Source organism: Mesocricetus auratus, unplaced genomic scaffold (genome assembly GCF_017639785.1).
Source record: "Mesocricetus auratus isolate SY011 unplaced genomic scaffold, BCM_Maur_2.0 Super-Scaffold_100021, whole genome shotgun sequence".
Lineage (NCBI taxonomy): Eukaryota > Metazoa > Chordata > Mammalia > Rodentia > Cricetidae > Mesocricetus > Mesocricetus auratus.
The window spans coordinates 23,601,524-23,673,612 of NW_024429202.1; the positions used below are offsets into that span (position 1 = coordinate 23,601,524).

The 72,089-nt window shown below is 41.1% G+C and overlaps 1 protein-coding gene and 1 pseudogene across 1 annotated transcript; one reads left to right on the forward strand and one right to left on the reverse strand.

Moving 5' to 3' along the window:
- The first annotated feature begins 32,052 nt into the window (after nt 1–32,052).
- On the forward strand, nt 32,053–32,856 carry LOC121133374 (60S ribosomal protein L7-like). The gene is given in 2 exon segments (XM_040729653.1): nt 32,053–32,552; nt 32,554–32,856. Coding segments are annotated over 2 exon segments (744 nt in total). The 3' UTR covers nt 32,798–32,856.
- Nucleotides 32,857–42,717: 9,861 nt separating this feature from the next.
- LOC121133290 lies at nt 42,718–43,947 on the reverse strand (annotated as a pseudogene).
- Between the last annotated feature and the right edge of the window lie 28,142 nt (nt 43,948–72,089).

A 72,089-nucleotide genomic window follows, 5' to 3' on the forward strand; every position in this document is an offset into this window, starting at 1 on the left:
CCCGACTGCCATTTCCCCTCCCTCCTCTCCTCCCAGCCATGCCTCCACGCCTCCCCACACCCCCACACACCCACACACCCACATCCCCAGTTCTCAACCCCCACACCCTCATCCTCAACCCTGCTTCCAATCTACCCCTCCCCTTCCACTCCTCCTCCATCTCCAAGTCTCCATTCAGAAAGGGGCAGGCCCCCCATAGGCTTGAGCAAAGCATGGCAAACAAGTTGAGGCAGGGCCGAGCCCCCCCTTTTGTCAAGGCAAAGTAATCCAGCATGGACAACAGGCTCCCAAAAGCCACTTCATGCACAGGGTACAGGTCCTGATCCCACCACTAGGAGCTCGGCAAAGAAACCAAGCTACACAACTGTCATACACATGCATAGGGCCTAGGTCTATCCCATGGAGGCTCCCAAACTGTTGGTCCAGGGTCCATGAACTCCCACAAGCCCAGGTCAGCCACCCTGTGGTTTAAAGAGGAATTTGTAAAGCATCTTTTATGTAGTTTGTAGTTCTTGTAAACGAAATTTGTAAACTTTCTCAAATTTAAAAAAGGGGAATTTATGTAAAGACATATCCACATAATTGCTTATACAAAACAGTGCCAAGTAAATTCGCAGCAATGTTGCAGTTAAGTAAGCTGGGTAAAAGAGAGTGGCAGTGTTTGAATTGCTATCTCCAAAAGTCAACTCTCATCATAAAGTCTACCAACTTCAAACGCTCTTTTTCCTGGGGAAAATTCAATTCTGCTGTAAGATACAGAAAGACACTCAAGTGTCTCAAGTGACAGAGAAAACGGTGGACCTGGTAGTTTTTGAATAAATTGGATTTTTTGATGGGGATGTCAAGATGAACGTAGAGGAAACCTTCAAATTCAGGTGTGCTACAATCTAAAATAAAGATAGTTTTACAACTGTCCATGAGATATATGACACTCCAGCAAGTATTTTGGAATGACACGATGCAATTTGACATGAGGGACAGAAGTGTAGCATCATCTGGCAAAATCTCAAGTGTAGAAGATTCGCTCTCTAACAAGAGTTAATACAATGTCAAACCTGCAGCTGAAGGGCTGCCTGTGTGCCCTTGGTGAGCTGAAGAAGGTGGCTTCCCCTCTGTTAGACAGTTTCCTCTAGAATCTGTACTTCCTTCTCAACTCTGCCTAGCTGCCTGCTAGTATACAGATGCACAGTTGGTCACCTGCATGTGAAACGGCATAACCATCCACAATAGTTGATGAAAGCCAAAAGAGGAGACTGGGCTTGATGTGTCAAAGGGACAACATTTCAAGCAGCTCTGTGCTTGGTTTTAAACATAGAGGCATACCTCCTGCATCTCAGATCTGCTTACATCTACAGAATTGAGGTAGTCAACGTTGGCTTGACTTTCATCTATGTAGTGGTCTCCACTATTTTTTATTTTATTTTGTTTTGAGATTATAATTACAATATTTCTTCATTCCATTTCCTCCCTCCAGACTCGGCCAAATACCACTCCTTGGTCTCTTTCAAAATTAGTGGCTTTTTCATTAATTATAGCATGTATACACATATATAGTCCTAAATATAACTTGCCTGGTCTATATGATGTTATTTGTATGTATGTTTTCAGGGCTGACCATTTGGTATTGAATAACTAATTGGTATGTTCTTCCCTTAAAGTAGATGATTTCTCCATTCTTACCATTCTTTATGTGTAGTTTTTTTAATAGGGTTGAAGCTTGTGGGGTTTTCCCCTTATACTTTGGCATGTCTATTCACAAATTCCTGTTCAGTATGTTTGGGTAGTCCTGTTGATGTCTGCAGTAGCTTTAAAAAACCTATTGTGTCCCTTCATCTCTTGACTACATTTCCCAGAATCCTCTTCTCCCCGCCTATCTTGCTTCCCTATTGGCCAACAGTGCTTTATTTACATATATGCAGAAGGACTTCCCCCATCACAAGGCACAAAATGTTATGTAGTTGCCATTAATTTTATGATGAATAAATTATTAATCACAGGATTAGCCTTTTATGTGGAAAAATTGAGTGTCTGAGAGCCTTACATCCATCAAAGCCATCTTTAACTACTATCCATACTTCATACCACTAATACAAAGCTAGTTTTAATACTGAGGTTTTTTTGAAAAGCAAACTCTTTCATATTCAAAACTGGTTACCTGCTATGTGGAGGAAATGGTCCTTTCCTACATGCAAATTTTTTGTACTATAATGTGATTTTAAAACATAAGATTCAAAGTAAGTAGGAGAATGCACAGATGAGAAGAGCTAACAATAAACTCAAACTCTCTAGTATGAGCTAGTTTCCAGCAGATAAAGAAGATGAGGCCTGAAGCAAACTATGCTGGCTTCCTCCTCAGCTGGTTTGTGTTTCAGGCACCAATCCTGGAGAGTTTCCAAGCACATCAAAGATATTAAAATATAAACAGGAAGAAAAATAACCTAGATGGTGATATATGCAAATATATAACTAACTGTTCCTGTTCCTGTTCTCTCATGGGACAAAGCATATGATAAAAAACAACTTGGACAAAGAAAAGGATTATTTTTGGCCTCAGGTGTCAGAGGCCCTTGGTCAGATGGTGCCATCACTTTGGACCTGAGACAAGATAGAAGATCATAGACATGAGAACACAGAAGAGACTGCTCAGTTTACAGCAGCCCAGTAAGAGAAATCAATAGAAAGGAGTCAGGGACAGGATAGATCCTCAAGGCACAGTTTATGACCTGCTTCCCCTAGGCAGGCTCACCCTCCTCATAGCTCATTTTATACATGGATGAATCATTGATAGAATGAGCACCCTGTTGACCAATCACTTCTCAATGGCACCACTGCTGGGGGCCAATCTGTCAACATTTGAACCGTTGGGAGGACACATCATGTCCAAATTTTAATGTAAGGTAACAAAAAAAGAAAGTAGAGCAAAGATCTTGACTATTGCATGCAATTCGTTACTGCAAGAAGCAAAAATCAAACTCAAACTGCTTCTAAGACTTAAAGGGGATCTGGGGCTGACATTATAGCTCAATGATAGAGCATTCGCCTAGCATGTGCAAGGTCCTAAAGAGAAATAAAAATAATAATTAATGTTGATATTATATTAGCATTAGTGTTAAAAATGAAAAAGATAGCAATGCCCAAATTCTCAGCACTTAAGCAGCTAAGAGAAGAAGAACACAAATTTGAGGCCAGCTTGATTGACATGTCACAAGCCTGTTTGAAAAAGTCACTAGAAAAAAAGGAAGTCAAATATACTGACTTACATAACTGTAGAGTGACAGCTAGACCTGATAACCAAACAGTTTCTTCAGTTATGGCTCTAACCCAGTTGCTTCTATTTCCTTGCAAGTTACTGGTATGTTTTCTTAGCCAGGGGTAGCCCTCTGATGGGGGATTGCCCTTGACTCTTCCCATTTTATAAGTCCCAGGAGAAAGAGAATAGATTCCTGAGAGCTGTGGCAGAACTTCTGCACCCACTCCAGTCAACCTATCCTGTCCTTCCCCACACATCAGGCCCTGTCTTAGGCACTCTGACTGCACAAGTAACATCGGCTCATCCCAGACAAAGTAGGCTTTGAACCTCGAAGTTCAGGTCCACACATAAAACTGGGGCTCCTTTAAAGGGGGGAAGTAGATGCAGAAAAGGCAGAAATAAGACTCTAAGGTAATTCCCCCTCCTGGGTGCCTCCCTGGCAGGTGAGAGGAGAATTTTTCCTGAGCTCTGCTTTCATAGATTCTCACAGCCTGGGGCCACTGAACCATATTTTAAGTCAGAGAGTTATATAGTCATTACAGCTCCCCACTGTGCCTTTTTTCAGAATTGCCACAAGTTCAGCTCTTAGAGGACATTGCCCTCAATATAGGGAGCCGTCAGCAGCTTAAAACTCTCCTCTGAGCTTTGAGCCTAAGATGGCTTTTCCTAATAGACATTTGAAGCTCTTTATTGAGGCAGCAGCACACATATTTAATGAAGTTCTGAAAAGGCACCCAGAGTGAAGCAAGAGATGAGATAAATCAAAAATAAAAATAGATATCTAAAAATAGCATCCATGGCTTCAGACAATTTGCAGTGCCCTTAATCTGCCTTCAATGTAAAGTACACAGATTAAAAGCACTCAAAAAGTTATGGCACAGGAAGCAAAAGAGGAAAGAAAAATGCCACCTTGGCAAGGCAATTGTGATTTTATTGATGTGTAAGAGTGAGTATGTAGACAGACTAAGCTGAAAAAGGTAACAAGATGCCATAACATTGTTACTTTAAGAAAATAACTAATAAGCTAATACTAATTTTGATGCACAAACTCAACATCTGCAAACATTTTCAGAAGTAACAAAATATAGTTGATGTTAGTATTTAATCAATAAGGGTTGAGGATGAGATTGAGCAGACGTGAGTGCTTGCCCTTCTTCCAGATGATCTGAGTTCCTGGCTCAGCAACCACCTCAGGTGGCTCACAACTTGCTCTAACTCCAGCTCCAGAACGTTCGATGCATTCATGTGGCATCAATCGGAACCTGCACACAGGTGGCATCCACCCACAGAGACTCACACATGCACACAGAGAAAATAAAGGTAGATCGTTTAAAACATTCATCGACGTGACTCCCCCATTTCATCTTATTTTTATCATGAAAATGGAAAACAAAGCTTGCTTTGTTGGCACTAGTAGCGGTGGCATTTGGTACAGAGTGTTAGGAAAATCCTACCAAACTGAGAGCACAGAGTTACATCTCAGTCACATAAAATGAAACAAACACGTCAAGCCCAGAGTGACACATTTAAAAGCAGGGTACCATATCCCAATGTGACAAATATAAAAGTTGAAACTAGCTTGCAAAAGAAAAATTAGATTTTTCCAGTGGAGTCTCACTGGATATATTAACCACAGTTCAGGGCAAGCCCATGTCCAGGAGTAATTGGGAAACACAAAACAACTTCAGCAGTGTTTTTGTAGACTTTTTATTGCTTTGTTTGGGCATTATTATATATTTTTATTGAAAAAAATTCACACAACATATTTTAATCATGGTTCTCCTCCCTGATCCCTCTGAGATCCTTCCCACCTTTCTGTCCACCCAGCTCCACACACACCCCTTTTTTAAACAACAAAAACAATTAGAATTTAAAAAAAAGAAAAATACAAGAAGCAACATATATGTCTCAATAGTCTTTTTGCTTACTTATTTTGGTTTCCAGTTTTGTGTGTTCATGTGTGTGTGTGTGTGTGTGTGCGTGTGTGTGTGTGTGTGTGTGTGTGTGTGTGTGTGTGTGTGTGTGTGTGGTTTTATTCTTTTAGGAGGGAAAGAAAGGGTATGGAGGCCGGGCGGTGGTGGCACACACCTTTAATCCCAGCACTTGGGAGCAGAAGCAAGTAGATCTCTGTCAGTTTGAAACCAGCCTAGTCTACAAGAGCTAGTTCCAGGATAGCCTCCAAAGCCACAGAGAAACCCTGTCTCAAAAAAACAAAGGAGGGGGGGAAGAAGAAGAAGAAGAAGAAGGAGGAGGAGGAGGAGGAGGAGGACGACGACGACGACGACGACGACGACGACGACGACGACGACGACGACGACGACGACGAAGGGTATGGAGTTAGGTGGGTAGGGATGATCTAGGAGGAGCTTGTGGAAGGGAAAACATGTTCAGAATATATTTACTGAAAAAAATTAATTAAGAAATAAATTAGTTAAATATATAATAAAGTTGAAGCTGGAATAAGGAATAATCTGTGACTGGAAAGTACTAAAGATATATATATTTGAAAGGAATTGAGGCAATGTATGTTACATATAGCTGAGGAAGAGAATGAGTTTAAGGGTGAACACCTAAAGTATCATAGAAATGTCACTGTCTGTGGGGCATGGTTATATTAGAAGTTAGTAGTGTCACTCTGATGAAGAACCAGAACATCATAAGGTGGGTGGAATTAAAGTCTTGTACTTTCCCATGAAAGCCTTATGCTTCTCAGACATACTCATCCCAATTAGATAAAACCTATTGAAAATGCAATTGGCTGCAATAAATTTGATTACCAAGAGATGACTCATCAGTTTTTGTTTTCTTCTTGAAAAATAAAATCGATCATCTGGAATAAGAAATGAAGGCCTATGAGAACATTGCCAGGTGCTCACACTGAGAAATACTACTGTTTGACTATATCCTGGTCTCTTCTGGGGATCTAAAGATGAAGAGTCCTTATGGATTATTAAATGTAGAAGAAAAATACAGTTTCTAGTACTTTTCCCCTGTATGTGAATAAGAAGAATCCCCTGCATGTGTCTGTGTAGAGGATTTCTCAAGATGAGTATGTCCCACAAAGGTGTCACATTGAGGTCCAAGCCCAGTAAGAATCCTGACCTCTACACAGAGTAACCCTGTCTGTAAACAAAAATAAATAATAATTAATATATTAATAAATAAATAAGTCCTGACCTCAGGAGTGTACCAACTATTGAAATAAATAAACTGAAAACATTATTTCATTATTTAAGACATATTTTAGACTTCTGAGGAAAATTATGAAAAAGTAAATGGAGAATGTAGACTAGATAGAATGGCATAATTTTAAATGAGTGGGTCAATTTCAGAGGGGAAGTTATTCATGTCAGAGCCTGAAGAATAGGAATCTTGAGACAGGGAAAGTAGGCAAAGGACTGTCATGGGGGTGGGCGCAGTTTCAGGACATGAAAAAGTCTAAGGAAGAATGAAAATCTGCTGAGGGTGCTATGTGGGCACCTGAGCACCAAAGATGTGTGTGTGCCCCACAAACAACAGAAACTTCTCAGTGGCTTGGCAGATGGAAAGTGCCAGAGACAGGGTCAGCAGACTCAGCTCTGATGGAGGTTGGTTTCCTGCTCATAAGCAGTCTTCTCGTGTGTCCTCCTACAGTCAGAAAAACTAGCTAGCACTCTGGGGCCCCTTCATTGGGGTATTAATGCTCCTCCTCAGGGCTTACCCCATCTAAGCAACTCCTAAAGACTGCACATCTGAGTGCCAGCACATTTCAACAAAGGAAGTTAAGGACACAGTCTATAGCAAGGAAGAAAATCATGCTTAATCTAGCAAGAACTGCATGATGAAGGCCTTGAAAAACGGAAAAGTTTTAATCAAGATGTCTTTGGAAGCCACTAGGGGGCAGTAAGGAGTACCTGGTGAAAGCTAAGCAGAGCTGTGATTTGGGTGATGAGAACAGGATTTAGAAAATTATCCTAGATCTGATAAAAGATGAATATGCTTATGATAAGGGTGACGGCTGTGCAGAAAGAAACAACTCGATGAGATAAGTATCTCCTTAGAAGTCTTCACCCACCTTGCCTTGAATACAAAAAAAATAGTCTTTTGTTATTTATTAAATTTATTCATGTATTTTACATCCTGACCACAGTTTCCCTCTTCTCCTCCCATTCCCTCCCTCCACCTCCTCTCTGCCCCTCACCAATCCACTCATCTGTTTCTATTCAGAAAGGGGCAGGCTCCCATGAGTGTCAACATAACATGGCACATCAAGTTGGACTAAGCACCTTCCCTTGTGTTAAGGTTTGGTAAAGCAATACAGTATGAACAATAGGTTGCCAAAGCCTACCAAAGTATCAGGGACAGGCCCCACTCCCACTGCTAGGGGTCCCACAAGTAGACCAAGCTAGACAACTGTCACACATAAGTAGAGTACCTAGGTCAGTGCCATGTGGGCTCCTTAGCTCTTGGTCCAGTGTCTTTGAGCTCCTCTGTGCTGACCTTGACCTTTCTCCCTCTCTTCAACAGAATTCCCAGAGCTCAGCCCGTGTTTGGCTGTAGATCTCTATCTGCTTCCATCAGTTACTGGATGAAGGCAGCAGAGGGCTACGCAGACAGGGCAGAGACATCAAGCACTGGGATTGGTTGGTTAGAATCCCAGGTCTGTAGATTGTCTAAGACTTAAGCATAAATATAGAAGTTTAAAATGAAGCAAGTAAATCCTGTGAAAGCCTCCAAGATTCCAGTCTTTAGATTCCGGCAGAGGAGATAAAAGCATACTAAATGCCAACGCTGTGCCCAGACAAATGCCCCTTTCATTTCTCAGCAGTTTGTGTTGTTCCTTTCTTGACCCACCACCATCGCAATCTGTATTCCCCTCAAAACTGAAATTTGATTTATTTCAAAAATGCATTTTAACAAGTTTATTTTGTAAATATAACAAAGCTCCTGGAATACAGGAATAAAAGCCTACAAGGAATAAAATGAGAAAAGAGAGGAATGCAGTCCAAGGCACACATGGTGCTGACCATCCATAGGCAGCTGTGTGTGGTTTTTCTGGAACCTCGGGAAGAGATGAATAAGTCACTCTGCTGCTGTCTGCCCGAGAAACACAAAAGAACCCTTAACCATTGACCCTTGGTTCTTCTTGACAGGGAGCTGCCCATAAGACATTAATGGCCCCTTTGTATTACTGTGCAAGGCTGGTGAGATTTCTGGCTCTCACTGGCATCTAAGGCAAAGCCAAGGAAGAAGAACTTGCCATATTAATTGACAAAGTGTACATTCCTGTGACTGCTCCTTCTCAAACCATCTTTGTATGAAACATGTCATTGTTCTCCTTATCAGCTAATCCCTAATCCCATGTGATCTCAAAGCAGTCATTTACTAATCTATCTTTTACAGACTTGTCCAAAACACACTGAATATGCACATACTCACTTGGAAAAGCAAAAAGCAAATCAACCACCCCAGTTGTTGCCCAGTTACTCCACATCAGAACAGACACAAAGGAAGACCAGTACCAATGCCTGCTTGTTACACCAGAGGATGAAACTCAGCTGCTGTCACTTCATCCCCATTTATGTCTAGTATATTACACTTTTCCATCAAATTGTGTCCATACCTATCATCCCGTTCTTAGATAAACAATGCCTGCTTTGTCAATATTTCTACCGGGGAATTCATTCTGGGACAATAGTGGCAGACTTTGTAAATGGAAAAGCTGCAGCTCTTTCCTTCGAAAAGAAAGTTGTGACCCGCGTCTGCTTTCCTGGTTGACACTTTCCATCACCACACTCAATACAAGAATGATTTCTTCCCTGCTTTCTCCAATGCATCATTCTAAAGACAAGAGGAGGGACTGACTTATTTTCTCGCCTATCGTCGTCACAAGCCCTTTCCATAAATATTTCTTAAACAACTTACCTTATCTCCTGACCTACATCTCCGAATGGAACATAGACCCTGATGAGGGCTATGCCACACACTAAGTATGGGATTAAAGTTCCCATTCTACTTCTGACTTCTGACTCATCAGTGCAGAGACCTTAGGCTATTCTTAGTCACATGGTACTTCACCCTCACTGAATCTAATAGTACAGTATGCCTTATTGGCTCATGAGGTAATGTTTGAACAATGCCTGAGACATTATTGAATACTGTTTTTTTTAGGAGTAGCCCAGACAGAATTGTGTTTCATCCCCACAGGTAATTACTACTGTTGCCACTATTGAAAAAGGCTAGATTCCCCACTCCTGCCAAAAAGGAAACTCTTCAGATGTCCATGGAAATCAAGATTAATTTCCTTTCGAGATGTTTCCTAAATTGGCAACACTCTTCATAGTGATCAAAGACACACCGGGGTATTACAAAGCTAAGGAGGAGAGCAGCACTGCAGGGACACAGATAATCTCCAGATTGCTTAAAGCCATAGCACCTGTAAATGTCAGGCTGGCATTTCATAGTGGCATATTTCAAGTGCGTGTAATTTTCTGTCATGTAAGCTCATACTTTGATGCCATCCATTCCAATACAACCAGCTTCCACTCTTCAACCCAACGGTTGTTTGATTGCCCTGGTGTGCAAAACATCTCAGTATGTCTCATTCCCCACTGTGTTAAATCTCTATTTTCCAGCTCCTGGTAGAGAGAGATGTTAAAGATCAAGTTGAATCCCAGAGGGGAGCGAGGCCACATGGGTCACTGTGACTGCACCAGAAAGTACTTCAGAAAAGCAAGCACTCTTGTTCTGGCTGTAGGCAGCCCTTACAAGGCTGCAGTTTTCCTTCTGTAGGAATGAAGTAAATTGTCTCTCCTTCATCAGGGGAAGGCATCTCCTACCTTTGACTTTTACCACTTATTTCAGCATCTGTAAAGAGACGGAGTTGGCACCCACAAGAATGTAGCACTTAAATACACAGCTCAGCATACACTAAAAGTAACTTAGATGGGCTTCTATTTAATCTATTGGCATATTAAATTATTGCCTCTGTTCATCTATTCAGATAGTAATCCCATCACAGGAACATTTACCATTACAATTATGATGACTAGTACTGGTACTAAGGAACAAATGAGTCGTGTGAACCAACATGTGTGTGCATGTGTATGTGTGTGTGTGTGTGTGTGTACAGATTCAGATACATTGTGTGTATAAATATATGTACGCATTCATGCATGTTTATACATATATAGGGAATAATTTAGGTCAAATCTTTTATTATACTTAAAATTTCTTAGATGTTTCTATTTAATGATACAACCATTCTCTTAAGACATTCTGCTTCCTACCAGTGATCAATATTGGCTTTTCATTTTACACAATTCTATAAACTATTTGTATATCATGAATACACAGGTATAAATGCATAAATTCTCATACATCTATACATACAATAGTACATCATTTAAGAAAATAATTTATTGGAGAAAACTATATCACTGTGGCAAACCCTGTTTGGAGTGTGGCCAATGTTACTTATTTTTTCATTAATACTCTTCAGCTTTTATTTGGTGTGCTTATACATCTATCTAAGATGTCTCTACCTCCCTTAAAGTAGAGTGTAACCATGGGTATAAACCTAGATAACCTAATGTCACAGAAGTTCTGTGGTATTACGGTAACATCTAAGAAACCCCCATAAAAGCAGTATGGCCCTGCCTGCTTTCTTCCTAAACCCAAGGATATGAATGCAATTATTTGAATCTCAGAAGCAATCATGTATCAGGAGGCAATCTTGAAAACAGGATATAAAGTTAATATGAAATATTTATTTTTTCCATCTTAGCTTTATATAGAGATAGAAGTCAATGAATTATTATATAATTATACATTTACATATATATGAACAGAAACTATCTTGACTCTAACACAACCAGAAGTACACTTGCTAGTAAGTGAAGGGTCATCCACTTTGCTCAAACCTCTGTTCTTGTGTGTGATCTGTTACAATCAACTAAACCACACACCAGCTGTCACAATGTCAAGAGTTCACCAAACTGCATACCCTGGAAACTTTTTTTAAGTCTTTTGTTTGTTTACTCTTGCATTCTTAAACCCACACAGAGAAGAAAAAGAAGTTCCCTGCTATCATCTTTACCTTAGTTCAGAGTCATGGCCTTTTTAAAAATCCTAAGTTTATGAAACATACCTGTAACCCAATGAAAGTGAGGTAATTATGTGATTTTAGTACAAGTACGCTGAGAAAGCAGAAAATGAAAAGCTATAGTTATCCAAACTAGAAGAATAATTTTTAGAAAGCCAACTTAGATCTCCCCTTAAAGTACCCCCCCAAGAGGCCCTGTCTAATGATCACATTAAATGAATTATCAAATTATTTTTGGGACTTCCACATCCAATTTCCTAGGGAGCTGTGCATCTGTTACTGTCTGCTTTTAGACAGAAGATAAAGATTATTCACTCTCAGGCTGCCAGTGTCATCCTCCATCGGGGGAACACCATGAGAAGAAAGAACACTCATCTGAGAAGTCTGAGTACTCCTTTCATTCATGACAGCACTCTGTCATTGTTTAGCAACCCCTCAGAGGCCAGCCTTCTCTCTCTCTCCTCTCTCTCTTTCCCTCTCTCTCTCTCTCTCTTTCTCTCTCTCCACACACACACACACACACACACACACACACACACACACACACACACACACATCTCTCGCTTATTAAAAACACCTTCTACATCTACAGGGATAGACTAAAGGAAAGGGTCTCTCGTGAACACACGTGTGGCAAATGAATTTTGTAAGCTGTGGGTAGAAATGTAAACCTCTGCAGTTTATCCTGAAGCTCACCAGAAGCTTTTCTTTCACAGGTCTGTCAGATCAAACCCTTCCACAAAGACTCATTTTTGTGGTAACAAATGAATCCTGTCAGATTCCGCCACACCTACTCAGTTATGCTCGGCTGGTTTAACAACATTAATCTGATGCACCTCACAGCCACCAAGCAATGGAGAAAGCACAGCTGTGACATTTGTTGTACATGAAAAAACACTCTTCACTGATGCAGAGAATTGATTAGTTACGTCTACGCCGCTGGAAAAGCCACGAAGTTGATGTTTCAGAAAGACAATGGGATGTACTGGTTGTTAGGAAGAAAGTAAACAAGGGGCCAGAGACACTGCCCGTAGTGTGATTTGCTTGCAGTGCTACTCTGTGGTAGCAACTATTCTGCTCAGTGTCCTGTCCACTGTGGGTGGGGGCAGATGGTTCTGGGTTCTTTAGGCAAGCAGGTGATGGACTGTCACCTGAGAGTGGAAGGTGACATAAACCCTTTCCTCGCCAAGTTTGGTTACAGCCTTTATCACAGTAATAGAATCCCTAATAAAGACACCATCCGTTTGAACATGAAAGTGTTCTCTTCTTTCTCTTAGGATAAAAACGACTTCAAATGATAATCAAGCTGGCCCGGGCAGGCCTCAGCTTCCCTGACAGTCCCCACATTACTCACCCTCTATGAGACAACTCTTGAATAAACATTTTCAGTGCTGGTCACAAATGGTATCAGTCCTTGCCTCCAACTGTAAGTCCCATGAAGGCAGATACCATGTCTGCCTTGGACAACACTGTGTCTGCCCAACAGCATACAACAGGTTCACGGTGTTCCTGTGCTGAAAATAATTTGAAAGTTCTTCGGAATACCATAAGAAACAGTCTAGGAAAAGATAGATTTCCGTCTCCTGAGTGTACACTATAGCCAGGCTCTGAGCCAAGTACTTTTCTTTCTGTATGATCTGTGTAATAAGATAGTAAGGCATAAGAGTACACCTATGACACAAATGGAAAAATTGGGGTCTGAATAATTGAAGTAAAGCCTGGCATGGAGAGAGAAGTCATAAGTGTAATCCCAGCTCTTGGGAAAGGGAGGCAGGAAGAGGATCAGAGGTTAAAGGTCACCCTTACGTATTTAGTTTGAAGCCAACCTCAGTCACATGAGGCCATGTCTCCACAAAACAAACAGAAATTTACCTTAAAATAACCAGTAAAAAAGCCAGAGAATGACAGAAATCAATCGCAGAATTGTGTTGACAGTTGTACATTGAATGAGAGAAAAAAAAGTAACTTATAAGAAATGTTAAAGCACTATACTATTGAGTAAATTAGTGTCTTTTATATACTAAGGTAAATGTCAAGGCTAAAAGTATGTTTTCTATTTCATAATAGGTTTCTCTTTTTTAATCTGGTCTTATTATGTACCGAGATTCAGATGAAAAAAAAAATACTTCGTCGCTGCCATTCATGAAATACGCAAACTCCCAGGGTATCTTTTGTACTATTAATGTGATTTCACTTGGTATTATAAAAAAGTCTTTTTAAAGTTCATCTGCTACAATTCTACTGCCCCCATCAACAGCCTCACCAGAGGAAGATCTTAAATGGGAAGTTGTAGAGGGTTTTCTAAACAGAGTAGTCCTAGAAGATTTAACTGGTAACTGTCATAAGTTCATGGGCAGTGCTTAGTATTGATAATAAACTGCGTCTGGGGGTCCTATCATTGTACATTTATGAAACAAAGACTAAAGTGGGGAAAATGAGAGAGAAAAATGAATAGAGTAGGCAATAGAAAGAGAGAAAAGGGAAGGAAGCAAAGAAGGAGATAAAAGAAATAGAAACAGACTGTTTGAAAATTACAGTTTGTAAACAAATCCTGAATATATTGTACTAATTTAATATATTGCAATGAAGAACTCTGATTTTAAAAATATGTGTTCTCTGTTATTGAAAATTCCCTTGTCTTATAAGGACACAGAATTAATCCAAAGCAAAGGTGAGCAGTCTTAGATAGTAACCAAGTTAAGACTGTAAAAATGCATTGGTATGATGATATCATAAACCTTGAATGTGAACATACACTACAAAAAGGAACACCCCAAGGTCAAAATACTGTCCATGTCTCAAGAATTGTTTGATGTGAATAATGATTTCTGCAGTCTATTTCCTACAGAGTGTAATAGGGATTATTAAGATCCAGACACCCATTCCTTTCTGGGATTTTTCAAAAACTAAATCTTACAAATTCTAAAGTATTTCAAAAATGAACAAGAACTCTTAAAATTTCATTTATTAATATATGTTCAATCATGCTTATTTTGTCATGGCTGATCAGTAGATAAATATCAGTGTATTCCTAAGTCCCTACAGAGACAGCACCTGAGTCCTGAATAAAGGAATGATTCTTCATTCATTAATTCATTACTGGTAATGAATTAACTCTCTACATCTTTGCCATTCAGGCACGGAAGAGCATCAGTTAGGTGTGTTAGGGGCTTGTGAAGCTAATTCAATTCGTTGAAAGTCTGCATTTTACTGCCCATTTAGATTCACAGCCATGACTAAACACCTGGCAGGGAACATCTGATCTTTTCCAGAGGGCAAGTCTAAATGCTGCACCTCATGATTCAGTCTCCAAACTGACACTTTGTAATTCTCTTTACCACTGCAAAGTAGCCAAGGGTGTTTCTGAATCTCATCTTCTTTCATTCATATGTATTAAATCAACTTGAAATTGTTAAAATGGGACCCTGTCTGCCCCAAGTCTTTAAGCTCTGGAGAAGAAGAGCTGTCATCGGACTGAGATGCTGATACCTCTGCTCGCTGGAGTGTATCCCCGTCACTCTCCAGGTAGATGGCTTAACACATCGTTTGTTGACAGCTAACAGCAAAGGCGGCTTCCCAGAAGGAATATCACACAGCTGCCCTGCTGAGTGAGCTCCCTAAGTGCATGTCAGGGATGCTTTCCTTCTTTAGGGCAGCAGGGAAGCTTTTTCCTAAAGTAACTGCATCCACTGAAATTTAAATGTGATTGTCTATGGAGGCTTCAAAATTGAAATGGTTAAAAGATACATATTTCAGAGGAGGCTTTGTCTGTGATTTCGAGATCCCTTTGCAGTACTCTTCCTTGCCTCTGTTAAATCTTTCTCCTTGGTCTTGCTGTGAAGAATTTTGAGATTTCAACCTTCTGGATTTTGTTTACATCCAGGTAGCAAAGCAGAATGGGAGTCTTCAGTAGCCTTTTCACCCATGTTATGACAGCAAAAGAATTGCACCATATCCCATCCTGCGAATTAAAGGACCCATGGTGCCACTCTGCAGATATCTAAAGGTTCTTTGTGCTGTTCAACACTTGCTGCTCCTTTGGAACAGGTGAATATGAAGAAAGCTGTGTAACAAAGGAAGGCCTGCAAATTCATAGATGTATTAACTAAAGTCTATTTATAACTTGATCTTGAAAAGCCCAAAAAATAGCCTGTTTCCAGAGAAGCAGCTTCCTTAAGAACAAACTTAGAAGTGAGGATATCTCCAAAAGTGCTACTTGGTCAAACTGAAATGTTACTAGAAGTATTCTTGGATACAGGAAGTAAAAGAGTACTATCTCATATTTTTTGCTCTTGGGTTCCCTGGAGCAGACAGAATTGTGATGCCACAGCTTAGCCAACTCTACTCCCTGAACATCTGCCTACTTTTAATTAATGGCTCTCACTGCTTCTGCAAGCTCAAGCAGATATAGTCTTATTTGCATATCTTACATCACTTTATAGCTGATGAACTTGAAGTTAACGGTGTTAACTATGCTATTCATGTTGCTTTGATTAAGTGGGGACTAGATGAGATGGTTTCATTCTTCAGTGTTTTCTTTTATAATTAGGGCATGCATGTTGACTGTAGAGATATAAATTATGACTTGTATCTAAGAAAGGTTCTTTTAGTGACTTATTTTCTTGTTATAAACCTGGATGAAAACAGTAACAGCCATGCCACAACATCAACACTATCCTGTCTTGAAACTTCTTTTACCTAACAAATTAGTCCATTGTCCATTGCTCCTGCATTCAGCCTTTCTCAAGTGCTCGGGGAAACCATAGTTTCCCCTCTCTCCTATCCTTCACTTCCCTCCCCCAACCTCTCTTCTACCCCTCCCTGATGGGGGAAGTCCTGTGTATATGTCAATAAAGCACTATTGGCCAATAGGGAAGCAAGATAGGTGGGAATAGGAGTCCAGGAGGACTCTGGGTAGGAGAAACACAGGGAGTCAAGATGTAACCACCATAGGGATAAGAAGCCTGGAAACTTCTCAGGTAAGAGAAATACTTGGATTAACAATTATTGGATAAATACTTAAGTCAGAGCTAGCCAGTAAGAAACAAGCAAGGCCAACAGCTTCATAATGAATACAGAGTCTTGTGTGTTATTTGGGGACTACAACGTGGCAGAGCCCAGGCGGCTGGTGGGGGGATAAACAAGCAACTGGCTAGGAAAAGGCTTCTCTCTACACCTCCCCCATCCACTCCTCCTCTGTCTCCATTCAGAAGGGATAAGACCTCCCATAGGAGTCAACAAAGCATGGCATATCAAGTTGAGGCAGGACCAAGTTCCCTCCCTTGCATCAAGGCTGAACAAGGTATCCCATCATAGGGAATAGGTTCCAGAGAGCCAGCTTATGTGTCAGGGACAGGTCCTGGTCCCACTGCTAGGGGCCCCATAAACAGACCTATCTACACAACTGTCACCCAGATGCAGAGGGCCTATGTCAATCCCATCTGGGCTCCCTAGCGGTAGGTCCAGAGTCTATGAGCTTCCACAAGCACAGGTCAGCTGTCTCTGTGGGTTTCCCTCTTGTGATCCTGATGCCCCATATAATCCTTCCTCCCTCTCTTCAACTGCACTCCCAGAGCTCAGCTTAGTGCTAGACTGTGGATCTCAGCATCTGTTTCCATCAGTTACTGGATGAAGGCTGTATGATGACAATTAGGATAGTCACCAGTCTGATTATATGGGAAGGCCAGTTCAGGTTCTCACTTCACTATTGCTAGGAGTCTTAGCTGGGGTCATCCTTGTGGGTTCCTGGGAGTTTCCCTGGCACCAGGTTTTTCCCTAAGCCTATAATGACCCCTCTATCAAGATATCTCTTTCATTAAGCTCCACCTCCATCCTGTCCCCCACCTTGACCATCCCAATCACTCATGTTCCCATCCTCCATCCCCTCCCCTCTACCCATTCCCCACCCCCAGTTTACCCAGGATAACTCATCTATTTTCTCTTCCCAGGGAGATTCATGAGTCCTTCTCAGGGTCTTCCTAGTTACCTAGCTTCTCTGGAGCTGTGGATTATAGCCTGGTTATTCTTTGTTTTACATCTGATATCCACTTATGAGTGAGAACACACAGTGTTTGTCTTTCTGGATCTGGATTACCTCACTCAGGATGATTTTTTTTCTAGTTCCATGCATTTGCCTGCAAATTTCATGATGTCATTGGATTTGTTTTGTTTTGTTTTACCACTCAGTAGTACTCCATTGTGAAATTGTACTACATTTTCTTTATCCATTCTTTAGCTGAGGGGCATCTAAGTTGTTTCCAAGTTCTGGCTATTATAAATAATGCTGCTATGAACACAGCTGAACAAGTGTCCTCGTGGTATGAGTGAGTGTCCTTTGGGTATATATGCTCAAGAGTGGTATTGCTGGGTCTTGAGGTAGATTGATTCCCAATTTTCTGAGAAACTGGCAGGCAGGACTCTTGACAGAATACCATTAAGCTCTGTCTGCAGTACCCTAGGACTTTTCTAGATTCAGGTTGCAAACTCTTCCACAGCCCTCTCATAAATGAGTTCAAAAGGCCAATGCACCTCATGGTCGCATTAACCACAGCAATAGCCCCGTTTCTAGCTAATTTTCTGTATTAGTTACTTCTCTCGCTGGGACCAATGACGTGACAGTGAAAAGAAAATGTAAAAGGAAAGGCTTATTTGTGCTAATAGTTTAAGGAAGTGCTAATTTTGCTAATAGTATGAGTGTACAGTCTACCATAGTAGGAAAGGTATATCGTCCAGAGGAGAAGGAGGCTAGCCAACTTGCAGAAAGCAGATACTTCTGAACATGAGCGCTTTTCCCACTTTTTCTTTTTATTCAGCCCAGGCTCCCAGTCAATGGGATGATCTTGCCCACATTTAATTTCTCCCTACCTCAACCCAAACTCCCTCACAGACATGTCCAGATATTTATTTCCTACATGATTCTAGAACATGCCAGGTTATCAACCAATTTTATCACAGCGGCCATTTTTATTTACTCCTCTGAGTCTAATGTTCATACTATGCATCCGTTTCCCCTTGAATTAAATGTCTGCTTGAGATAATGTTAACGTTCTCCTGAGTTGCAGCATGAAAATCAACCACAGCTTTAAATAAAGGCTTCCCTGACAAAGCTCACCAGATCCAATCAGCTGTTTGTTTAACCATGCAAGCTGTGGTACTGCTTGCATGGTTTAATTGTGCCCAGTATTTCTGCATAAACTCTTTGTAGTTGGAAAGAATGTGTTTGCTCTCGCACATGTTGTGATAAAAAGGATTTTTTTTCCTGCTCCCCTTCGCGTTTTGTAGCCTTATGGAGTTGTCCTTTGCTACCAAAAAAAAAGCCTTTTCTTCAGCTTAGCCATCACTCCTGCTTCATTTCAGCATACTCTCATCACACTGAAAACAAATCTGTTCCTATTAGCTTTCACTCCCCACTATCCTGTCGTTTTCACTCTAAGCAACAACTAACCTTTCTCTTTCTATGGATTTGCCTGCTTTGGGCACTTAGTAGAAGCCTAGTTATATTTGTTAACTGGCTCCTTAAAACAGCACAACACTTTTGAAATTTACCCACGTTCTCACATCTGTTAGTATTTCGTGAATTTCTTGTAGAATTATAAACTGGTATAAACAATGCAAAAGCACGTTGGCAACTCCTTAAGATGTGAGAATATACAACATGATCCATCAACTCCACTCTAATGTATATAAACATTAGAAATGAAAATATTTGTATATATAAGAATGTGTATCGGAACACTTAGGAACATTATTCATAATAGCAAAAATGGGAACAGTCAAAGGCCTTTCTATATCTACTAAAATGAGCATGCGATTTCTCTTCTTCAGTCCATTTATTAGAAGTTTTATATCTTTATTTGCATATGTTGAAGCATCCCTGCATCTCTCAAATAAAAAGTCAGCTTGATCATAGTAATGATGTTTTCTATGTGTTGCTGAATTCAACTTGCAAGTATCTTATTGAGAAATTTTATGTCTGCATTAATCAGAAATATTCGCCTATAATTTTCTTTTTTATTCTGTCTTTATATTTTGATATCAGAGTAATACTGGTTTCAAAATAAAGAGTTGGAATGCATGCCTTCCTTTTTCTATTTTATGAAAACATATGACAAAGATTAGCATTGGTTCTTCCTTGAAAGTCTACAGAATTCTATAGCAAATCCATCTGGACCTGGATTTTTTTTAGTTGGGAGATTACTCTTTAGTCTCATTGATATAGATTTGCATATATTCTTTTCTGGTCTTGTCTGTTTGGGGTCCTAAATGCCTCTTAAATGTGGTTGGTCATATTTTTCCCTCGATATGGGGGAATCTTAATTTCTCTTCCTTCTATCCCCACATCTCTTAGTTTTCCTCTTTCAGTGGTGTCCATAGGTCTCATGCATTATTGTCATACTTTCTTAAGTTGTCAGTGTCTGAATGTTCTAATTCATCCATTTGTCCTTCATACCTGATATTCTGTATCCATTCTGTTGTAAGGGCTTTCTAGTTAATGATTTTTACTTGTTACTGTACTTACCACTTCTAAACTATGAATTCAGTTTTTCAGATCTTTATTGAATTCTTTTTGTATTTTTTCCTAGATAGACTTATTTCATTCAGTTGTTCATATTATATTTGAATACAAGTAGGAGTTTATCTGCTTCCTTTTTATTTTTTTCCTTAATTATTCTTACAACTATCACTTAAATTTTTTGGCTGGAGTTTTATGTATCCCATTCTCATTAGGATTCATTACTGTAGAATTGGTATTTTGGGGAGGTAATACTGCCTTGATTTTTTTCATATTAGTTGGTTAGAAACAATGTCCTCTTTTTAACTTAGAATTTTTATGAAGGGTTAAAGTAACAAGAAGGATGTACTGAGATGCTGATGCTTTGGAGTGGAGAGTGAGTATACCCAAAGAGGAAAGGGATTCATAGTAGAATAACTGAGAAAAAGATCGAGGGGAGAAAAGGAGACAGAATGCAGAAGTTAGGATGTGGTTAGTATCCACTGACTGTCATGACCACCTCGACCAGCAAGGAAGACACGACTCAGGAACCCTTCTTGCAGACAGTTTATTCAGGACCTTGATGAACAGTCGGAAAAAAGGCAGCCCCGGGAGAAACCCCTCCTGCTCCCTAAATAGCTGAGGCCAGCCAACCCTGAACGGCCAGGTATGCATGAGCCATTGGTGCAACAGGGTGCGTAAGCAATCTGATGATCATGGCGTGACCCTGGCGGGATAGGAGCACGCCAAATAAGTTGTTTGTTATCGAGCGCACTCACCGTTGGCATGGTGGAAGGCGGAAGCCGGCGCCATCTTTAAGGCGCGGTGTGGCGCAGCTCTCCACAACTGACTTTAAAATCTGCCAAAGGTTATAGTTGAGAAGTAGAAACTGTAGGAGACAGAGGAGAGAGAGATGGGAGATAAGGTAGGGATAAGAGAGAAGGACACGTTCTGTGCACAAGAATAAAGACTGCATGAACGAATGAGCGCAGAAACATGTGGACTGCCAGAAAACCTACCTGAAAGCTATGAAAACAAAGGCCAGGCCATTAAGAGATACTGAAGCATGAACTCATCACTTAAGGGGGAAAAGAGCTGCAGTCATAGCTCAGCCGTAGAGCATTTGCCTAGAATGGTCATAGTCTTGGTTCAATAACAAAGTCCAGTAAGAAAAAGAACAGGAGAAGATTTTCTTAAGACAAAACTAAACAAAAGATTCTTTTAAGTATTAGGACCTCAGTTAATATTTCTTCTGTGGCAAATTGAGCTTGAATCAGTTTCTGTAGCAGATTATGCAATTGGGGGGTACAGTTCACAACTCCAACTCAAACCTATACAACCAGATTTGTGGGATGTGGTACCCAATGGAGTTTAAGCTAATCACCTTTTGGAATCAGTTTCTTGCACAACTGCAAAAGTCCAGCAGTTTCTTCCTCAGTTCCCATTTTGTCACTCACCGAGGCAGTAACAGGACCCGACTGGGTGCCCTGGGGGGTCACGCCTCAGCTTCTATGACTCCCTGCTGGTCCACCTCTTTCTCCCCATGCTATTCTCCCACCCACAGCTCATTTCTCACTGGCTGGCTGGACAATGCTAGTGTGTATGGAAGAGAAGGAGAGGTGGGATGCCCTTGTGTGGTGGTCCCCATGGACCTCAGCTGAAGAAACACAAAGAGAGCTTCTGCTTCGGGGTTTTTAGCACTGGCTGCACCACTTGAATTAGTTTGGCATCATGCCGCCAACGGTATATTCAACCTGTGGTCAGTCCTTTAACTGTCTTTGCAGAGCCAATGTGGGAAGCACTTTCCAGATCCATACTGGCCTATGCAGGAGACATATGGCATAGCTGGGCACTGGTTCATCACCAACCTCTATCCACTTCCTTCCAGACACTTCACCTGACTTAATATATTTATTTACGACTACTAGATTATCATTTATTAGACTGTTTTCTTTCACCAGGTCACACCCATGGGGCTTATAATCTGCCATCTGATCTAGAGTATTAGATTTCTTGGAGTTTGTTTGTTATTTTATTTTATGTGTGTTTTGTTAGCGCGCGTGTGTGTGTGTGTGTGTGTGTGTGTGTGTGTATGTATATATACCACATGCACACTTGGTTCCTGTGGAGGTCAGAAGAGGGTGTCAGAAACTCTGAAACTGAGCTACTATGTAGGTGCTGGAAATCCAACACAAATCCTCTATAAGAACAATAAGTGCTCTTAATCACTGAGCCAAACACGCACCCCTGGAGTTCTTATTAACTAAAATCAATACAGTTTTTCTCTTTACAAATTAATTCTTATGCAGTTAGAGCTTATTTTGGGGATATGAAACCAATTGATGATTTATCCTTATTCTCATGATTAACAATAATATTTATTGAATAATTCTTTTGTCAGTGATTTGAAAAACTCCTGTAATAGAATGTGAAACATTCCCAGTAAGTTCATGGTCTGAACACTTGAATCCCAGAAGGTAGTGGCATTTTAAGAGACTGTGGAAAATTGAATGTGGGTACTACATGGAAAAATTAAGTTGCTGGGTCCATGTCTTTGATGGTTGTACCAGGCCCCAAGTCCCTGCTCCTCTTTCTTCTTCCTGGAACCATTACTGTATAATGCCACGGTCTACTCTGCCACAGTCTCTCCACCATGAGGGCTAAAAACGTAAGAAGCAGCAAGTCAGAATATACCCTTCCTCCCCCAAATTATATATGCAAGATTTTTCAGTTAAAAAACTAAAAACCTAACTTATACAACCACTCATGACAAACGTTTGGTGGGGCTTTTTTTATGTCTTTGACTTTTGTTTGTTTGGTGAGTTGGTTTGGGGGTTTTGGTTTGTTCGTTTTAGGACCTCTAGGCCTTCATGTATTTCATTTAAGATACCCTGGGTTTCATTTAAAACAACTAGGAGCTATGTAGTAGACAATAGCCATGTACCAAGTGCTAGAATCTCTAGGGTATTCACTGAGAAGAGTTGGAGAATAGCTACTTTATGTGATGGATGGTAGTAGGAAAACACTATGTTCTGTAGCAAAGAAAGGAAGTGGACCAGTAATGTGGAAATATTAAGCTACACAAAATAGGGATGACCTATGATATTTTATTGAGGGAGAAATCACTTACATGAGAATCCAAGAAAATGGAGAACCAAAGGTCTGAACACTGCTCTCCAGGCTGCAACCTGAACCCAAAGAGAGAGAGTCCCCCCCCAGCTCTTTTATTCCCAGTACATTCTACATACCTGTGAACACACCCAAATGGGCATGGTCAGCACTGCAGGTATGTAGATAACTCCCTACAGACCAGGAAAGTCCAGAGGCCATCTGCAGAGCTCAGCTCCCACTCAATGAGAGTGGTCTCAAATACCGAGGTGTAGGAATCATGCTTTACAATAAAGAGAATCTTAGAAATGTTTTACTGTATTTTCAGTAACAGGTAATTCAGTGATGGAGGGAGAGGGGAAAAGAGAGGGGATAATGGAGAGAGAGGCATGGAAGGATAGGGAAAACAAGGCAACTCCATTGGCAGAAGGAGGAGGAGAGGCCAAAGGTAAAACCAAAGACAGGAAGATACTAAAAGGCAATTACTAGTGGACACATCCCTGACAGATTTGCAGTTCTGTCAGACAGGAATCCTGAAACCCATATACCATAGAGATACCAGGAAAATTCTTTCCTCAGGACATTCAACTGAGGAAGTGACAGGGACCATTTCAAATAGATCCATGATAAATTGGTCCATGGGTAGCTCTAGAAGCAAAGGTCTTACCATGCACAGACCATGCTGAGAACCCATAATGAGTGTTTTAGCAGATGATTCTCTTGAGTACCACCTTCCATAGTGCTTCTAACGAGAAGAGGAATCTTTGAGTCAGAACCATACACTGTTACACATGGTGAAATCTGGTCTGAGTCATAGACTAGAGGAAAATTCACTGGCTCAGTGAGCTGAGATCTAAAGCTTAATGGTGGAGACCTTGTCAGTAAACCTATCTAGGACTTGGAAATATAAATCACAGCCTGCAAAACAAACCTCTGGTAGCAGGACAAACAACTCAAAGATCAACATCATCAAAATCCCACAAAGGTTTAACTCATCAGAAGATACCAATCCAGGAAGGAAATACCAGCCTGAGAACGAAACCAAGGGACATGAAGACAGGCTCTGCACTTCTGCCCAGACAGGAGATCACAGAAAGAGAGATGCCACATATGTGCCCACATGTAAATTATGAACCCCTTCCTAGATAAAAACTTATTTGCTCCATGATATCAATTCCCACTTTTTCTCAAATGAAAATTTACACAATCTTAGTTCCACCTGATAATTATACATTCTGTTTTTTTATGATTGGAAAATCTATCCACATTACACATTATATGTTTACCATCCTCATTTGGGCTCAAGTCAGATAGACAATTTCAAGTCATGTGAAGTGAAAGCTAAACTTCTTCCCCTCTCACTTTGCTATGGGTAGATTCCTGTTTCTGACCTTTCAACCTATGGGTAAATAAGGAAGTCAGCAGAGACTTCTCTCCCATCACTGCCATCTGGATTTGGCAGAAGCTCAAAACTGACCTTGGCTTGTGGAAGACTGTCATTGGTTCTCGTCATACCCCATGCTTGACAATCTCTCACCGGCTAGTCTGTCTGCCTAGAAAAGGCATCTCTACTCCTGTTGACTGTTGATAATGTCCTCAAGTTTAGGCAATCTTTTCATACCTTCAGCCTCATTTATGAGGGTTCTTTACCTCTTGAGGTCATTATTTTATAGGAAGGCAGTGCAATGTCTCTATCCTTTACATTGCCCACACCAGACCCAAGGCAAATATGTTCACATCATTTCCAAATAGCAGATATAGTACTGACAAATCCTAGATGAGAGGTTATATGATATACTTACTCCCATAGTGGAGGTCAACCCATATCCCTTTCTTTGGTAACTTTACAGATACAAACTAAGATCACTGAGCTGTATTCCTAAATATCCCTCTGCCTTCACCTAAGATGAAAAGGTGAGAGCTCCAAAGCTCAGAGAGGGGGAGGAATTCAGGAACCACCAGCTGAATTCCAGCCTCCTGCTCTGATGGTGACCTGACAGCAATGAGTCATTTCATACTCCTCTTGTTCTTTAACTGTAACTTCTATTAGCTTGCAACGCTTGCAAAACTCACTTCAAAGTAAAAATTAGGAATGTTTCTACTTAAAATTGTGATCATAAAAATACTTAGAATAAATTTAACTAAAAGACATCTATATAGAAAAATATAAAAACTCTGGTAATAAAAATATGTGAGTGGCTTAAACTATGCTATATTCTTAAACGAAAACAGAATACTATAAAGTATCATTTACAAAATATAAAACAGAAAACATGATCTAACAAAACTTCAATTATTTTAAACCTGATATATACCACAGGCATCATGGCAGCAGATGGTATCTTGTAAAGGCTCAAAAGCAGAAGAAATGTAAAGGAGAACTAGTCCAGCCAGATGTCAGAGAGGACAAGTCACCACCACACAATCAGCATGGCACTGTTATCATGTAAGAGAGAACACAACAAAAGATCCACCCTCTCTGAACATCCAATCCATATTAAATTTGGTGCTTTATTTGGTATTACTGTTTCACATAGTAAATAAAGATGGCACACTTGGTCAATCCCCCAACTGATAAAATGAGATTACACTGCTCTTACATACTAAAATAAAATCCAGAATTATTAAATGCAAGTATCACATACAATGAATACTTCAGAACCAAATCTTCAAAGCCTCATGTGCAACCTAAATGTGGGGAAAAGGTATTTAATCTAAAGACAAATCATAGAGCTTTAAAAGAAAATGTTTGGATGAAATTTTTCCTAATTTGATTTGAAAAGGGTATCACCTCTAACTAGAAAAGCCATGGATCTGAGGAAACTATTTGTGATACAACAGATAAATGATTACTATAACAACAGGCAAAGAGATTTTGAGAATTGACAGAATAATATAAACTTGAAAGATATACGAGTAAAGATGAACAGATAGGTCACAGTTGGCCAGCATGGGAAAGGGATGAAACTGAAATAGCACAGACAACCCACTCCCATCAGGCTGTCAGGAAGTTAGAAGGAACAATGACACCTGTTGTTGGAGAGAATCCAAGAAAACGATTGCACACTTTTCTTTTTGATGACAGAAATATAGACTATTTGACAGGTTTAAGTCTGGAGAATGTCCAAGTGGTTTGGATAAAAGAACCTCAGGGCAGACAAGGTCTCTATGTAGACTTTCCCTCCATATGTGTGATCTCAGATGTGCTGATTTTAATGCAGACTTTCCAATAAAAAGCAACCTAGATTTCTGACTTGGTCCCTGGCTTAAAGGACAGCAATCAGACACTAGTATGAGGTAGATGGCAATGCAGTAGTGACTGAAATTTGTGCTTATTATAAGTGTTTACTAACAAAATGGTTCTTCTGCCATTTCTAGTGATGGACACAGTCGATAGAATGTAAGTTGTTATTGTATCCCTCATGATGTTACTTCTAACCAACAAACCAACTTCATAGCCCAATAAATTAACAAGGACAGATAGCTGTCCTGTGAAATTCATCATTCAAAAGTGCTGTTTTCTTTCCTGATACTATCAAAAGAATGCTTAGGGGCTAGAGAGATGGCTCAGCAGTTAGGAGCATTTGTTGCTCTTCCAGAAAACCCAGGTTCAGGTCCCAACCTCAGGTCCCAGACCCAATTCCCCAGGATCTGGTGCCCTCTCTGGCCTCTGTCTGTACTGGGCAGTCACACAGTGCACACACATATACAAGTCAACAAAACATTCTAGCACATAAAATTAGAACAAATAGATCTTTTTTGAAAATGTGAAGTTTATAACAAAGCAAAATGTCTTAGCGACAGGACTACCTGAATCACCTTTTAGGGTCTTGTTGCTGTCTTTCAAGATACCATACAAACTCTAAAACTACACCAGCCATACTGCACTCTTAGGAAGCAAAGGAAGACATTGTTCTGATAATTCCTAAAGATGCTTTCGTTTTCTTTCTCTCCAGGCCCCTGAGCTCTACTAGTTTAGAGTCTTTTGGCACCAAAACTATAAAATCTCTCAAGAGTCCTAGCAACAGCCCTACAGGGTTATAATCTACAGCCACCTGTGTCCAGTTTTCATGGAATCACACAAACAGACACGAAGGAGTGAGACTATTACCCAGAGTGACAAACAGTGGGAGACAAAAATAGGGAAAGCAAGATGGACAAGGAGCCTGTCTCTGTGCTAGACAACCTTTCCAAGTGCTTGAGACTCAGCAGAGAACAAAAAAAATGACAAAGTCCATTCTCTCAGACCTTACACTTCAGAGTGTGAGGAGAGAGACCAGTGAATGCAGAGAAGACAGAAAGTGCTGGGGGAAAACAAAAGCAAACACGAAATGTCAAGGAAAGGGGAGGGAGGGACGGAGGGAGGGAGGGAGGGGACTGAGGTGTCTATGACATAAGGGTTGTTTGGGGTTTTGTTGGCTTTGTTTTGCTGTTGCTATTGCTCATTTGTTTGTTTTGGTGGGAAAACATAGGATGCTCAGGTAGGCACACCAGAATTTCTGTCACAATTTCAGATGAGAGGAGACCAGCACTTGGTACCACACAGAAAGATGAAGGTAGAGCATTTGTGTCTATGGGAAGACATATGGAGTTATTTCAGTGTTGAAGACTTCTGCTAGTTGACTAATCTGAATAATTTTGAAGACTCTTGGACATTGGGTGTGTTCTGAATTACCTATTCCTGACTCAGGACAATAATTTTGAAGGTTCTTGATCACTGAGTAGGTTCCTGGTTGCCTATACCTGACCTAAGGCAATCAGCCCTGGTATGTGGCAGACTCGAATCTGAGCATTCTAAAAGGCATTGACTAACAAAAAGAGAAACTGATTGGTCTCTCACCAGGGCTTCTGAGCTGATGAAACAACATTTGTAAGAATCTGCATCACATGGAGAAGGTTGCAAGCAGGCAGAGTAGGCAGAATAGACAGGGTAGGTGGGTGGGCAGAGCAGAGTGGGCAGGGTGGGCCAGGCAGGGTGGGCAGGACTTGGAAAAGAGAAAGAGTCTAGGAAAACACTGAAGGTAAGAGAATTAACTGGCAAGTGAGGAAAATGTTCTGGTAGAAGCCAGGTGAGCCGCTGGGTCAAAGCCCTGTGACTGCAGATAGCCTACAGCAGAGACTTAAACCCTCTATCACAATGATAGCAAAAAAGAAAATAAAAAAACAGCATTATTATAGTAGCTGTGATTTTTGTTAGCAACAAAAGTAAGATCTCATTATGATTGCTATAAACTGCATTAAAATATTTTGTGGCTCCTCACAGTTTGAAATTGCTGTAATTATCACACCTGCTGCTAGACTGTATTTAAATGCATTATTAAAGAAGCATACATTTTCTTTTATGACAAAATTTGTGTTATACTTAATTATACTTCAAATAAGTAGGTTCGTCTTATAATCTTACACATTTAACTTTAAGAATTTAAAAACATTTTTCTAAGGAGAGTTTCCAGTACTTCATAAGACTGCTAAAAAGGCCTGACATACAGATGTGGGCACACATTCACCATAATCTGTGTACACATGCACATGCATGCATACACACACACACACACACACACACACACACACACACACACACACCCTGAAGGTCATTCCTACCATAGGGAATGACCTCATACACTCATTGAAAAGATGGGAACAGCTAACACAGAACCATCCAACTCAGATGGAAGAACCACCATAGAAAAGTCTCACAGGAGTGCAACAGTTCAGAATTCCCAGCTGTGGGGGTAGCAAAGAACATAGAAGAAAGAATTTACATTTGTTTCTGCTACATGAAAGAAGAGAGCTTCAAACAAGAATATTAGTGTGACCTTTTCAACTCTGTGGGTATAAGAACCACAACAGTGTGACCTCGTCCCCCATGTGGTGGTTTTGAAAGAATATAGCCCCCAAAGACAGACACTATTAGGAGATGTGTCTTTGTTGGAGTGGGTGTAGCCTTGTTGGAGGAAGTGTATCACTGTGGAGTTAGGCTTTGAGGTCTCCTACATGCCCAAGCCACACCCAGTGTCTCACAACACTTCCTGTTGCCTGGGAGTGAAGATACAAGAACTCTCAGCTCCTTCTCTGACATCATTCTGCCTTCATGCTGCCTTGCTTCCCGCGATGACGATAATAGACTTTATCTGAACTGTAAGCGAGCCACCACGATTAAATGTTTTCCTTTATAGGAGTTGTCATGGCCATGGTGTCTCTTCACAGTAATAGAAACCCTAACTCAGACACCCCATCAGAGAGAGTACCAGGCTTTCTCCTGCTTGGTCTGCAATCCATTTCCCAGAATATACACTAGCATACCATCAAATACCTGTAAAAGTCAGATAACAACATGCCTAAGTAAGTTAGTTCTCTCCTTCCACCATGTAGGTCCCAAGGATCGAACTCAGGATGTCAGGCTTGGTGGCAGGTGCCTTTATCCACTGAGTCATCTCTCTACCTCCAAAGTTGCATCAATAATAGGAACATGCTGTTCTGCTTCCTGATCCACTGAATACCAAGTACCACACAGCTGCATTGTCATAAGCTCTACCCTGATGAAACTGCAACCCTCTGAAACCAAGAACCCAGTGAACCATATTTTTTCTCAAAACCATGGGAATGTATGTATAAGAACATCTCACCAGAGTTCCATGAAAAACAAGATAATTTAGATGGAGCACCAAACAACTACAACAGTCAGTATTAAAACTGTGGTTTTCATTTCTTTGAAGTGAACTTGCGTTAGTGTCTTTTAAATCATAGTTTAAAACACAACAAGAAGCATTTCCCTAACCTCCAAGTTTTAAGGAGCAAAACCTCATTATCATGCTAAACTCCTGGATGAAAAGACTGTTCAAAATATACCAGCTCCATATTTTATGTGTATGATGGCTAGAGATTTTACCACAGGAAGCTATAAACCATGGGTATTTGGTCTTGTATAAATAAACATAGGTCATGTAACATGAATTGTACAAGTATTGAAGTTTATCACCCTCAGGGCTTGGGTCACACAGCTCAACGTAATGCAGATATTTCCTTGTGAATCTGAATGCAGCAAGGATGTTCTTGTCTTTGTTGACATGATTTACACACGGAGCATTTACTTGCAAAAGCCAGAAGATGGCAGCAGTTTCTAAGGATTGTGCAAGTGAAAAAGCCTGGTCGTGTCTTGCCTCCTTGGCTAGCATAAATGATGAGGTTCCACAGTGCCATCAATTTTCCTAGCTTAATGTAAAATTCTGTTTGTTCTGAACTTTCCCCTGCAAATTAGAGAAGTAAACCCAGTGAGAATTAAATATCTATGCAGAATGCTTGAATGATTTAATATGAGCAAGAATTGGCAGCAGACATATTTTCATATTTTACTGGTGAATAAACTGAGGTTGAATAAACTGGTTGCATAGCCATTTGGGCAGAGTTTGGTTTATTCATGCATGAAGAGCCTTTATCCTGCTTCAGATGGGAAAGACATGCATATTTTTTTTCTTTGCAAGCCACCAGTACCTGTAATTGTTAGCTAGCTCCTGGGAAATGCTTATGCTATCCATTTTAAAGGAAAATTGCACTTTTAAATGGCTACTTTTTTATTTCTAAATGATAAAGTCAAACAGCATGGAGTCATACTCCAAGGAGCATGTTCAACAATTGAAAGACAAACAATGAAAGCAATTATGTGTGTGGATCTCTCATTTAATTGCATTTGAGCAGGAGTATAGTGAGAAGAAATTACTTCTATATTACTAAAAAGAAGCTAAGAACAAAGAGAGATTCTACATGTTTACACTCGAATCTAAAAAAATGAAAGCTGGAGAGACCAGCAGTAGCCATGCATTTTTACAAATGCATCCATCTGCTACAGGGTACATTAATTTTCCTGGCAAAGTTAATGTATATTTTAAGACGTGATATGCTACTCAACAACCATGCTTGAGAAACTAGCATTCTGGAATCTTTCAAAACCAGCCGCTTCCAGGGGGAGAAAATCTATCTACCATCTGCTTGCTTCATTAAAATACATAATGGGGGGAAGAACAGAATTGGATTTTCACTAGCTCAGCACTCCCTGGTGTCCACTCCACTGCAGTTATTGTATACAGCAGCCTATATAGAAAACAAATCCTAAAGAAACATCAACCATTGTATTTCACCTCTTATATCTATATATAAACACAGCAATACACTTTATTCCAAAAATACATTTAAGTAGAACAAATGACCTTCAAAATACTTAGCATTTTTCTAATGTTCTTCTATCAACTAAAGGAGAGCTTTTCAAATCCATTGTGAAATCCTAAGATTGGAGAATATCATAACAATAGCTTGTCATGAAAAAGTGAAGATTTTTGTCATAAACCATCAAAAAGATATAATTAATATCTGAGAGTTACAGATGTAGAATCATTATTGTCAAGTACTAAATGGAAACTATTGTTTATTAAATAAACTGTAAGAAATCATAGTTATATTTTGGATGACTTAATTATGAAAAGCATGTGGTTTGTTGAGGTAATGGTCTTGTGTTTGGCTTTCGGCACTGGTATGTAATAAATTATCCAAATGTTTGAATGCTTTACTATACTAGAAAAAATGATGATTGTGATATAGCAAAAATAGGGTAATATTCTTGCTCTTTAAAGACAAACAACTAGAACAATAGTTTTTGTAAAATTACTGAAGCTCTGGTGATAATGTGGAAATCTCATTTAGACTCTGTCTCTAATTAATCACACATCAAAAAGCACACATAGGTAAAGAAGTGTCCCTAAGTTGCATAAGAACAGAAGAGTGAAGATATTCCAAAGTTATAAATACAGCATAAACAGTAATCCCTGTGTCCTGAATATATGTTAAACCCTTTGCATATATTCATCCAACTGCTTGATAAATACTGTATCCTACACCCACTGCCCCAAACATTGGTTCCTGTCCTATACTTCCTGAAGGTCAGCCAGACTCTCAAGCATTATAAGGTCTGCAATCTAATGGAAAAAGAAAACTTAAAAAGCAAAAAAAAAAAAAACCACAAAAACAAAAACAAAACTAATCAATAACATATAATGAATTAAGACATTATAAATAAAGCCTATTCAGTAACTAGTGAGCTATGGAGGTAAAGGGGACTGGTTGTTTAACATGGTTGACCTCTTTCCGGAGAAGAAAAAGAAGGTTCCTGCTGTGCCAGAAACACTTAAGAAAAAGCGAAGGAATTTCGCAGAGTTGAAGGTGAAGCGCTTTCGGAAAACGTTTGCACTGAAGACACTGCGGAAGGCACGGAGGAAGCTTATCTATGAGAAGGCAAAGCATTACCACAAGGAATACAGGCAAATGTACCGGACGGAGATTCGCATGGCTAGGATGGCAAGAAAGGCTGGAAACTTCTACGTGCCTGCAGAACCCAAGCTGGCGTTTGTGATCCGAATCCGAGGTATCAATGGTGTAAGCCCAAAGGTCCGCAAGGTGTTGCAGCTGCTCCGTCTTCGCCAGATCTTCAATGGCACCTTTGTTAAGCTCAACAAGGCTTCGATTAACATGCTGAGGATTGTGGAACCATACATTGCATGGGGGTACCCCAACCTGAAGTCAGTCAACGAGCTCATCTACAAGCGAGGCTATGGCAAAATCAATAAGAAGAGAATTGACAGACAATTCCTTAATTGCTCCATCTCTTGGTAAATACGGCATCATCTGCATGGAGGACCTAATTCATGAGATCTATACAGTTGGAAAACACTTCAAGGAAGCGAATAACTTCCTGTGGCCCTTCAAGTTATCTTCTCCACGAGGTGGAATGAAGAAGAAGACCACTCATTTTGTGGAAGGTGGCGATGCTGGCAACAGGGAAGACCAGATAAACAGGCTTATTAGGCGGATGAACTAAGGTGTTGCCCGTGGTTTTTTTGTAATCTGGTCAGTTAATAAACAGTCACAGCTTGGCAACCTGAAAAAAAATAATAAATAAAAATAAAAGCAAACTTAACATTTGATAGAGAAAAGTAATGGCCACTAGTGATCTTAACACAAATCCTGAGAAACAATAGGAAAGATCATGCCAATGAGCAAGTGGATAGAAAGGTTTTGAATGGTCCATGCAGGTGCTTTAGAGAAGTAGCCTACCACAGCAGTGAGCAAAGCAGAACCAGGAAACACAGGGAAGCAGTGTGTAAGGGAAGAATGTCTTTAAGAGGCGAGTATTCCAGAATATTCAGTTTTGGGGTGGGGGATGTTCCAACAGAGAAGGATTCATTGTCTCCTGGAAGGTGAGCCAGAATTTCTGAAGTGATGTCTCTGAGCAAATGAAGTAATGCCATGTCTGAACCAAAGAGAAGACAAAGCATGGGTATCAAAATGAAGATGAGGATGGCAGAACGTTGCAGTGGTTCTTTGCTGATGGGGATTTATTTTCCCTGGTGCAGTTAAAAGTCAGATAGTTAGTAGGAAGAAAAGAAACGTCTGATTTCAAAATGAAAAGGGAAATATGAAATCGCTGTCTGGGGGAAAAATGGAAGCAATGTGACAGGGAAATGGAGCTTATGTTGTAGCCTAGGCTGAGAGGTTTACCCACTTGAGGCCTGTGCTCAGTCGGCTGTGTGCCTTTCTCACACCTCAGACTACTCTGGGAGTTCTTTCTTTCTCGTGTTACAGATGAATAACCTAAAATACATAAGTTAAATACTGTGTCTAAGTTTCCATAAGGGATGGGGAAATCAGGAGGAAGCCTGAGCTGCCTCGTCCATTTCCATGGCTGTGAGGACACCTGTGTTGCTCCAAGCAACTGGAGAACCCCAACTGCAGAGCTGAGAGATGTCTTGAGGACCGAACTGTCTTCCTCCTGCTTCCCACAAGCCAAACACTCACCTTGGCCACTAATTCAGCTTTAAGAGATGAAAAACCTATACAATTCCACTTTTAAAGCAATACCTTATTTCTCTATACTTATCCAGGATCAGATAAACTTGCCTTACCAAAACCGGAAAGCAGAATTTTGCAAGGTGTTTTGCTGTTGTTACTGTTTTTGTGTAGGACAATTTTGCTAATGTGTGTTATAAACATAGGACAAAAAGATTATACATGGAAACTGGAATGCAGCCCTGTAATAGTATATGAAGAGTGATATTTTCTCACCCAATGTTCTTAAATTTTTTAACAGCCTCAGCTGATGTCAGGCTACTTTTCATTTGGTCTTCTTTTCAGAACATTGTCAGTAATTTTGCTGCTTTGTTCCACATACCGATTAATAGTCACTTCAAATCACAGAATCTGCCTTTCTTCTTGTTGTCCTTAATTCATTGCTATAACTTTAAATGACGTAATGAAAATACATAAAAAAGAAAAGACATGAAATTATATATAGGAGGCATACACATATCCCATTTCGATGTTTGCTCTCCTGATTAACTAAGTGCACTAAAAATAGGATCATTAAACGGTTTAAAGAATGGGGAGGGAAGACCCACCCACACAGGAAAGACATCAGCCCTTCCAAGACCCCAACCCCAGCGAGTCCAGCTTCAGGTGAGATTGCGTCTCCGGCGGGACCCCCCCCCAAGACCCATCCCCTTGATCTTCCAGGCCGCTCCTGGCATCCAGAAGACCCGTCTACACAGGAAAGACATCAGTCCTTCCAAGACCCCAATCCCAGCGAGTCCAGCTTCAGGAAAGACATCAGCCCTTCCAAGACCCCCAACCCCAGCAAGTACAGCTTCAGGAGACCTGCCCACACAGCAAAGATGTCAGCAATTCCAAGACCCCAAATCCAGTGAGTCCAGCTTCAGGAAAGACATCAGCCCTACCAGGACCCAAACTCCATGTCAGCATCCCCAGCTTCAGCTGCAGGAAGGAAGGAGACCAGTAGAGACAGAAAGACCCCACCAGCACCCACTGGAAGAAGAGATGGGAAGAAGACAGAATAAGAGCTCACTCAACAATAGAAACACCAACGTGACCCCAGCAGAATCTAGGGATCCAACACCAGCAAGACCCAAAAAGCACTACATAGACGAAGAAGAGGAGACAGACCTTAAAAATTATTTCATGAAGGTGATGGAGACCCTCAAAGAAGAAACGAGGAAACCCCTTAAAGAAATAGAAGAAAAAACAAACAAAAAAATCCATGAAATGGGGGAAAAATTCAAGAAATAAACAAATCTCTCAAAGAATCTAAAGAGCACCAAGAAAAAACAACCAAAAAAATTAAGGAAACAACTCAAACAGTTGAAGGATTGAAAGCTGAAATAGAAACGATAAAGAAAACACAGAATGAAGGGATGCTGGAAATAGAAAAGCTGGGTAAACGATCAGGAACTACAGATGCAAGTATCACCAATAGAATACAAGAGATAGAAGAGAGAATCTCAGGTATTGAAGACTCATTAGAGGATATAGAATCGTCAACCAAAGAAAATCTCAAAACCAACAAATCCTTAACACAAAATATCCAGGAAATATGGGACACCGTGAAGAAGCCAAACCTGAGAATAATAGGTATAGAAGAAGGTGAAGAAATACAACTCAAAGGTACAGAAAACATATTCAACAAAATCATAGAAGAAAACTTGCCTAACCTAAAGAAAGATATGCCTATGAAAATACAAGAATCTTACAGAACGCCAAATAGGCTGGACCAGAAAAAGAAGTCACCTTACCATATAATAATCAAAACATCAAACCTGCAGAGTAAAGAGAAAATATTAAGAGCAGCTAAAGAGAAAGGCCAAGTAACATACAAAGGCAGACCTATCCGAATTACACCTGACTTCTCAATGGAAACGATGAAAGCCAGAAGATCCTGGACAGATGTCCTACAAATGCTAAGGGAACAAGGATGCCAGCCCAGACTACTATATCCAGCAAAGCTCTCAATTACCACAGATGGAGAAAACATCCATGACAAAGCCAGATTTAAACAATACATATACATGAATCCAGCTCTACAGAAAATGCTAGAAGAAAAACCTAGAGCCAAGGAAGATAACTACATTCACAAAGACACAGGCAATATAATATCACACTTTACAAAACACCAAAAGAAAAAGGGAGGAGAAACTACACAAAATAACTTCACTAACAATAAATCAAGCACAAACAAGGATCACCAATCAATGGTCATTAATATCCCTCAATGTCAACAGCCTCAACTTGCCTATAAAAAGACACAGACTAGCAGAATGGATATGAAGACAGAACCCTTCCTTCTGCTGCATACAAGAAACACATCTCAACATCAAAGATAGACGTTATCTCAGAGTAAAGGGTTGGGAAAAGATCTTCCAATCAAACGGTCCCAAGAAACAAGCGGGTGTAGCAATCCTAACATCTAACAAATTAGACTTCAAATTAAAATCAATCAAAAGAGATGAAGAAGGACACTTCATATTCATCAAAGGAAAAGTACATCAAGACGAAGTCTCAATTTTAAACATCTACGCCCCAAATACAAAGGCATCTACATTCGTGAAAGAAACATTACTAAAGCTCAAAATGCACATAAAATCTCACACACTAATAGTAGGAGACTTCAACACTCCGCTCTCACCGCTAGACAGGACCTCCAGACAGAAACTTAACAAAGAAACAAAAGAACTAATAGAAGTTATGACCCAACTGGGTTTAACAGACATCTATAGAACATTCCACCCAAATACAAAGGGATATACCTTCTTCTCGGCACCACATGGAACCTTCTCTAAAATTGACCACATAATAGGAAACATAGCAAATCTCCACAGATACAAAAAAATTGGAATAACCCCCTGCATCTTATCAGACCACCATGCATTAACATTAGAATTCAACAATAACACAAATCGCAGAAACCCTACAAACTCATGGAGATTGAACAATGCACAATTGCACCATCCCTGGGTAAAGGAACAAAGAAAAAAAGAAATTAAAGACTTCCTCGATTTCAATGAGAATGAAGACACAACATACACAAACTTATGGGACACTTTGAAAGCAGTGCTGAGAGGAAAGTTTATAGCACTAAGTGCCCACATGAAAAAACTGGAGAACAGTCATACTAGAGAATTAATAGCACAGCTGAATGTTCTAGAACAAAAAGAAGCAAACTCCCCCAGGAGGAGTAGACACCAGGAAATAATCAAATTGAGGGCTGAAATCAATCAAGTAGAAACAAGGAAAACACTGAGAAGAATCAATGAAACAAAGAGTTGGTTCTTTGAGAAAATCAACAAAATAGATAAACCTCTGTCCAAACTAACCAAAAGACAGAGAGAGAGCATGCTAATTAACAAAATCAGGGATGAAAAAGGGGACATAACAACGGACTCTGAGGAAATCCAGAGAATCATCAGGGCATACTTTGAAAATCTGTACTCCACAAAATTTGAAAATTTAAAGGAAATGGACAATTTCCTGGATAGATATCACTTGCCAAAACTAAATCAAGAACAGATAAACAATCTAAACAGACCTATAACCCCTAATGAAATAGAAACAGTCATCAAAAGTCTCCCAAACAAAAAAGCCCAGGCCCAGATGGCTTCAGTGCAGAATTCTACCAGAAATTCAAAGAAGAGCTAATTCCAATACTCCTCAAAGCATTCCACACAATAGAAGCAGGAGGCTCACTGCCAAACTCTTTCTACGAGGCTACAATTACCTTGATACCCAAGCCACACAAAGACACAACTAAAAAAGAGAACTATAGACCAATTTCCCTCATGAACATCGATGCAAAAATACTCAATAAAATACTTGCAAACCGGATTCAAGAACACATCAGAAAAATCATCCACCATGATCAAGTAGGCTTCATCCCAGGAATGCAGGGATGGCTCAACATTAGAAAATCTATCAATGTAATCCACCATATTAACAATCTGCGAAAGGAAAACCACATGATCATCTCACTAGATGCTGAAAAAGCCTTTGACAAAATCCAGCACCCCTTCATGATAAAGGTCCTAGAGAGATCAGGGATAACAGGAACATACCTGAATATAATAAAAGCAATATACAGTAAACCAACAGCTAACATCAAACTAAATGGAGAGAAACTCAAAGCAATTCCTCTAAAATCAGGAACAAGACAAGGCTGTCCACTCTCTCCATATCTCTTCAATATTGTACTTGAAGTTCTAGCTACAGCAATAAGACAACAAAAGGAGATAAAGGGGATACAAATAGGAAAAGAAGAAGTCAAACTTTCACTATTTGCAGATGATATGATAGTTTACATAAGTGACCCAAAAAACTCCACAAGGTTACTCCTAGAGCTGATAAACACCTTCAGCAATGTGGCAGGATACAAGGTAAACTCAAAAAAAATCAGTGGCCCTATTATATACAGATGATGAAGTGACTGAGAAAGAAATCAGAGAAACATCACCCTTTACAATAGCCAAAAACAGCATCAAATATCTGGGGATAATGTTAACCAAGGAAGTGAAAGACCTGTATATCAAGAACTTTGTGTCTTTAAAGAAAGAAATCAAAGAAGATACCAGAAAATGGAAAGATCTCCCATGCTCTTGGATTGGTAGGATCAACATAATAAAAATGGCAATCTTGCAAAAAGCAGTCTACAGATTCAATGCAATCCCTATCAAAATTCCATCACAATTCTTCAAGGACCTGGAAAGAACATTAATCAACTTTATATGGAAAAACAAAAGGCCCAGGATAGCCAAAACAACCCTATACAATAAAGGAACTTCAGGAGGCATCACCATACCTGACTTCAAGCTCTATTATAGAGCTATAGTCCTGAAAACAGCTTGGTATTGGCACAAAAATAGGCAGGTAGACCAATGGAACCGAATCGAAAGCCCTAATTTTAACCCACACACCTATGAACACTTGATTTTTTGACAAAGAAGCTAAAACTGTACAATGGAAAAAAAGAAAGCATCTTCAACAAATGGTGCTGGCATAACTGGGTACTGGTATGCAGAAGACTGCAGATATATCCATGTTTATTGTCTTGTACAAAACTTAAGTCCAAATGGATCAAAGATCTCAACATAAATCCAGCCACACTGAAACTTTTAGAAGAGAAAGTGGGAGATACTCTTCAACGAGTTGGTACAGGAGACCACTTCCTAAACATAACACCAGTGGCACAGGCACTGAGATCGACAATTAACAAATGGGACCTTCTGAAACTAAAAAGCTTCTGTAAGGCAAAGGACACAGTCAAAAAGACAAAAAGGCAGGCCACAGAATGGGAAAAGATATTCACTAACCCTACATCTGACAGAGGGCTAATCTCCAAAATTTACAAAGAACTCAAGAAACAAGTCTCCAAAACACCAAAGGATCCAATTAAAAGGTGGGGTACAGAGCTAAATAGAGAATTCTCAATAGAGGAGGCTAAAATGGCCAAGAGACACTTAAAAAAGTGCTCAACATCCTTAGCCATCAGGGAAACGCAAATCAAAACAACTCTGAGATACCATCTTACTCCTGTCAGAATGGCTAAAATCAAAAACACCGAAGACAATTTATGCTGGAGAGGATGTGGAGAGAGAGGAACACTCCTCCACTGCTGGTGGGAGTGCCGACTCATACAGCCTCTTTGGAAATCAGTATGGAGATTCCTCAGGAAAATGGGAATTAATCTACCACTAGACCCAGAAATTCCACTCTTAGGCATATATCCAAATGAGGCAAGTTCATACAACAAGGGCATCTGCTCCAGTATGTTCATAGCAGCATTATTTGTAATAGCCAGAACCTGGAAGCAACCTAGATGCCCCTCACCTGAAGAGTGGATAGAGAAAATGTGGTACATTTACACAATGGAGTATTACTCAGCAGAAAAAAACAATGGAATCTTGAAATTCACAGGGAAACGGATAGCACTGGAAGAAACCATCCTGAGTGAGGTAACCCAGTCGCAAAAAGATAAACATGGTATGTACTCACTCATATATGGATTTTAGACATGGATCAGGATAGTGCCAGTCTGTAATTCAACTGATAGAGAGTCTGGGAAACAGGAAAGAACCTAAAAGATATGCATATATGCATAGTACCCAAGAGAAGAGTATTGAGACAAGATCCTCTGAATGGATGGGGAACACGGCGAGGGGTAGGGGGGAGTGGGACCTGGGAAGAAGAGAGAGGGGGAAGAGGAAGCGAGTTGGTCATGGGGGAACAGGAAGTTGAGGGGGTGGGGGTAGAATAGGGGGAAGAGGGAATCATAGGATTGAAGACAGATCAGGCACCAGAGTGACCTGGAGTGATCTAAAGGGATAACACCAATTGGCAAGCTAAGCAATAGTGGAGAGACCACCTCGAATGTCCATTCCTGATAATGAACTTGATGTCTATAACCATCCGGGAGCCTTCATCCTGTGACTGATGGAAGCAGAGGCAAACAATTAATCACTGAACTGAACCCAAGGAACCCAGTGACAGAGAGAGAGGAGTGATGAGCAAATTGGCAAAGAATGGGCTGGCAAAACCAGCAGAGACAGCTGATCTGAACAGAGGAGAGCTCTTGGACCACAGAGCGACAGTGGAGAGGCCAGCATGGGACTGATCTGGACCCCACAAATGTGAGTGTCAGTGAGAAGGCCTGGGCAACCTATGGGGCCCTGAGCTGTGGATCAGTGTCTATCCCTGGAATACAAACAGTCTTCGTGTGCCTATAGCACAAAGAGGGATGCTCTCTCAGCCTGGACTCTTAGGGGAGTGTCTGGCCCCTACCCAGAGTGAAATAACAGACTCTAGATATCCCCTATGTGGAAGGATTTGGCAATAGGGTGGGAGGGTAGGGGGGAAGGGGAGTGTGGGAGGAGGGGAGGGAGAGGGAACTGGGATTGACATGTAAAACAAGCTATTTAAAATTAAAAAAAAAAAGAATGTGGAGGTCTGGGATGTCTAAGGGCTCCTTCCTCCTAATCTGGATTCTGTGTGCACTCCTAGCTGATCTACCATGTTGCTATGGAGAATACACAGGTCTCCTAGGGATGGCTGCAGCATCTTTGGTCCATCCTACTGACTCCTGGTGTTCCCCTAGAGGTCCTGTTACATTGTGGGCTAAGAGTTACCAAAAGAGAAAGCGCTCAAATTTCAGGTGAATTTTTTTTAAGACAGGGTCTCTCTAACCCTGTATAAGTAAAAGGCTCAGAGACTGATATTAGGGTTCAGGCTTCAAGTTGAAGATCAGAAAAACTAAGCATCCAACCACTAGCTCTTACTTCTACCTCAGCTCAGACCAAAGGGACGATCCTCAAACTGCTCCCAACTCCACTGCTCCTCAGAGTCACTCAGACTGCTATGCTCTCCTCAGTATGGTTAGAGACTAACTCTGAGAAGGAATGCCAGCTCTGAGACCCTGTTCCTGTCTTATATACCTCTCTAAAGTTGGGATTAAAGGCATGTGATCTCAGCCTTTAATCTGAGATCACCTTTGTGTGAGTTGTTTCTTTTGGGACTAGATCAATTTTGTGTAGTCAGTGTGGCCGTGGACTAACAGAGATCTGAGTCCTGGGATTAAAGGTGTGTACCACCACTTCATGATCTCTATAGTTTGAGGCTGTCTTTGCTTTCTGAATCCTCAGGCAAGCTTTAATAAATCATAAATAACATATCACCACACCTGACTGTCCTGTAATTCACTATGGAGACCAGGCTGGCCTCAAATTCACAGAAATCCACTTACTTCTGCCTCTGAGTGCTGGGATTAAAGGCATGCACCACCACATCCAGCAAAGGTGTATTAATTTTTTATTTAAATTAGAAACAAGCATGCTTCACATGTCAATCCCAGCCCCCTCTCCTCCCCTGCCCCCTACCAGTCCCACCAACCCTCCACCCAGTCTCCACTGCTCTCTCCAGAAAGGGTGAGGCCCTTCATGGGGGATCTCCAAAGTCTGTCATATCAGGGGCAGGGCCTAGGTCCTCCCCCATGTGTCCAGGCTGAGACAGCATCCCTCCACGTGGAATGGGCTCAGGGGTATTAATTCTGTTTGAATTTAATCCCAACTGTGCTTGATGAAAGGCACTATATTCCTACTTGTTCACTGAGATCAGCACACTTCTTCCTTTCAATGAGTTGCCCACAATTTTTCTTACACCATAATTCTTTTTAGCTTAATTCACTGTTAGCTTCTTGATAGAATTAAATACTTTATTTCTATTCTTGACTAAAGGTCGATTCTCCACCCCACTCCCTCTACTTTCAGTAAGCATCATGCCTCAGCAACCAAGTGGTCTTCTAAAAAAAGAAAGGCTATGGAGCAAATATCTAGTTCCTTATGACCTGGCCTGTGTCTTTTTTATGGTGTTTTTACTTTTGAGATTATAATATATAATCACATCATTTTCCCCTTCCTTTTCCTCCCTCCAAATCCCTCTCATGTGCCACCACTTACTCTCAAGTTCATACACTTTTTCTTAATTGTTACTATGTAACATAAATTGTTACATATATTAGCATATTACTATATACACACTAATACATGTTATATATAATGGTATATTATACACATCGGCATAATATATATTATGTGTATTATATGCATATATATGTACAGGTGTGTTTGTGCATTTAGAAATATATATATCCCTAACATATATTATATATACTATGTACAGTTGTACATATTGTATGTAGTATATGTGTGTAATATATATATATTAGAAATAAATATGTTCCTAAATACATAAATACACCTGTTCCATCCACATAATGTTGCTTGTATGTTTTTAGGGCTGAACATTTGGTATTCAACAACCAATCACTTCCTTGAGAAAAAAAACTATTTCTTTGGCTCTCAGCATTCCTCAGTTGCCTGTAGAGGGTTGAGGTCTCTTTTTTTTTTTTAATAAAAAAAATTGTATTTACTTAGAAGCATTCAGAATGTCAACAAAACAGCTGCAATTTTTTTTGCAATTACAGAGTGGTATTCAGTTAACAGAACAATTATCTTCGTATAAGCTGCATCAGAGACAACTGAAGATGGGAAAAAAAAGGAAAAAAAGAAAACTACCGTCCCCATATATAACTAATTTGTGCTGTGCACCAACAAGAACCTGCTTTAAATTTCCATGCCAATTTACAACCCCCAGACTGTACCAGGCAAGGTTAGTGGCTACTGAAAATACCACCAGGACAGGGCTATCTAAAGACACATTCGGTAGTGTGTTAACTATACAAAAAAAGACACTGTACAGTTTAAAAACAAATCTTACACAGCCTTACATTTCAATTTTTTTTCTTTAAAAGGAGTGAGTTGTGTACAGGGGGGTTAAATGCTTTATAGACAAAAAAACTGTGCTAGAACCAACTTATTCATCATCATCATCTTCTTCTTCATCTTCGTCTTCCTCTTCTTCCTCCTCTTCCTCATCCTCTTCATCTTCCTCCTCATCTTCTTCTTCCTTCTTTTTCTTGATCTTTTCTGCCTCGACCACCCCCTTTTTCACTGCATCGGGTTTTCCTTTAGCTCTGTAAGCAGCAATATCCTTTTCGTACTTCTCCTTCAGCTTGGCAGCCTTCTTTTCATAGGGCTGCTTGTCATCTGCAGCAGTGTTGTTCCACATCTCTCCCAGTTTCTTTGCAACATCACCAATGGACAAACCAGGGTGTTCTCCTTTGATTTTTGGGCGATACTCAGAACAGAACAAGAAGAAAGCCGAAGGAGGCCTCTTGGGTGCATTGGGGTCCTTGAACTTCTTTTTGGTCTCCCCTTTGGGGGGGGATGTAGGTTTTCATTTCTCTTTCATAACGAGCCTTGTCAGCCTTTGCCATGTCTTCAAATTTCCCCTTTTCTTTAGCAGACATGGTCTTCCACCTTTCTGAGCACTTCTTCGAGAACTCTGAGAAGTTGACAGAAGCATCCGGGTGCTTCTTCTTGTGTTCCTCCCGGCAAGTTTGCACAAAGAATGCATATGAGGACATTTTGCCTCTCGGCTTCTTAGGATCTCCTTTGCCCATGTTTAGATGATTTTCGTCCGCGAGGCACAGAGTCGCCCAGTGCCCGTCCGGCTCGCGCTTGCCCCCGGCGCTGTCTCTATGGAGCTCAATGTACTGCAATGGCTGCGAGAGCGGGAGCCAGACGCAGCCTCGGGTTGAGGTCTCTTACACTCTCCCTCTTCACACTAGTGTGTCTAAGGTTGTTGTCCTCATTCGCATCACCTTTAAGCAACCATGTTAGTGAGACTTCATGGGTGTAACTTGCGGCATTTCTAGGGAACACAGTCTCACAGCAAACTCCCTGCTTGTATGGCTCCTAGAATCTTTCTGCTTCCTCTTCTTCAATGATGATACCTGAGCCCTCGGTGCAAGAACTGTACCGTAGATGTATCTGCTGGGATTGGGCCCACAAATGTGAATTTCGACTGCTTGTGGGTTTCTGTAATGGTTTCCATATGTTGCAAAAATAATTTTCCTTGGTTTAAGGACAAATATTCAGTGTGTAGTTAGGGTTTATGCTGGTGCCCTACTTAGGATCACTGTTGCTATGATGAAACACCATGACCAAAAGCAAGTTGAGGAGGAAAGTGTTTATTTGACTTACTCTTCACATCATAGTCCATCATTGAAGGAAGCCAGGTCAGGAACTCAAACAGGATAGGAACCTTGAGGTAGGAGCTGATGCAGAGATCATGGAGGGGTGCTGCTTATGGGCTTGCTCTCCATGGCTTGCTCAACCTGCTTTCTCATTAAATCCAAGACCATCAGGCCAAGGGCAGCCCCACCCACAATGAGCTGGCCTTCCTACATCATTTTCTCTGTTAATTGTTAATTATTCAAGATGTGGGAACATTGCTCATACTACTCATACATACATATGATACATAATGAAGAGAACAAGATGAAGCATTATTTTCCAAAATACAATAAATGCCATAAGCAATTTTAAAGTGAGAAAAGAAAAAAGAAAAGAAAATGCCCTATAGGCTTGCCTACACCCTGATTTTTATGGAGGCATTTTCTCAACTGAAGATCCCTCCTCTCTGAATATTCTAACTTGTGTCAAGTTGACATAAAACTAGCCAGCACAGCTGGTTTAATAAAATGGCTATATTCTTTATAGTTCATTCTAAAACTTGCAGATTTCATGACTTCCCTGAGTATATGTGGCTTTGGTCTTGAGTCCTTAGAATAAGCAATTCCTCCCAAAACCATCTTTCCCCTCTACTTGCCAGGTGACCTATTGTTCAACAGCCCAAGTGTGGCTAATAAACACCCTCCTCACACTAATGTGGACTTTATTATCTTGATATCTCCAGCATCTAGATGAGGGTCTAACAGTAAAATACTAGGAAGTGTAAACCTCACCTGCATGTTAATCAAACCTTTAACAAGAGTTAGCTGTGCATCATTAACAGGAAGAAATGATAATAGTAATAATAGTTGATTCTCTTCTATTTCAGTATCAAATTTTAATTGAATCTGGTTTTACTGTGTTGGGGTGGAGGTTGGTTTTTCTTGTCGTGGCAGTTATTGTAGGACATTGGTTTGGTTTTTACAGTACTGGTGATTAAAGCAAGTACTCGTGGCAAGCACTCTACTACTGAGCCACATCCCAAGCCTATTTTTAGTTTCCTTTGAGACAGGATCTTATGATAGCAACCAAGCTGGCCACGAACTTATGATCCTCCCACTTCAGCCTCCTGAGTAGCTGGGGCAATAGGACTGAGACACTAAACCTAGTCTATTTTCACTATGTTCAGCATCAAGCATGAAAAACTGTGTCTTTTTATTCTGTCTTAATTCTAGGAGGTCTCATTTTCCTTAGAAACCTCTACCTACAGCACTATAGAGAGCAGAGTACCTAGGGGAAAGAGTATTTCTACCTGCAGAGCATAATACTACAAGTCCTTTCATTAGATTAAAAAAATAGCGGAACTGTTTGTATGTCTCAGGATCACTGCTTCACATTCTGACAGGTTTGAAAACAAAAACGTGATATGTCATTGCCTTATGCCATACATAAGGATGAAGCCATGACTTTAGTAAAAAAAAAATCAAACTCAAGTATTCACCTTATTCCAGACAAATGCCAAAGTTTAATAGCCATGGGAAACACTGAGGAATACAAGCCTCTGATAGGGAAGACATGTTCCCAGGGTAACAGTCATTGCTCACACCCCTGAGGAACCAGACATGAAAAGCTCTTTTGTTCTAAGCATTAAGAATTAGGTACTGTGGCTATTTCTTAGGGCTTTAAAGCATCCAAGAAGATGCAGCATCTCTTGAAAAGGAAGGAACAGGTCATCAAGATGCCTCTCCCTTCTACCCAGCAACCCTAGTCAATAAAAGCAGATTCTAGGAACAGCCTTTAACCTGGGAAAACCGTCCATAACCGACAGGACGGAGTTCAACATCGCCCTTCCTGTTCCCTGTGGGCCTTTAGACAAATAAAACCTGACTCAGCAGATTAAAATGTTCATGGGGGGGAGGCATGCACATGCGGGCGTGGGCCATCTATGTGTGTATACATGTATGTGGGGGAGTTGGATATAAGATTTGAAGCAGGGTGAAGAGAGAGAGGGAAGGATAACAATACTCTTCAGGTAGACTCCATTTTGAAAACACTGCTCCTGCTCCTCACATTTCTAGTTCACCCTTTCCAGTCTACAGCAATCACCCTACCATTTCAGGCTTTCCAAATCTGTGCTAGCTTTCACTAACAGGAATCATGGCAGACTAAGAGAGAGAACTTCTTTTAGACAATCGTTTTAAGTGCTGATCATTCACAGTATGAGGATGGGAAGTGATGGGCTTCCTTTCCCTTTTTTAAGATTGACTGCTAGAATGGACAGAGCTAGAAAAACCAGCCTGAGTGAGGTAACCCAGACCCAGAAAGATAAACATGGTATGTACTCAACTCATAAGTGGAGACCAGACATAAAGCAAAAGATACCCAGCCTACAATCTAGAGGGAAGCTAGAACCTTCTTCCAGAAACAGATGGAAGCAGATGCAGAAATCCACAACTAACCATTGGTCCAAGCTCCTGGAGTACAATCCCAGTGAGGAGGATCAATAACTTGAACAAAGGAGTCAAGACCATGATGGGGAAACGCACAGAATCAGCTGACCCAAGCTAGTGAGAGATCACTGACTTAGGTCTGAGAAAGGGGAACCTCCATAAGACCAAACTAGACTCCCTTAATGTAGGTAACGGTGAGGCTGGGACAGTATATAAGGCTACTGGCAGATCTAAATCTAATGCACAAACTGGCTTAGTGGAGCCCATTCTATATGGAGAGATACCACGCCCAGACAAGACACAGGGTGTGGTGGTTGGAGAGGTGCCTCTTCATCATCAATGAGATGATGGGACAGACTTAGTAGACTTCCTAGGGGAGAGGCTTCACCCTCTCCAAGGAGCAGGGGGGAAGGGGAGAGTGGGAGGAGTGAGAGGAGAGGAGGGAGGGGTAAATGGGATTGGAATGTAAAAAATAAATTAATTTTTTAAAAAAGGTTGATTGCTAGCCCTGGCCCTGTAGCTTTGGCTCATACAAGACTTCAAAGGGCAGCACAGCGTGTTCCAAAGGTAAGGTCGAAGTCAAGTCCGGCTCCTGTTTACAAAACTCTGGAGTAAATCCCTTGACTGCCGGCAATTTTCTTTTTTCCAGTTTTAAAACTAAGTCTCAAGATTCAAGGATTTGCTTTCAAAGTAAGTTCTTTATGATGTGTTTTCACAAGGTATGTTATGTATGAAAGGGTGCCACAGGGGACCTGAAAACACCACACTTCCTTTGTTCCCCTTACGCAATTTCCTGCCGAGTCACTTCAGTTGCTCAACCTGAAGGACACTCAAGCATGATTACGACGAAGGTAAACAGTCTCCCCAGATGCAGTAGTGACACAGTCCTCCCTTCACAAGTGCACACACAGGTTTGTTCCGTTGGCTTCGGGTTTTTCTACGGCTATTAGCGTGACTCAGTCGGGTTCAGTGGCACGGATGCCCTTGGATGCACCGCAGTCGTGGTTTATTTGTGGATTCCAGACATCCGCGTCGGTTATTAATTCCACTTGAAATTTCAGCTGGCAACCACCCACTCGGCACTGCAAAATAATTTGGTATTTTAAGCAGGAGAGAAGGGCTGTAGTAAGATTAGCTGAGCCTCGGAGCTTCTGTGGCTTGCCTTACTCTTGTAGGAATACTTGAGAAGTTCTTCCAGGACTCTAATTGTCTGTGCATTTTTAAACGGCAGCTGCCTTCCTACAGTTCCTCCTGATTTCTACCTCCACCACAATCATGGAGGTCCACGGTATTCCTCAGCTCCTTGGTCCTTTCTCATTTCACAGTTCACACTGCAGCTAACTTGCAGTCAACAGCAAGAATTCCTGCAGGCAAACATGAGGACTCAGAGGTGGCTTAGCCATAGGAAAATGAACTTACTGGCATCCTTTCTTTGTTTCCATATACAAGGAGAAAAAGGACTGTTGTGGAATATTTAACTGTGTAAAGATATGCTGCAGGTGTTTATGCTGTGGAATGTTTGTTTAACGATGTAAAGGTGTGCTGCATTTGTTTAACTATGTAAAGATGTGTTGCTGTTTCGCCTTGCCTGCCTGAGGCACCAGATTAAACTAATAAAAGCTGAACAGACAGTAGTGAGGGAGGAGGTGCAGGCAGAATTTTGGGCAAGGAAGAGTGAAGTAGGAGGAAGAATTTAGGCTCAAAATAAGAAAGAAAAGGAGACAAGAGAGCGATGCTAGGAGCCAGCTGGCCAGACATAGAGGAAGCAGAAAAGTAGGACTTACAGAATGAAAGAAAGGTAAAAATCACAAGGCAAAACATAGATGAATAGAAACAGTTGAAACTAAAAGTGCTAGTGGACAAATCTACACTAAGACTGAGAACTCATGATTAATAATAACTCTCTGTCTCTTTCTTTGGGAGCTGATTGGCAGTCCAAAGAAAATGCCAACTACAAAGGACATTCTCCAGAAGAACATCATCTTCAAATAGATTTCGAAATGAGGATTTTTTAACATCTTTAGAGAAAAGCATTCCTAATTAAAGGAAAAAGAAAATTTAAAAACACTCAGCCTATAATAAAGGACTCTGGAGCCCCAGTCTTGGTGGGAAATTGACTTAGCTGTCAAATTTGTCTTTCCTAAGTAGAAGTCAGGTTTGAATGTGTTAGGCAAAGGAAAAGTGCATCTATGTTTGCATCGTGGCTAATCACTTACCTTCCCTGAACCCTGTGCTCTTAGCTGAAGTGATGGATATTAGACCCGAAAGAATTCTCAACCACCCACCAGCTGCTTTGCTGTGCTGAAGAAATAAGACACGCCGAGGTTTTCCTTTCTTCCCTTTTGTTGCTAATTCACTCAACAACTACCTCCTAAGAAGAGCTATTCTTTCTGGAGTTAACACACATCAAAGAAAAGCCTGCATCCCGGTGTCATATGCTGTGCCGGCCTCCCATCGCCTCCGTGAGGATGGCAGACACATTGCTGTGTACAGTGCTATTCATTCTGCCTCCAAAATGTATTCAAATCTCTCCTCCTCACGAAAAACTCTATTTCCCCTTGACCACATGCCCTGCTGGCCTCCGTGATGATTTTCCTGCTTGTGGTGCGTTCTCCACCCTGCATTCAGAGGTACCTTCTTTTAAAAGTTTGAGACCAAGTCTGGACCTTGTCAGAAACCCACCTGTGGTCTCACTACTCTTAGAATGAAACCCAGGCCTCCTGACCATACTCCCAAAGGCAGTTAGGGTCGAACCGACTCTAGCTATGACTGTGGGCGGCTGACCCTTGTGTCACTATGCTGCTGTTTTCCATGCTGGACTCGGTGCTTTCCTCACCAGGGGCTTCCGGTGTGCTTTTCTCTTCCTTCCGACTTGACTGGAAATGATTGTCAGCATTTTCAAGAAAGGAGGCTGCAGTCACTGCTGCGGAATCGAATCCGGTCTCCACCACTTAGAAACTCCATGCCGGGCGCCTCGATGGCTCTGTGTCTTGCTTGGCCCACGGAATGGGTCTCAGGATCGGGTTTGCCCCCAGCCGTCTCCTCTCTGAGAGAGGAGTCAAGTTGCCATGTTTTATGGGGCCTGTACTTCGGCTTCTTGTTCCTTTTCTTCCTTGCCCTTACCTCGATTTATATATAATTCCTTTGCTAACTTTCGTGCTGCTGTCTGTTATCTGTCTTGGCCGTTTGACTGGAAGCCCTCCGCAGTCCTGCTCGACGCGGTGTCCCCCCTTAACACGGCGCCTGCAGCATGAAGAATAGCGGAGGGACGAGTAAAAGAACCGCAGTAAGAACAAACACTGTGGTGTGTGAGTCAGCGGCACGGCTGCACAGAGGGTCGTGAAGGGGCCATTCTTGGAGCCTCCAGTGCTAACTAATGCTGTACCTATCCGTCCTTAGGATCCTAAATGGCAGCAGAGGCAGAGAAGGGAGGGAGGGGTCTCTGCACCACTCACTATTCCTCTGCACGCCTCTCCTCATAGGCTCATCTACTATCTCCTTCTCAATATCCCAAAGAGCTAGCAAATAACAACAACAACAAAAAAAAAAACCTTCAAACGTCATTCCGTCCCCTGGGTATGTTTTGTTTTAAAAAGAGATCTTACAGGTTTTTGAAGATTTGTAGAGGGGTACCCTGAGAGAAGATAACTCCTTGGCCTTGAGTGACTGTTCAGTACTTTAAGCGTCTCAAGACAAGCAAGATCTGCACTCGTATTTGTGGATTTATAATGTAGTTAGACCACAGGCGGACAGACACAGTGAAATACCACTTTCCAATGAGAGAAAATGAGAGTTGCAAGTCACACAGTTCCTCGCTGCGCCACCTGAGGGCGCAAGAACACCAGCTAAGAGAGACGCCTGCACTGAAAAGCTTGGGAACCTCTTCTCCGGGTTGCCCTCTTCATAGCCACCTCAGAATTAAGTGACAGAGCTTGGTAAAACACTAATTCGAAAGCTCTTCTGAATCAAAAATCGAATCGCATCAATCACCTCCAGTACTTTTTTTATGCAGCTAATGTTTGAACACCTCAAAGGACCTCTCGTGTTCACCGACTGAAGGGTACAATTTCTGCACATCGTCTCTGATACAGAGACGATTCCTCAGCTTATGCAACATAAAGCTACTAATTAGAAAATCGCATTCCTTTAAGGTACACTGAGATCAACACTCATAGTGCAGTCAGCGAGGCTTACAGTCTTACAGTGCTGTGAATCTCCGCATGGAGGGGCTCCCAGCAGGGCAGGGCGACTTCTGTTCACTTGCCTGCATACCCTTTCCTGGTGAAATCACCCAGCATTCCACAGTCTGAATTCACTTTTTCCATGTGCAGAGATGCACGAAGCCACAATCTGCATGATAACTTGAACTATAAACACCTGCCAATTTCTGATTTCAAAATAAAAGCACCCAATCTTCATTCCCCAACACCAGTGACACCCTTCCTGGGGAAACTGATTTTGTCCAGCTTCATTCTCTCTAGCTCTAGAAAGCCATTCTGTCAAAGATGGAACTGCACGATGCCTCTCCTAAGTTAGGCTATCCCCGTCTCTCCCTGTGTTTCTAACGTCCTTGACGTTTCTTTCCGTTGTTATCTTGGTCACCCTGTACCTTCACCCTAGTCTCTTGCGTTCTATGCCTAACAATTTGGCTCATTGAGAAGCTATGGTATGTGCTCTGCCGCGCTCCACAGGTGAGCTCACCAGTCCCCACTCCTGCGTCTCCTGCTGCTGACTGATGGACGCGGCACCATTTTGCTTCAGCCGGGTCCCAGAGGCCAACTTGATTATTCTGACAGACATCCAGTGGGTCCCAGATCAGCAGAATTGTGAACAAGACACCGGAGGCCACTGTCCGCTCTCCACCCCCACACCCCTACCTTGTCCCTTCAAATACTGAGATCTGTCCATTTTATCCCCGGTGCCTTTTATTCCTTCTGCCCATCTTCGTTGCTCGTGGCCTATCTGTCACATGTGGTTACAAGGGCCTCCTGTCCCATATCCCTGCTCAGCGGTGTCCCTTGTCCCCTCTGTCTTCCACTGTTAACTCGTGCACCCTGAACCTCACACACGTCACTCATGCGCTCCAGGGCGCTTCTATCCTGTAAGCCTCAGCTCAAAACACCATTGTCTTTTGGAGTCTTTAGTACATCAGAAATTACTATTAATTAATCTCAATGCAACTTGGTGGTAAAAATTACCTTGTTTTACTATATCTGTTTGAATCCCTTGGAACAAAAAATAATCACTGTCTTTTATTTTAATGTCAATAGCAGCTCTCTATCCAACCATTTTTTTTTTAAATAATGAACACAAAAATCCATGATCCTTGTTCTAGTAAAACTTATCTCGTATGTTTAGGAAGAGGAGATATATGTTTTTAAAATCATCTTAACTAACAATACTAAACCAGAGTCCGGGAGCTGTGTCCTGTCTCTACAGCATCTGTCACAACAAGGGCGTATCAGAAACATGAATCCCGTTGAATTAAAAATAAATGCACAAAGAACAGAAAGAATGGAACTCATGAAACATGAATCTCATCCAATTCCAACAGGCAGAGAATGTTCCCCCTTCAGTGTTGCCCACCTTTAGCTCTCTCCCACCCCGGACTCAGCTCCTCCCTACCATAACACTGTTAAAAGCGGTCAGCGCATTCTGAGACATCTATCCCCCTGTGCACATCACCTTGGCAGCTTTCTCCTGCCTGGAACGCCTGCCCTAGACATCATCTCTCCTAATGCAGCCCTCCATGCAGTGCTGCCTGGTGGATTCAGCCCCTCTATATACACGACACATACATAAAGCCTGTATACTGTTGCAGTTTTCACACCACAACTTGGGATCACTCGTAATCACTATTTAGGATCCTACGAAGGTTCCATTGGAGTGGCAATCTTGTCACTCAGAATGATTGATTTTAAACTGCTTTTAGATGAAGCATGCCTCAGTGTCTTTCCTATCCCTAGCTACACTATTCACAAGCTGGATACTATAAGAGAAATCAATATTACATGTTTATTGATTCTTTCACAACTGGAGAGCTCTTTGTACACAGAGGCAATCCTGGCTAGCTAATAAGATTGTGTAGGCATAGATTGATCTGGAGCACAATGAAGTCAGGGGGAAGGGAGGCAGCTATCCCTGTTTACTTCCTTGGTAAGTAAGTTAAAATCTCACCTGCTTTCTAAAATTCAATACAGCAGTGGAAGTTTTCATAAAAAAAAACACAACTTCCTGGAAACTTGATTGATGAATAAAGTGGTTTATGCATGTAGTTTTCCATCAGTCATCAGCGTGTAGATGTCCTGTACTACAGTAATTATGAAAGGTTGTCGCATATTTCAGCTGAATAAGTTCTTGTTTGCCACAAGCCTTCAGTTATTAACTGCAACAGAAATGAGAGCACATAAATACACCTTTCTGTTTTTCAGCGGGGAAAAATCAAATAGATGTCATAGACAGCACAATAAGTAATAACAAAGAGAAAGAAAAATGACATGGGGGTACCACAAAAAGCAATCGGCCAAGCCTGGTACAAAGTGGGCATGAAGGAGGTTCCTGATGCATGAGTGGGCAGATGGAAGAGACGACCTCGATGCAGAACCTCTCTCAACTCAATATGCGGCATTTCATAAGCATAACTGACAATGCATGGCCATATTCAATTTTTGCCAGAGATAAATGTTTATTATTTTCTTGTGTGACCATAACAAGATGTCTGGTAATCATGAGGATTTTCCGTCTCACAATCTCAAGTTATTAAAGCTCGATTTTCATGGAATTAAACAACCTGGAGTATGTTATCTAAGTTATAACAGTTTTAAAAGAAGCACAACTAATTCACCTTACCAATTGACTAATATAAAAGCTGTCACATTTGACCAGTGCTCAGAGTTATAAATGGCAAATACACACATATATGTTTACGTATGTGTATGATATGCATACACACAGCATATGTATGTGTGTGCCTATGCATCCTTGCAGTAGCCCTGCCCATTTTTCATATCTGTTTGAGAAGTGCATGGGAAAGCATGCCTTGGTGCTGAAGTCTCACAGGGGACCTACTTGAGGCTAATGGGAGACGCCAAGTGCAAATCTGCAGGTCACACTTCCTAGATTGGTTCTGTGCGGCCAGTAGACACAAGTGGTTCTATCCTGTGAAAATTCAAGTGCATCTACAAATAGGAGCTTTCAACCTTTACTTTCATGGCCCCCTCTCCGACAGGGAAAAAAAAGATTCAGATTTGCCTGTTGCTCAAGAGTTGTAAAATTGAGGGCCATATGTAGCCATAGGAAATGCGCTCTGAGATCAGCATCGCATCTGCTGACACTGTCAGCCTTGTCACACCTTCAGTTCTTTAGGACAGCTGTGAATCAGGTCACCATCTTGCTTTCACCATAGCAGCAGCCAGTTTGCATTACACACATTTTAACAGTTTGATTCCATTCTGTGGTATCCCTTACATGCACAGACAAATGGAGGAACAGCCTAGACAGGGCTGAGCACAGCTCCAATGCTTTCGGAACCTTGGACTGTTCATAACTGAATGGTGACATCGCCATAGGAGGTTTAAAGTTAGCCAGTATATCAGAATCTACACAAACCTTAAGATAAACAAAGACTTGCCCATTAGGAGTTAGTCTCAGGTCTCCAGGCATCCTAATTTGAGCTCAGCCTCATGTAACATACAAACACTAAATATGCAACAAAAGCAGCTGACACTTCTGTAGTCATACACTACTGAACTCATACGTAAGACAGCCATCCTTCAGGAGATACGTAGGACCGCCATGCTTTGGGATCTTGTTTACCAACCTGCATCACCTTGGTTTTCATTCCAACTACAGAAACTTCTTCCATCATTTTTCTAAAATTCACACTTAGCGCTTTTCTCCCATAGCTCCTTCAGCTTTCTTCCTAGAACCTTAACATGCCCTCTCACGGCCAGAGGAACAGTTAACACCTGCTTCAGTCATCTTAGTGTCTCCGTTCTGTGGAAACATTGATGAAAAGGTAGCCGTGCTCTTTCAGGAATGGAAAACTTTTATGAGTATTAGTACTGTATCAAATACAGTCACAAAGGGTCTGCAGCCTAGGAATAAACAAGCCCTCAAAGGCGAGGCCCCCTCGGTAATGGAGAGCCCTTCACCACACAGCAGCATCTGTAGTTGCTCCTCTCTTCAGTCATAGCAGGGAAGCAGGAAGCAGGGGGAGGAACACTGGTCACAATGTCTAGGTCCATTTGGCAACATCTTTCAAAAGTCCTTAGGTTATCATCTCTGACAATAAATTGTTGTCATTGCTGTTTTTTATTTTAATAAGGAAATAAAAAGAAGTAATAAACCAGAAATCAAATTAGCAAAGAAATATAAATAAAATCCACCCTCCTTATGCTACCTGGGATTCTGACTGACTATAGCATCTATCTAGAGGGATAATAAATTTTATCCCATACATGAAAATGTTTGATCCCATGTTTGAGAATGAAACACGTCATATTCATTCTTTCTCTATTCTGTTGTGTTTGGTTGGTTGGTTGGTTTGGGGTTTTGTTTTTGAGATAGCATCTCACTCTCAACCCAGGCTAACCTGGTACTTATGATATAGCCTGAACTTGGCCTCACACTAACAGAAATCCGCATGTTGGGAGTATAGACATCAGTATAGCCACAATAGCTAGATCATTGCTTGTTTGCTTTGGTTTTCTTTTTTTAATTTTTGCTTACTTTGTTGTTTTGTTTTGAAATATGGTCTTACAAAGCTCAGGTTAGCTTCAAGCTCAAAATGTAGCCAAGAATGTCCTTGAACCCATGATCCTGCTGCCTCCACCTTCCAAGACTTGGCATTATATACGTACACAAGCACACTCAGTTCAGCTTTCCTTCAACATTAAATACTTCAGAAATTTTGCTGTAATCAAAAGACTGCTAATCAGCTGAATGAAAGTAGTTTTGCTGTGAGTTTAAAAGTCACAGCATTGACCTTTGGATGAGCTGGAGAAAGCTGAAATATACATGGACTCCACAGTACTGGCTACGTAAGTATTCCTAGTCCTGGTATGCCTCCTCAGAACCATTCAAGGAAGAGCCCTCTCAACTATTGTGATCCCTTACCGGGCACAGAAGAGCCCATTGGTAACTTTCTGTGGAACAGTAGCTGTGATTTCTGGAGAACAGCCTCACATGCATATATGGGAATATGATTTGCAGCAAACAACAGACCCAGATCAGTGGGACAAAGCAAGGGACAGTGTGTTCAAGCACTCTCCCATGCAGAGGCTCATGTCACTCCTTCATACGTCGGTCTTATTCTTGTTATTCATTCACTTCTGAACCCACGGCTCCCATCACAAGCTGCTCTTCTCAGGCCTTCTGTACAACAAGATTTATCAGATCATTTATTTATTTGGTTTTGGTTTTTTGAAACAGGGTTTCTCTGTGTAACAGGTTTGGCTGGCCTTGAACTCACACAAATCCACCTGCCTCTGCCTCCCAAGTGTTGGGATTAAAGACATTTAAGCTGCCACCAACTGACCTTATCAGACCATTTCTACACAATGTTGCTTCTTTTGCATATTCCCCAAATTCCACAGGATCTCCTTACATTATCACAAGGTAGGGAAGGTTGCTGCACATGCTCTGTTTTCACTTCTTTCAGAGCAACCCACCTGCACCGTTGTTCAGCTGCCTCCCGTCTTCCACATTTGCCGTGCTTTCCTCCACTGCCCGTTAAATGAGGAGCCATGCTACCAAGATCCAGCCAGATTGAAGAGCCACTGATCTGAACATAAAGCATAAATGTTTAAAACCAAGCCAAAGCCTGGCCTACGGCACATGCTGGCATACCAGTCTAAGGAGTCTGGGAGAAGGGGATTGTGAATTTAAGGCCAACCTAACTAGCAGAGCAAGTTCCAAACCAGCCTGGATTATGAGACCCCTATCCTAGAAACAAACACTATCCCTTCTGAAAGCAAACAAGCAAACAAATGAAAAATCCCACAAAGAATCCTTTAGATACTTACAGTGATTTGCTAGTGGTGGAAAATAAATCTATTTCCTTGTAATCTCTCACCATCACCGCCACTGCCCCTCTTACATCATACACTTCTAAGACACATCAGAAACAGCTTCGAAAGTTCTGGAAACACATCTCAGTCTCTTTACTCATCTCTGCTTGCACAAACCTGGAGCATCCCTTATCATGGTTCCATTTTTTCAAGTGATCCTCCTACTTCTTAGCCTAGATAAAGACTTTGTTTCATTCATAAATCAGCTCTCTGCCTACTGTGATGTCAGAAAACCACAGTATCTCAACTTATTCACCCATGGGCCAGTTATTAACACTAACTGAACACGGTCCACTACAGAACACACACATGGAAGCTCTCTATTAACAACATTTGTGAAATTGAGTTATGATTTTCTTCCCAGTCACAGACCAAATGCTTTTCTTGCTCCTTCCAAATGGAATTAGTCACCACCTAGATCTTGTTACCCTTAACGCTGTTCCCATAGAGTCACCACCCCTGGTTGTTTCCTCTTCCCTTTCTGCCTCTTGCACAACATAATCTCTCTAAATTCTTCTTTCTTAGCTCTAACCCTGAAGTAATGTCTAACAAGCATCCTTGCCTTGCCTGAAAATCTCCGTAAGCCTGGTTTCATTAAGATTCACTGTGAATTTGTGTTCTGCATCCCAAATGAGCTTGGTTCCAAGTCTTTTCATGAAAAAGCTCTTGACACGCAAACCTCTAGATATCTCTATAAAAACAGTAAAGATGCGGAATATCTCTTCTTGCTTTGTGAATTGGCAAACATGAAAATAGGAACTGCAATGAATTTCCCCAGAGTTGACCCTAAAATAATGTTCTAGTAGAACAACTGATTGAGAATGAAACTATTTAAGGCATTATAAGTTATTCGGATGGCATTGCTTATATTAAGATGTGTGTTAGATCAAGAAATACCCATTACAGAAAACAGCAGATGGTTACTGGGAGTGGGGTAATGAGTACATTTTCCTCAGTGATATAGCCACTGGTATTCATGTTGCCCAGAGAAAAAGTATTCCCAGTGGAAGGAGGATATCTCCCAACTCTCTTTTCCCATTTGTCATCATTTCACTATGAGTAATTAGGTAATATGGGGAAGTGCCAGGAGTAAGAAAGGAATGACAAGTTTCTTCCTTGATCATGCACATTTTCTAAACCACCACTACCTTCACAGGGAAGAATGACTTCTTACAGATACTAATATCAATCATTTAAAAAGAAATAATCAGTATTGGTAAATGCCCGTAATTCCAACACTCAGGAGGGAGAGCCTCAGCTCTATAGAGAGTTAAAGGCTGGCTTGAAATACAATAATAACCTCTCAATCCAACTTGGTCCTAGACACCTTGCACCCATGCCCAGCCAGATGAGTCCCCTGATACTCCCTTCCATGAACCACCCTCAAGTCCCAGATTTAGTCCAAGACCCATGATCCAGTGTTACAGCTTGTTCTGGTCAGCCCTGCCCACACTTAACTCCAACCTCCAAGTCCCATAAGAAGCACTCCTATGCACTAGCACAAACCCTACTCCTACCACCCCACATCACTGCTCCCATGCCACATGCATCTGTCAGGCCCTGCACATGTTGTGCTGAGATTTGGTCTGGTGAGTCTATAAGATTTTCACTTCTTCAAACCCTCCCCAACCCCCAGATACTAGATCCCATATCTAAGGCCCCAGCCTAGTCTAGTCATCCCTGAACACACCATGTCCAATCCCAGGCTTGAAAATATTGCACACCCTGCATGCCAGTCAGCCCTTATGTTCATGTGAACTCCAGGACACAGAATTTAAAAGAAAAAATCATAAAATATATACAAGTATTGAAGGATTCTAAAGATACAAAAGCAGTTCAGTTAGCTTAAAGAGAATAAACACCTGCGTTGCTCCCAAGAAAACACAAGCATAAAGTTAATAGTGATGATAACAATCTAGATTTGAAAACTGAATTCAACAAAGATATAGAAATACTGAAGAAAACTCAAGCTGAAAAGGCATTAATTGGAAATCCCAGTAACCCCACTAGAAAACTCAAGGGAAAACCTTATAAGATGAATGAATCAAACAGAAGATTAATTATCAAGCCTCAAAGATAAAGTGGAAGAATTAGATCACACAAGCAAAGAATATGAAAAGAAACCTAAAAGCACAGCAAAGAAGCATGCAGGGACTGTGGGACAACGATCAAATGAAAGACAAAAATCTTAAAATTATAGTCATAGATGAGGGATAAGAATTCTAAGTCAATAGCACAGACCAGATCTTCAACATGATCGTAGAAGACTTCCCGAACCTAAGGAAAGACACACCCAAACAGATACAAGATGCAAAAAGAAAATCAAGTAGGCAAGGCCAGAAAAGAAATTCCCCTACATTATATTATATTATACTATATTATATTATACTAAAAATATTATATATTAAACACTAAGTCTACAAAACAAAGAAAAAGTACTGAAAGCTGAAAGAGAAAATACATAAGTCAAATACAAAGGAAAACCCTAACCCTAGACTATTTACTCAAAAAAATCTATCTGTCATGCTGAAAGGAGAAAGAAAAATTTCTCAATGATTCAATCAAGCTAAAATAATTCATATCCAGAAACTATCTGTGGAGGCTTGAAAGAAATGGCTCCCATAAGGAATAGCACTATTAGGAAAAGTGACTTTGTTGAATTAAGTGTGGTTTTGTTGGAAGAAATGTGTCACTGAAGGCTGCAAGGTTTTAGAAGCTCAAGACGGACCTAGTGTGTCTCAGTCTCTTCCTGCTGCTGTGGATCCAGATGTAGAAATCTCAGCTCTTTCTCTAGCACCATGTCTGCCTGCATGTTGCTATATTTCCCACCAGTATCTTTGGAACTGTGAGCCAGTCCCAATTAAATGTTTTTCTTTATAAGAATTGCCATGGTCATGGTGTCTCTTCACAGCAATAAAACCCTAAGTAAGACAAGATTGAAACCTTAATAAAATAAAAACCATAATAAAAGCCTTCAGTCTAAAAATAAATGTTCAAGTCAAGATGAATTCACAGTAGATTTTTATACTAATTTCAAAATATATCTACAACAAATCCGGCTTAAATTATTCAAAAATATAGAAATAAAGGAATACTCCCAAACTCTTTCTACAAAGTCAGTATTACTCTAATACCAAAACCAGCAAAAAAACACAACATCAAAACATTTTAAAAAAGAAAACTATAGTCCAACATCCTTTATGAACATAGATATAAAAATCCTCAGTAAAAGACTTGCAAATATAATACAGAAATATATCAAAAAGATTATCTACCATGACCAAGTTGGCTTTATCTCTGAGATGCATAGATGTTTCAACATATGTAAATCAACAAATGTAATAAATCACATAAAAGAACTTAAAGACATAAATCACATGATCATTTCAATAGCTACAGAAAAAGCCAAAAAAAAAAAAACCCCAGCATGCCTTCATGATAAAAATCTTAGAGAAAGCAGGACTGAAGAGAACATAACTCAACGTGATAGGTGTTATATAGGAAAAACCTGCAGTCAACATCATCATAAGAAGAGGAAAATATGTAACAATCCCATTAAAATGAAAACCAAAAAAAGGTTATACAGTATTCCAACTCTTTTAATGTAGTGCAGGATGTATAAGACAAGAGAAATGAATTGAAGGAATAGAAATAGGGAAAGAAATCAAACTAAATAGGAATATTTGGGAATTCTATGATACTATACATAAGAGATTCCAAAAATTCCACCAGGAAACTTCTAGAAATGATGAACAGTTTTAGTGAAGTGGCAAGATACAAAAAGCTAAAAACCTTCTACACAGCTAAGGAAACAATAAATTAGGTAAAGATGAAGCCCACAGTATAGGAGAGGATCTTTGTCAATCATATGTCTGACAGAAGATTTAATATCCAGAATATATAAAGGATTTGAAAAAAATTGAAAATGAAACAATTCATTCAAAAACTGGGCAGTGAATCTGAAGAGTTCTCAAAAGTGAAAGTGGATACAAAATCCCTTGAAAATTGTTCATCATCCTCAACAATTAGGGAAACATAAATGAAACAACTTAAGACTTAAACTTATCCAATCAGAATGGCTCAGATCAACAAAAGAAGTGATAACAAATTCTGGAAAGGACATTGAAAGGAGAACTCCTCACTCTTTGTTGGGGAAGCAAATTGGTGGAGTTGCTCTGGAAATGAGTGTAGAGAATTTTCAAGTAGCTGAAAACACAGGACCCAGCTGTCTTAGTTAGGGTATCTATTGCTGTGAAGAGATACCATGACCGTGGCGATGCTTATAAGGGAAAAACATTTAATGGGGGGGTTTAACTCTTCAGAGGCTTAGTCCATTATCATCATGGTACAACAAGGTAGCAGTGCAGGCAGACATGGTGCTAGAGAAGGAGTTGCACCTTGATCCTGCAGGCAACAGGAAGTGATCTGAGTGTCACACCGAGTGAAGCTTGAGCAAATGAGACCTCAAAGCTCACCCCACAGTGACAAACTTCCTCCAACAAGGCCACACCTACATTAACAAGGACACTCCTTATAAGCTTATGGGGGCCAATTACATTGAAACTACCACACCAGCTATACCACTCCTGGGCCTATGCCCAAAGGACTCAACATTTTACCCCACAGACACTTGCTCATCAATATTCAGTTGTTCAGTCACTCTATTTACAATAATTAGGAAACAGCAACAACCTAAATGTCTTTCAACAAATGAATAACTAATGAAAGTATATTTAGGAGTCCAGGGAAGCGGCGGTTCTTCCAGCAGCATCAGGTAAACAGGCCGGCTTCCCGGCCTGTGCTCCAGTGCCTGCAGATCCCCTGGGACCTGCACAGAGCTCCCAATCCCGGCGGGAGCCAAGCACCCCAGACTCCGGATCTTCTCTCACACCAACGAGACCAGGAAAGGAGAGGAGGCTGGGAGTCCAGCGAAGCGGCGGTTCTTCCAGCAGCATCAGGTAAACAGGCCGGCTTCCCGGCCTGTGCTCCAGTGCCTACAGATCGCCTGGGACATGCACAGAGCTCCCAATCCCGGCGGGAGCCAAGCACCCCAGACTCCGGATCTTCGCTCACACCAACGAGACCAGGAAAGGAGAGGAGGCTGGGAGTCCAGGGAAGCGGCGGTTCTTCCAGCAGCAGCAGGTAAACAGGCCGGCTTCCCGGCCTGTGCTCCAGTGCCTGCAGATCCCCTGGGAACTGCACAGAGCTCCCAATCCCGGCGGGAGCCAAGCACTCAGACCCCAGGTCTTCTCTCCCACCAACGAGACCAGGAAACCAGAGGACCCAGGGAGACCAGGGGAGTAGCTGTTCTGGATCAAGTACAACAGGACCCAGCATAGGGTCCAGGGGACCAGGTAAGAGGATAAGTGCCCCAGATTCCTGTTCTTCTTCTCCACCCACGGGACCAGCATTCGGACAAGGAATAGAAGAACCACCAGATTATTGGACTTGCTAGCACCCACCAAAAGGGAACGCTGGTCCCCAGACCAGTAAGGGGCTCTTTCTGTACCCACTAGAAGAAGAGATGGGAAAGAGACAATACAAAAACACAGTCAGCAACAGAAAAACAAATATGACACCGCCAGATTCTAGAGACTCCACACCAGCAAGACCCCAACATTCCAATGCGGACGAAGCAGAAGAGAACGACCTTAAAAGCACTTTCATGAAAATGATAGAGGCCCTAAAAGAGGATATTGGAAAATCCCTCAAAGAAATGGAAGAAAAAACAAACCAAAAAATGCAAGAATTGGAAGAAAAAACAAACCAAAAAAGGCAGAAAATGGAAGAAGAAATGAAGCAAAAAATGCAAGAAATGGAAGAAAAAACAAAGCAAAAAATGCAAGAATTGGAAGAAGAATCATACCAAAAAAGGCAGGAAATGGAAGAAGAAACAAAGCAAAAAATGCAAGAAATGGTAGAAAAAACAAAGCAAAAAATGAAAAAAATGGAAGAAGAAACAAACCAAAAAAGGCAGGAAATGGAAGAAGAAACAAAGCACAAAATGCGAGAAATGGAACAAAAAACAAACCAAAAAATGCAAGAAATGGAAGAAAGAACAAACCAAAAAATTCATAAAAGTCAACAAACGGACGAACAGATAAACAGAAAATTGCAAGAAGCAATGCAAACACTGCAAGGGTTGAAAACTGAAATAGAGTCATTAAAAAAAACACAATCTGAAGAAAGGCAGGAAATAGAAAAGCTGGGCAAACAGACAGGCACTACCAATACAAGCATTACCAACAGAATAGAAGAGATGGAAGAGAGAATCTCAAGTGTTGAAGATACGCTAGGAGAAATGGATTTATCAACCAAAGAAAACCTTAAATCCAACAAATCCTTAACACAAAACATCCAGGAAATATGGGACACCATGAAAAGACCAAACCTAAGAATAATAGGTATAGAAGAAGGAGAAGAAATCCAGCTCAAAGGGGCAGAAGGCATATTCAACAAAATCATAGAAGAAAACTTTCCCAACCTTAAGAAAGACATGCCAATGAAGGTACAAGAAGCCTACAGAACACCAAATAGAGTGGACCACAAAAAAAATCCCCTCGCCACATAATAATCAAGACCCCAAACATACAGAATAAAGAAAGAATATTAAGAGCAGCTAAGGAAAAAGGTCAAGTAACATATAAAGGCAGACCTATCAGAATTACACCTGATTTCTCCATGGAAACGCTGAAAGCCAGAAGGTCCTGGATAGATATTCAACCTACACTAAGAGACCACGGATGCCAGCCCAGACTACTATACCCGGCAAAGCTCTCAATCACTATAGACGGAGAAAACAAGATATTCCATGACAAAACTAGATTCAAGCAATATGTGTCCACTAACCCAGCCCTACAGAAAATTTTGGAAGGAAAACTCCAACCCAAGGAAGCTAACTACAACCAGAAAAACATAAGCATTAGAGAATCTCTCTCTACCAACAGCCAAAAGAACAAAGGGGTGAAATTCCACACATAATTCCACCAACAACAACCATCGCAAATCGAAGAAGGATGAGCAATCATTGGTCATTAATATCCCTCAATATTAATGGCCTTAACTCACCCATAAAAAGACACAGACTAGCAGATTGGATTCGAAGACAGAACCCTTCCTTCTGCTGCATACAGGAAACACACCTCACCCTTAAAGACAGACATTACCTGAGAATTAAAGGTTGGGAAAAAATTTTTCAATCAAATGGACCCAAGAAACAAGCAGGGGTAGCAATCCTAATATCTAACAAACTAGACTTTAAAATAAAATCAATCAAAAGAGATGAAGGAGGTCATTACATACTCATCACAGGTGAAACCCACCAAGAGGAAGTGTCTATTCTGAACATCTATGCCCCAAATACAAAGGCATCCACATTCGTTAAAAAAACATTATTAGAACTTAAATCTCATCTAAAGCCCCACACAGTTATAGTGGGAGATTTCAACACACCACTCTCACCACTAGACAGGAATACCAGACAGAAACTCAATAAAGAAGCAAAGGGTCTAATAGAAGTAATGACACAACTGGGATTAACAGATATCTATAGAACATTTCATCCACATAAAAAAGAATATACCTTCTTCTCACCACCACATTGAACCTTCTCAAAAATTGACCACATACTTGGCAACATATCAAACCTCAGCAGCTACAAAAAAATTGGAATAACTCCATGCATCTTATCAGACCACCATGCTTTAAAATTAGAATTCAACAACAACACAAATTGCAGAAAACCTACAAACTCATGGAAATTGAATAATGCTCAACTGCACCATCCCTGGGTCAAAGAGGAAATAAAAAAAGAAATTAAAGACTTCCTCGAATTCAATGAGAATGAAGACACAACATACCCAAACCTATGGGACACTTTGAAAGCAGTGCTACGGGGAAGTTCATAGCGCTAAATGCTCACATGAAGAAACAGGAGAACAGTTATACCAGAGAATTAACATCACAGCTGAAAGCTCTAGAACACAAAGAAGCACACTCCCCAGGAGGAGTAGACGCCAGGAAATAATCAAATTGAGGGCTGAAATCAATAAAGTAGAAACCAGGAAAACAATACAAAGAATCAACGCAACGAAGAGTTGGTTCTTTGAGAAAATCAACAAGATAGACAAACCTTTGTCCAAACTTACCAAACAGCAGAGAGTGAACACGCAAATTAACAAAATTAGAAATGAAAAGGGGGACATAACAACAGACTCTGAGGAAATCCAGAGAATCATTAGGTCATACTTTGAAAACCTGTACTCCACAAAATTCGAAAATTTAAAGGAAATGGATGACTTCCTGGACAGCTATCAATTGCCAAAACTAAATCAAGAACAGATAAGCAATTTAAATAGACCTATAACACCTATGGAAATAGAAGCTGTCATCAAAAGTCTCCCAACCAAAAAAAGCCCAGGTCCAGATGGCCTCAGTGCAGAATTCTACCAGAAATTCAAAGAACAGCTTATACCAATTCTTCTCAAAGTGTTCCACACAATAGAAGCAGAAGGGTCTTTGCCAAACTCTTTCTATGAGGCTTCAATAACCTTGATCCCCAAGCCACACAAAGATACAACTAAGAAAGAGAACTTCAGACCAATATCCCTCATGAACATTGATGCAAAAATACTCAATAAAATACTGGCAAATCGGATCCAAGAACACATCAAAACAATCATTCACCACGATCAAGTAGGTTTCATCCCAGGAATGCAGGGATGGTTCAACATACGAAAATCCATCAACGTAATCCACCATATAAACAAGCTGAAAAACAAAAATCACATGATCATCTCACTAGATGCTGAAAAAGCCTTTGACAAAATCCAACACCCCTTCATGATAAAGGTCTTGGAGAGATCTGGGATAACAGGGACATACTTAAACATAATAAAAGCTATATACAGTAAACCAACAGCCAACATCAAACTAAATGGACAGAAACTCAATGCAATTCCTCTAAAATCAGGAACAAAACAAGGCTTTCCACCCTCTCCATACCTTTTCAACATGGTACTTGAAGTCCTAGCTATTGTCATACGACAACAAAGGGGGATCAAGGGGATACAAATTGGGAAGGAAGAGGTCAAACTTTCACTGTTTGCAGACGATATGATAGTTTACATCAATGACCCAAAGAACTCTACCAGGGAACTCTTACAGCTGATTAACACCTTCAGCAAAGTGGCAGGCTACAAGATCAACTCAAGAAAATCAGTAGCCCTACTATATACAGATGATAAAAGGGCTGAAAGAGAAATCAGAGAAACATCACCCTTTACAATTGCCACAAACAACATAAAATACCTTGGGGTAACGCTAACCAAACAAGTGAAAGACCTGTATCGTAAGAACTTTGAATCTTTAAAGAAAGAAATTAAAGAAGCCCTCGGAAAATGGAAAGATCTCCCATGCTCTTGGATAGGTAGGATCAATGTAGTAAAAATGGCAATCCTGCCAAAAGCAATCTACAGATTCAATGCAATCCCCATTAAAATCCCAGCACAGTTCTTCACAGACCTTGAAAGAACAATAATCAATTTTGTATGGAAAAACAAAAGACCCAGGATAGCCAAAACAACCCTGTCCAACAAGGCAACGTCCGGAGGCATCACCATCCCTGACCTCAAGCTCTATTATAGAGCTATAGTCCTGAAAACAGCTTGGTATTGGCACAAAAATAGACAGGTAGACCAATGGAATCGAATTGAAAACCCGGGTATTAACCCACACACGTACGAACATCTGATCTTTGACAAAGAAGCTAAAAATATACAATGGAATAAAGAAAGCATCTTCAACAAATGGTGCTGGCATAATTGGAGACTGGCATGTAGAAGAATGCAGATCGATCCATGTCTATCGCCATGCACAAAACTTAAGTCCAAATGGATCAAAGACCTCAACATAAATCCAGCCACACTGAACCTCTTAGAAGAGAAAGTGGGTGGTACCCTTGAACGAATTGGTACAGGAGACAGCTTCCTGAACATAACACCAGTAGCACAGGCAGTAAGATCAACAATTAATAAATGGGACCTACTGAAACTGAGAAGCTTCTGTAAGGCAAAGGACACAGTCAGCAAGACAAAAAGGCAGCCCACAGAATGGGAAAAAATATTCACTAATCCCACATCTGACAGAGGGTTGATCTCCAAAATTTACAAAGAACTCAAGAAGCAAGTCTCCAAAACACCAAAGGACCCTATTAAAAAGTGGGCTGCAGAACTAAATAGAGAGTTTTCAATAGAGGAGTCTAAAATGGCTGAGAGGCACTTGAGAAAGTGCTCAACATCCTTAGCCATCCGGGAAATGCAAATCAAAACAACTCTCAGATACCATCTCACCCCTGTCAGAATGGCTAAAATCAAAAACACCAATGACAATTTATGCTGGAGAGGATGTGGTGAAAGGGGGACACTCCTCCATTGCTGGTGGGAGTACCAACTGGTTCAGCCACTTTGGAAATCAGTGTGGAGATTCCTCAGAAAAATGGGAATAAACCTACCACAAGACCCAGCAACTCCACTCTTAGGCATATATCCAAAAGATGCCCATTCATACAACAAAGAGATCTGTTCCACTATGTTCATAGCAGCTTTATTTGTAATTGCCAGAACGTGGAAGCAACCTAGATGTCCCTCACCTGAAGAGTGGATAGAGAAAATGTGGTACATCTACACAATGGAGTACTATTCAGCAGAAAAAAATAATGGAAGCATGAGATTCGCAGGCAAATGGATGACACTAGAAGAAACCATCCTGAGTGAGGTAACCCAGTCACAAAAAGAGAAACATGGCATGTATTCTCTCATATATGGATTTTAGACATAGATCTGGGGAGTGCCAGCCTACAATCCTATGGCCAGAGAGTCTGGGAAACAGAAACTTTATTTAGTGGCTGATCGAAGAAGAGGCAGACTCCCTTGGTTAAGTACTGAGCTGAACTCAAGAAAGCCAGTAACAGAGAGGAGGACTGATGATCAAAGGGATTAAGACTGGGCTGGTTTAACCCCCAGAAACAGCTGACCAGACAAAGGTTAACTCTTGAATCCCAGGCAATAGCCTGGGAAGCCAGCATGGGACTGATCAAGACCCCCTGAATCTGGGTGTCAGTGAAGAGGCCTAGGGAATCTATTGAGCCTTGGGCAGCAGATCAGTACCCATCCCAAGTATACACACGGACTTTGGACTCCAATAGAACAATGTGAGGTGCACTCTCACCCAGAACTCTTGGGAAAGGGTCTAGGCCCTGCCCTATATGAAATGACACACTATGGACACCCCCATGGAGGGTCTCACCCTCCCTGGAGAAATGAGAGGATAACGGGGGGGGGGGGAGGGCACGGGAGGAAGGGAGGGAATGGGAGAGGGACCTGGAACTGACTTGTGAAGCAACCTTGATTCTTATCTAAATTTAAACTGGAAAATAAAATTTAAAAAAAAAGTATATTTAATTCACCTGTAAAAAATGAAATTTTCAGATATATGGATATAGCCAGAAAGTATCATAATGAGTGAGCAAACCCAGATCAAGAAAGACAAATGTTTCATATTCTTTCTTATGTGAGGTTCCCAGCTCCAGATCCTCAGATATGAGTATATACATGGAGTAACCACAGAAAAGTAAAAATGCACTATGTTCAGGGGAAGATAGCTAGAGAGGGCCTACCAGGATACAAGTTACATGATGAAGCAGGGAAAATGGGGGTGCTTTAACTGGAAGAAGGAAACCAATGCAGAAAGAGAAGGAAGGAAAGAGAAAACTCATACTATGAGTACATGAAAAGGCCAAAAGGAATCATATTATTTTTATTTACCTAAAATTACATATAATACATATAAGTGTAGATACATGTATAGTTTAAATGAAGGTATCATACTTGCACTGACAATGCCTCCCACAAGAACAATAGACTGTCTAACAAATCTGTACTACTAGGCATGACAAACTCCCTTTTAAGTTGCTCGTCAGGGGATCCAAGAGACTCCCAAAACATTATCAGCTATTGCTGTTACCCTTGTTTGCCTCCAAGACATTGAAGTTAAGTCCTGAATGCTAAAGACACAGGACTCAGGATGCAAGCTGGATCTGACCTAAAAGCCTGTTCTCTGAGGAATAACTTTAATAGTACAGGAAGGTGTTATAAAAACTGCCAAGGGGCAGGAGTAACAAATAGTTCTCCATTGATTTGATGCCTGTGAACCACAACAATGACCAGCATAGCAGGATATACATTAAAAAACAATAATAGTCACACACAGTAACCAATGACTGTCTAATTGACATAAGACCCACTAAACAAGAGGGAAATCATACCTTCTGCTGGAAATGCAGCTGTCTACAACTAGGAGCCAATGAGGTCATGGGTCTTAGAGGAGAACCTGCTACCTCTGCTTTACTAAACCATCATAATTCCCAACAGCGTTCTAAATACCTACTCTTTCCCATCTCTTCCTCCAGTGGGTGTAGAAAGAGTCTCTTCCTCTCCTGGTGGGTAGGTGACCAGGGTTTCCTTTCGATGGTTGCAAGCAAATCCAATACTCTCTGTCCTCTGCTCTCTGTCCTCTGCCCTCTGCCCTGAGTGTGGGCAGAAGTGGACCAGCTCTCTCTGCAGGCTCCTGGTCGCTTGGTCATCCATCCAGGGGCGAGTTGACCTGGGTGCAGTCCCCAGGCCAGGGGATCCAAGAAGGCAAATGGGAGGAATTCGGATCTAAGATGGGGACCTGGTGCTCACCTCTGCCTTCTGCCTTGAGTCGCCTCCCCAATTCTTTAAATACCCATATTCTGTCTTGCCCTGCTGCCATGAGACCCCTGAGCTGGAATTACAGGTAGTTGGGAGCTGTTGGACATGAGTGTTGGAAACCACTCAGATTCTCTTCAAGAACATCATGCATTCTTAACTGCTAAGCCTTCTCATCAACACAATACAGAAGTTCTCAATAGTGGATATATATTAGACTTATATAGAGAACTTTTAGAATGTCTAGCTCAGGGACATAGCAGTCTTTTGGAAAATTGGAGCAGTAAAAATTAGTATCTCTAAAACATTTTTGTCTTCTATTTCCCAGTGCCTTAGGAAGCCCAGCCACTACTCTGTCTACAAGCTGCATCCCTACAGATATGACTCTCCTTTGCCTTTATAAGAGAAACAACAGAATTCAAGTCAATAGACAAAGCCTAGACCTCACAGACATAGAAGAGAGAAGCTGTGATTACACATAAATTTTGCTTCTATCTAAGGACTCACTTCTGCTTTTCCCATGTATGTAAAAGCACCTTCCTTCTATGGAATCCTGATATTTTCCTCTAAGCTGAAATTCTTGCCAGTTCCCTGCCTGGAGGCTTCCTTTGTGTTGTCCTCTTTCATCCTACCCATAAATACCCTTTCTAGAAACAGGGGACTTATGAAATTATGCAGTCCCTGTTACCCAACATTTGCTGATCTGCCCCGAACTTTCTGATCCCCAGTCTTGTAGAACTGGTTCTCGTCTCATTGCTTCTTCCCCCAGGTACATACAAGCTGCTTCCAACAGAATCTTGATAGCCTGTATTGGAAGACATTGCTGGCTGATCAGAGGTTGCAGGCTCCCCATGGCCTCGTAGCTTATCTCATTAAGCTCAGCAACCATGGAACTCCCTCCCTCCCTAGCAAAGCTTCCTGCTCTCTACCTAGCCTTATCTGGGGAATGTTCCTGAGCCTGGAGGACTGACCTTATCTGAAAGCTGTCTCTAAACCAAATACCTGACTCTAAATCCAGATGCCTGATTCATCTTTAGCTTGATCCTTGTCACAGATCCCTGCTAAGAAGACTTGAACTGCATGCAATAGGAACCAACTGTCACATACTAAGCCTTGTGATAGGAGTGTGCCTCTTAATGTGAATTAAGGTTTGTCCTCTGACTCCCCAATCCTATATATTCCTCATACTCTGGAATAAAACTGAGCTGATTCACCAAAGTCTGTCTCTTGGAGGGCTGTCTCCATCCGTGCTCATGGGCCTTGTACAAAGCTTTCTGTCGCTCCTTCTGCCTCTTTCCCCTCTCAACCTAGTGGCCAATGGGCTGAGAGGGAAAGAGGATCCCCACAAGCATACTCTGAGAAAACAGGAGTAAATTGTCTTTCTGTTCTCAAGGTAACTTCAAAGCCAAAACTATGTAACCTGCATTTCTACCAGAGTTATACACCATGATAAATATTTTTTTCTTATAAAGTGAACACTGAACTCAGCAGTCAAAAAGAGATTTTTTTATCTTAATCAACTCCTTAGGTATTGATCACTTCCTGTCTTAATTAGAACCCTCCTGGCTTCAAAGGAACAAGCCATTAATGCCCTAACAGTTTCTGGGGTACAGCCAATAATATCCAATTGCGTAAATACGTGAGTGATGATGAGGAGCTGTGTTACAAATTTCCATGCTGGTCTATGACTCAGAACCAGACAGGAAAACAGAGCCAGCTGGAGTCCTGGATTTCCCCTTAGTGTGCCCTCCCCTCATCTTCTCATTCCAGGGCTGAATGGTGATGACTTCCTGGTGGTGGACCTGCTTAACAACAGTGTAGTTTACAGTTATAACCTGAAATCTGGCAAGGCAAAGATCAAGAACAAGTTCTCAACCTAAGCCTAAGAATCCACGTGGCTATCTAGGGAGATTCTTCCAAATATGGTGGCCGAAAGAGTCCTACCTTCATTCACCCTGCATGCGCAGTGCCCCACATGGCTTTGCCCTATAAATGTGACTGGAGTGATAAGAACATGAAGACAGGACAGACGCACAGCCACATGTACAGAAAAGCATTTACCAGGTGGGTTTTACTCACTTTGATCTGTGTGACACCCCAAAACCTCAGCACATTTACTATGTACAACAGCAGAAGGAGGGGTTAGTTTGTCTGAGGAGGTAGCAGGAGTAACTCAGGTTGCAATCACAGGGAGGAGAAAACTGCAGTTGACAGTTTTCACACTCTGATCTATTGTTCTTACTCTCCTCTCAGACCAGAGGAAAGGAATGGTCAGCATTACGAATAAGCAAAACCTCTCCCTACATATGGGAATTTACAAAGCCTTTCTCCAGGTGAGACTCAGAGACATGGCAAAGCATTCCTCTGGTCAATGATACATACTCAGGACTTCCCCCACTCTACACATTCACTACGGGCTTCCTCGGCTCCTGCAAGTTTAGG